At 34.1% G+C, this 61,204-nt stretch overlaps 4 protein-coding genes across 7 annotated transcripts; all 4 read right to left on the bottom strand.

Moving 5' to 3' along the window:
- Positions 1–3,754: 3,754 nt before the first annotated feature.
- On the bottom strand, positions 3,755–5,125 carry LOC113752523. Its single transcript, XM_027296636.1, has one exon. The coding sequence runs from the start codon at positions 5,123–5,125 to the stop codon at positions 3,755–3,757; it is 1,371 nt and encodes a 456-aa protein (XP_027152437.1).
- A 12,579-nt stretch (positions 5,126–17,704) lies between these two features.
- On the bottom strand, positions 17,705–19,565 carry LOC113753210 (protein PLANT CADMIUM RESISTANCE 2-like). Of its 2 annotated transcripts, none has more exons than XM_027297314.1 (4): positions 19,417–19,565; positions 19,227–19,298; positions 18,888–19,112; positions 17,705–17,805 (listed from the first exon to the last, which is right to left on the bottom strand). In XM_027297314.1, the coding sequence occupies exons 1-4, from the start codon at positions 19,484–19,486 to the stop codon at positions 17,738–17,740; spliced, it is 435 nt and encodes a 144-aa protein (XP_027153115.1). In that variant the 5' UTR covers positions 19,487–19,565; the 3' UTR covers positions 17,705–17,737. The 2 variants fall into 2 exon arrangements, with proteins under 2 accessions (XP_027153115.1, XP_027153114.1); XM_027297313.1 differs by lacking the exon at positions 17,705–17,805 and adding an exon at positions 17,896–18,247 and having other exon boundaries at positions 19,417–19,563.
- A 14,127-nt stretch (positions 19,566–33,692) lies between these two features.
- On the bottom strand, positions 33,693–36,055 carry LOC113753065 (WUSCHEL-related homeobox 1). 2 transcript variants are annotated; one of them, XM_027297144.1, is made up of 4 exons: positions 35,321–36,055; positions 34,934–35,248; positions 34,758–34,837; positions 33,693–34,410 (listed from the first exon to the last, which is right to left on the bottom strand). In XM_027297144.1, exons 1-4 carry the CDS (start codon positions 35,508–35,510, stop codon positions 33,985–33,987), a joined length of 1,011 nt encoding a protein of 336 aa, XP_027152945.1. In that variant the 5' UTR covers positions 35,511–36,055; the 3' UTR covers positions 33,693–33,984. The 2 variants fall into 2 exon arrangements, with proteins under 2 accessions (XP_027152945.1, XP_027152944.1); XM_027297143.1 differs by having other exon boundaries at positions 34,934–36,055.
- Positions 36,056–36,136: 81 nt separating this feature from the next.
- LOC113753066 lies at positions 36,137–42,503 on the bottom strand. Of its 2 annotated transcripts, none has more exons than XM_027297146.1 (7): positions 42,325–42,503; positions 41,126–41,393; positions 40,944–40,999; positions 40,757–40,835; positions 40,431–40,569; positions 38,999–39,112; positions 36,137–36,572 (listed from the first exon to the last, which is right to left on the bottom strand). In XM_027297146.1, exons 2-7 carry the CDS (start codon positions 41,290–41,292, stop codon positions 36,513–36,515), a joined length of 615 nt encoding a protein of 204 aa, XP_027152947.1. In that variant the 5' UTR covers positions 41,293–41,393; positions 42,325–42,503; the 3' UTR covers positions 36,137–36,512. The 2 variants fall into 2 exon arrangements, with proteins under 2 accessions (XP_027152947.1, XP_027152946.1); XM_027297145.1 differs by lacking the exon at positions 36,137–36,572 and adding an exon at positions 37,240–37,734 and having other exon boundaries at positions 42,325–42,488.
- Between the last annotated feature and the right edge of the window lie 18,701 nt (positions 42,504–61,204).

Here is a 61,204-nt window from a genome sequence, read left to right as displayed (position 1 = left end):
ACAATATTAAGGTTAATCTTGGGTGTTGGCTTGCGTCTTAATTCAAGTCCATTTTGCCTAAAAAGAAACGCCCCTTGATTCTTGCGTCTTACATTACTCACTTGGCGATTAATTTGCATGTACTTGATATTTCTAACCATAACTTGCATATAGCCTGCCAAATGGAGCCTTTGGATATCCCGTGCCTAGAGAAAATGGGCTTAGTTCGGGAGGGCGACAATGGTTGGGAGGTTGTTCCCCCGGGACCGCTACGCCCTCCCCCTCGATCATCCTTTGCCAGTGCCTCCACGGTGGGCGGCGATCCTGGACCGTCCTCCTCCGTTCCCCCCCATTCCGGCCATACGGATGAGGAATGGAACCAGCTACGCAACACAGTCGAGCGGCTTGAGATTCGGCAGAAACACATGGACGTTAACATTCACAATATGGCGCAGAATCTAGCGGCATTTATGCAGCAGGCCGGGTTCCCTCCGCAGTTTCCGCCCAACCCCCCCTTGTCTTGACGACGTCAGGGAAGTACCGTTGCCCCTTCCGTTTTCTCTGCTATTATATTATCACATTGAGGGCAATGTGTCCTTTAGGTGTGGGGGGGTCGGTTTGGGTGCTAGATATTTTCAATTTTTCATTTTTGGGGTGTTTTTCCTATGTTTTTTGTTTAAGTGTTGTTTTTCTGTTGAGGTGTTGTCCCTTTAGTCCCTTTTGGGTGTTTTTCCTTTTTTGTTATCTTGGTGAATATTTTGGCAGCTCACTTTTTCATTGCTAGTGGTGGTTTATACTATGAATTGGGTTTTAGTGGCAGGTAAGAGCATGCTTTCTTGGTGAATATTTTGAGTTTAACGACTTGGTGCAATTTATGGCTAACTTGTTTAGGCAATATAAATATTTTGCCGGCATTGTTGTGTAGTTTGGTCTCCTGTCGACCTTAGTTCTCCATATTTAGGACATGACGCGGGCTATGATTTGTAATTACTTGGTATTTTGGTGTTATTGGTGAATAACGTATGGCTTTACTCCGCTAGTGTCGCCACCCAGTAACCGGGGGTCTTCACCACACGTGTCGGCTCTCGCGTCAAAAAGTGGCGATATCTATGAGTAAGTGGTCCTGGAGCTGTGAAAAGTTGAGTAACTGGGCTCTTTCATCTAAAAATGTCAGAGTTCACATCAAAAGACTTGAATAGCTCGGGACTAAGCATTATTCGTGCAATTTATTAAAAAAAAAACAAACAAAACAAAAAGAAAAAAATCAGATGTGGAAAATTGAGTTTATGATCATGTTGGCCTGCCGATCCTTGGTTCGCACTGTTGAGATTTTGGTTGTCAGTTGACTGAATTGCTGACTATTGCTAGTTAATATTTGAATTTCCTAGGTGAGTTAGCCATGAATTGGACAGGTCTAGGAACTTGAGAGCTAACCGGGAGGGATATGTCTTGACACTTAGCCACTAGATCTTCATTTCGGTATAAGCACAGCTGGCAATGATATTGTTAAAGCTGGCCATTGTTGGGTTGAATTGTTCCCATGCTTGAGGGCAAGCATGATTCAGGTGTGGGGGGAATTGATAGGGTGTCATTTGTTAGTAATTTTTATTAGTAATTTTCCCTTTTATCCCTGATAAATAGTGTGCTAAATTCTGATATTTACTCATATTTGGTATATGGACTTAATTTCAGGAATGAAGCAGAAAACCACTAAAAAGGAAGGACTTTATGGAAAATAGGGAGACTTCTAAGGGCTTCAATTCTTGGGCCCTTGAATTGGTGGGGGACCACAAGCTAGTGGAAGGCATCAAGTCACTTGGGGCTCCCAAAAGAAAGCTACGGAAAGAGACTTGGGGCAAGAAGTACTTTGAAGGCTTTGTCCACATGTGTGGGGACCACCTAGATAGCTTGAGTCTATCTTTTTTTTATTGCTTAAATAGGGATAACGTAGAGTAGCAGGGACATCTCTAGTTTTAGTCTTTTAGTGTAGTTTTAGTTTTTCCTTCTTTGGACTGGCCTCTGACACACGCCAGGTGTTCGACAAAATTCCCCAACGGGAAAAACACCTCTTATTCCTTACTTCTTAATAGAAAACGCTATGCCTTTGCAATCCATTAATTCGTGTGGTGATTTAATTATGCGGCGTGGCTAAATCTTCCATCTAGTCAAGGGTCAACTCGACGGCGCAGTCCCGAAAATCTGTGAGATCTAATTAGTCTTCACGTGTTCCTTTATTTATTAATATTTGCACGTTATCTGCTTGAATTTTCATGGGATTATTTTATTAATTGGATGTCAAGGGCCCGATGTTCAATGTGATTTATTAATCTCGTGCCAATTTAGTCAATTAAATCCGTAATTGTTTGATTGATTAATGTTAGTGGCAAATGGTGTGTTTACACATTAGGGGAACGTGCAATCTAATTTAAATAACCCTCGTAGCGTGTTATTGGTTAGGGCTAGGTTTTTCTAGTTATTAATGCAATTGGAAAATTAATTCCTACGGTCGTACCTAGGAGTACTTTTCTGGTTAGAGGTGATTAATGGTCGTACCTTGGTCATCTATAATTTAAGGAAAAATTGGTCATCAGACTATAACTAGCCTATTAATACATTAAGTGAACCTCTCTTGCATCAATGATCGGATGATTGGATTGTGCCTGAGTAGTTGTATCCTTGGCTAGAATTTATTTATTCTTGATTTAATTCCTGTTTTACTTGTGCTAGTTATTTATTCATTTTTAGTTAAATTATTTAATTGTTTTTAGTTTCATTCCGGTAAAATCCCCCCTTACCAATTGGACTTTAAAAAGAGACAGATATCCCCAGTCCCTGAGGAGACGACCCTACTTGCCACTGTCTACTATTTAGTAATTTTTGTCAATTAATTAATTCTGGTATATCGGGTTAAGCAAACTCTTTGGGAACAGGGTGAATCAAGTAACCCATTGCACACCTAGAGTCCCTGCTCCAGTACCTAGGATTGATTATTGACTGCTTTTAGTGGTATCTAGGTTCTATATTTATTATTATTATTGCACAGGCGGACGACCTGTCAAGCAAGAGCAAGATAGCCTTTAGATCTAACATCAGCTAACAAAGCTCTATACAAAAATGTTTTTCCAATACCACCTGGACCATCAATGAAAAAAACACCAGGTTTATCTGAGTAAATTCTCTCAGATATGATTATGAATGCTTTTTTCTGTTTTTCATTGAGCAGGTTAATTGAATTTAAGTCAGTTTCTGAAATGACAATGTTTCTTTCTGCTCTTAATTCTCGAGTTTCATTCTCTACATTTTCATAAGAGAATCCAGTGGGAATCAAATTATATGAATGTATACTTTTTCCCATGGATTGCAAAAAACCATCAATTTGTTGCAGGACATTTCTTTTCACTTGTGTACATGTCATAGCTGAACATTTGGCAAAATCTTCTGACATAGAAGAATCAAAATTTTGCCACAATGCCTTTGGGTCATTAGGACAAGAATAAACCAAAAGTGTTGCAAAAAGGCGCCTCATTTCATAGGGCATATGAAAGAGTGAGGCTTCTTGTAAACAAATTTCTTGGCTGTTATCATTTTGTAACAAGCCTCGAATTAACGCTACCTCTTGGAACGTTTCTACTTGAACTCCATTAAAGGTTCTCAGGTCATTAAATGAAATTGGACATCGAACCTTTGATAAAAGTAATCTCAAGTAGTATCGTTCTCCTTCAGAAGGATGAGTAGTCATTATTCGCCCTATTGATTCACCTCTTTCTCTCAATTTCTAGTATTTTTGCTTAGGTAACCAGACAAAATGATCAGGGAACTCTACATAAGTACAATTTAGATCCTGAGCTGCTTTATCTGTCCTATTCATGTAAAAAAATTCAGTGAGCATTGGTTTTTTCAAATGATAGTTATTGACAACATTTTGAAGATTAGCTGTTTTTTTGAAACTCATTGGCTGATAATTTTCCAAATGCAATTGTAAATGAATAATAGCTGGCTTTATTTCACTCATAGAAAATCTAAAGATTCTCCATGCTGCCTCAAGTGGAGAAACCCACCTAGCTGATACATATTGTTTAATTTCATCAATTTCTGAATCAGGTTTATTATTTACTACACAAAAGTTAGTTCTATTATGACCTTTATAGATATACTTGTAAATGTATTTGACTGCCTTAATTGTAAAACACATTTCAACATTAAGATGGCAATCAAATTTAGCCAAAAGATATGGATTGTATGGTACAACCCATCTGTTATCTAAAAGAGCTGATTTGATCTTAATTTGAACTCCATCATCTCTCCTTCGATATTCAGGATATGCATTAAGAGTTTGGATAGTTTCCTCACAGAAATTTTTAGGAAAATTATTCTTGCAAGTTCCATTTTTTCTCATGCATACATTTGTTGGATCAAGTGAACCACATGGTCCATGAAGCGTATGTTTAATAACCAAATTATATAGATGTTCGTTTTTCTCTTTATTTGGTATCTCAGCACAGACAATTTTATCATATTCTTCAGGAGTATACATCTTGAATTTTGACTTTAAAATTAGCAAGAAGTGTGCATGTGGCAGTCCACGTTTTTGGTATTCAATGACATAAGTGTAAGCTGCCACTTCACCAAAGATGCATTTTTTCAGAAGTTCATCTTTAAGCTGTTTTAACTTAGCATGAAATACTCTAGCAAGCAAATCTGGTCTGTTTTGTGCCTCTTCTTTATCTATTAAGTGCTCTTTTATTTCTGGCCAATTAGGATTGCAAGTCATGGTCAGAAATATATCCGGTTTACCATACTTCTGTACTAATGTCATTGCATCCATGTATTTACGTCTCATATTTCTCGGCCCTCCAATAAATGATGGCGGTAATATGATACGTTGGCCAACATTAGATGCTTGACTCTCGCCTGATCCTAAAGCATCTATTATGCCTTTCAAGAACTCTCTCTTAATTTCCTCTTGTTGTAATCTATAGAAGTCAAGTCTTTGTGTCTCAAGCTTCACATATTGATCAACAATATATTGTTGTAGGAGGCGAGCAAAATGTAATAGCCAAGATTCATCATTGTCCCTAATCTGAAGTTTATAACAATAATATTCTCGAAGAGACACAAAATTTGGATCTTCATGTATGTTTTCCATTGCTGTGGAAAAAATAATAGTACATTATTAAATGTGTAATCATAAATATTAAATAGGTAAAATGAAAGATCATGGTATATAGTTATTTTACTAACCATGTTCTTCATTTTGGATTAGTTGTTCTACTGTAGCAGCATTTTCAGGGGAAATGAAATCTGCTACAGGTTGCCTTTTTTTCCCCTTTCTTCCATTTACTTTTGTTCCTTTCTTTGGTATTCCTTGGTGCCAGCCAAGATCACCAAAAGGAAAAAGTATTGGATATTGGAGTGGATCATAACATCCATAATAGTATTGTATATTTTTTGAAGTGCCACTATGGGTATGAACTCTAATATCACGCCTGCTGGTTTCTCCATTTTCTTACCCCTCAACCCACAAGCCTGCAACTTGTGAAGTTGTTGGTCTATTATAGACTCTTTGATCAACACCAGGTAGAGTTTTTAACACAATGTAGTAGTTATCTAAATTAGATATCTCTCTCAAATTTCTAAAGAATTTTGCATATGGGTTAGCCTCAAGAACTTGCATAATTTTCCTAATCACAGTTTCGGATAGTCTAGGACAAGCTGCTAATCGATTGTTTACTTCAGTTTCAAAGTCATTGAAATATAACTGCAAGTTATTATTATGACCATTGCTTGAACTGAAATCATTCAAAAGTGATATACTGTCCTTGAATTCTAAAAGTGTAAATTCCTTTATTCCTTTTTGATAGATTCTGATCAGCTTTAACACCAAAGGAAGTTAATCCAAAATGATTATTATATGTTCTAATAAGAGTTCTAAAAGATTGTGCCTCTTGTGAAGATGAAGTTAATAACTCTTTAAAGATATCTGGAATTTTATTTTGAGCCAAAACAACTTCACCATCTTGACAACAAAAATATGCTGTGTCAGAAAAAAACTTCTTGGCTCCGCAATGAGGACAATCTAGTTGGGTTGGTAGGATATCAGCTTTGTCAGGAATTATATCCAACAAAGCTCTTCCTGTTTTGCACTTTCTTCCTAAAATACAATTATTTGAGAGCATTTAGTAATCAAACCATTCAATTGATTTTAATGGCAGTGGAGAAAAACATATTAGAAAACTTAAAAGTATTAACTCTAGACCTGGCTGAGCTTTTTTGAGAGATGATTTGTGATGCTTCGAATGACATCGAGAACTACGCTGAACACCAACAACTGAGGAACACTCATTACCAATTGTGGTGCTTGTTTGCTTTTCAGTTATATTTGTAGAAGCAATTGATCTAGACTTTGCTCTCAATCTCTTCTTTTTCCATCTAAAGTAGGCGTGTCTTCTATATTCTTTCTTATTTATCACCTCTCCAGCATAAATGTCAGAATATTCAAGAGGCCTGTTATTATAAGATATAACTGGAGTAGTACCTATTATAGGTATATGTCTATTCACAAAGAGGGGAGGAGTATAATTAATTAGTTGCATGTCTAGACCTGATATTTCAGAAGAAACATTTCTCCCTTTAACATTTGTGACTTGCTCACTCTGAAACTAATTTTCTATAACAAATGATTGCTCATTGCAGTTAACTTGTGATGAACTAGCAGGCTGAACATCAGACAGATTGATTAAAGATGAATTGATTGGGAGCAAAGAATGATTGTCAATAGAATCAGAGGTATAATGAATTCCTCCAGTATTTTTTGAAGGAAACCAAACATTTTTACCTCTGCAGTCATTCGGCAGAATTAGGTTCCTATCGATGTGATTTTGTGAAGCACATGTTTCAACAAAGTGGTTTTCACGAATGTCATTCTCACAGTTGATAGTAAAAGGAGAATATGGCTTATAAATAGAAGAATCGAGACTAAACTTCATATGCTCAGTCAGCATATTTAAGTTTGTCTTTTTGTTTCTTTCCAACATTCTTAGATCAGGGGAATCATCAAACATCTCATCTATCAATCTAAAACCTGTACTAAATTTTCTTTTTTTTTTTTCATTTTGGAACACAAAAAATCAAAATCTAATTTTACTATAAACAAAGCAAGATGCTAATCCAAAGGCACTCAAAATGACAGAATCAAAGCATCCTAGAATAGCTAAAACTAAGTAATATATATAAAATGACAACCTTAATAAGCCAAAGGACAATGATACTAAATGATGTAATTATTGAATAGATAAGCAGCTAACAGCATCATGCAACATTTGAAATAAAAAACAGAGGGAAAAGTAAACTATCATAGCATAACATCAAACACATCGCATTCCTTAATTAAGAGAAAGCAATAAACAGAGGCAACAACAGTGAAAAAAAACTTGCAGTTCAAAATAGAAGGTGATAAAATAGAAACATACCTATATTTTCTTTGCTCGCCTGAATGTTGGCAAAAGTCCGGCAGCATTTGAAAATAATATAAAAACAGAGAAAAAAAGTAAACGTAAGCTAATCGAAAAAATAGCATCATAATTATTCTTTTATGTATAATATCAAACACATGGCAGTCTTTAATTAACGGAAGGTAAGAACATGGCAATAAATATAAATAAATAAACAGAAGGTAAGAACATTCATCAAACTAAAAAATTGCAACTTAATATGCTGACTGAAAAATTGACAGAAACTAAAATTAGTTGCTCAAACTAAAATTTGCAGCTCAGTTATCAAACTAAAACTAAAAAATTGCAGCTCGAAATAGAAGGAAAGAGAATAGGAATTACCTAGATTTTCTTCGCTCGTCTGCTGAATACCGGCAAAACTGGGAAACAAAGGTATATATAGAGCTGGAAATAGTAAGTTCTGAAAGCTGTACCATAGATGATAAGTCGGTAGAACAGCCATCCCTAAAATGAGCTGATTTTGGGGAAAAAGAGATTTGAGTGAGTTGTTTTTTGGGAAAAAAGAAGAATTCACGCGAATGTGGATGATTTTTTGAGAGGCAATCGAAAGGAAGTACAATTAGTTGGTGGAAGTACAATTAGTTGCTCGAGGAATTGACAGAAAATTGAAGATTTTGCAGGCTTCTAGATTTTGGGGGAAAAAATTTTACTGACCTAATTTTTGGGGCAGGACAAAAATTCACGTGCGTGTGGAGGATTTTGTGGGTTGCAATCAAAAGGAAGGACAATTGGTTGTTGAAGGAATTGGTAGAAAACTGAAAATTTTGCAGGCTGATTCGACGGGAAGAAAGCGGCTATTTGAGAGAAAGAAAGAGGCTACTCGGCGGGAAAAAAGGGAAAGGGAAAAAGGGGGAAGGAAATTCTGGTAAATGAAGAAGAAGGAAGCTCGATGACTAATAAGACCATTAAGCTACTGTTGACTAACTTACATCATGAGTCATCAGTCATACTAATCATGCTAACAGGCAGGAACATTACTTCTAACGGGTATGACTGCATTAATTTGTATAATTATATAATTAATAATATAATGTAATTCAAAACAGCCCATGTGATAAAAAAATCCACAAATAGTCTACAATTATTGCATTTGACCAGAAAATTATCAAAGAGATATTTTCAAATATACAAAAATAACACTAAATAGTTAGCAACTATTTAATGAGCTAGTTTTCATAAAAAGATTCAATTGACCTTTCAAACCAATTAAAAACCAATCAAAAGGAACAAATAAAAATAATTATATAATGTAATTCAAAACAACCCATCATGTAATTCAAAACAACCCATGTGATAAAAAAACCCACAAATAGTCTACAATTATTTGCATTTGACCAGAAAATTATAAAAGAGATATTTTCAAATATACAAAAATAACACTAAATAGTTAGCAACTATTTAATGAGCTAGTTTTGATAAAAAGATTCAATTGACCTTTCAAATCAAATAAAAACCAATCAGAAGGAACAAATGAAAATAATTATATAATGTATTAAATAATGTAATTCAAAACAACCCATGTGATAAAAAGGTCCACAAATAGTCTACAATATAATGTATTATATAATGTAATTCAAAACAACCCATGTCATAAAAAGGTCCACAAATAGTCTACAATTATTTGCATCTGACCAGAAAATTATAAAAGATATATTTTCAAATATACAAAAATAACCCTAAATAGTTAGCAACTATTTAATAAGGTAGTTTTCATAAAAGGATTCAATTGACCTTTCAAACCAATTAAAAACAAAACAAAAGGAACAAATGAAAATAATTAAACCATTGTTACCAATTAGCCCCTAAATAGTAAGGAACTATTAAGACCTTTAATTTCAAGACCAAGGCTCAAATAGGCATTCTCACTCTTTAAATCCCTAAAATCAGAAAACAAACTCCTTCCTAACTCCTTCCTCTAACAATATATTGACACTTGGCATTCAAGGGAGAACTTGAGTTGTTCTCTTATCTAGTAGGTAGAATATATTGACACTTGGCATTCAAGGGAGAACTTGAGTTGTTCTCTTATCTAGTAGGTAGATACATACTTTGCTTTTCAGTACGAAAAGCAACAAAGTTAATATCTACGAGAATTCCTTTTGTTTTTCTGGACATACAAATATGTGGAAATGTTGGGTGTCTTCTTGTCATTTCTTGTTGTAACTTTTCTGTGAATCTCTAATGTTGATATGAAGATGTTTGCTATCGTCTATGGTTAACTAGGAACTTGTAATTGTCTAAATGCCTCCAAGGTTTTCTCAAAAAAAAAAAAAAAGGAAGCACAAAAACTGGAAAGAAACATAACTTAAAAACAAAAATAAAGATTCTCAGTTGATTGCTACTCATGTTTTAGGGATAATTTCAGAAACCTCCCCTAAGGTTTCTGACAATTTCATTGAGCTCTCCTGAAATTTGAAAAATTACACATACCTCCCTTGATTTGATAGTTTTAGTAACAAAACCTTAAAATAATATTGACTTGATCAAATTTTTAAATGAATACCTAGAAATGATCTTGTGTAATGAGTTAAATTTACTTCACTATAGAATTATAAAATTATCTAATGTAATTATAAGGAAAAGGTGCCAAAATTTTCATGTCCATACCTACTATTATTTGATAAACAACTATAATAATAATTTTATCACTATGATAGGATACTTTTGATGGTATTTTATTATGGATTTAGATTTATAAGATAGAAAATAAAACATTGAAATAATTGATTCAGAATTTATGAATTTTTTTAGTAATGAGATTATCATAATTTAGTAGTGATTTTGGGCAATTTCTTTTTGATTTATTGTTAATTTTAATACCAAAAAATAGAAAATAAAGATTAGCAACAAAATCAGATTACGTATAAAACTAAATCATTAAAAAAATCATTAGTTCGACATTTGGTTACAATAGAAACTAGAGATAATAGTGGTAATTTTACAATTGTATTGGCAAAAAATGAAAATAAAAAGGAATAAGAATGAAAAAATAATTTTAAAGTCATTCTAAATATAAGCATACCAAACAAAGGAATTTCATCAAATTATTTAAAGGTAATATATTGTTATTTTAAATGACAAGAAAGGTATGTGTAATTTTTCAAACTTCAAAAGAGTTCAATGAAATTGTCAGAAACCTCGGGACTGAAATTATCCCCATGTTTTGATTAGCCCGTATTGACAGATGTACGTGACAGAGCAGTGACGATGGCATTACGTCACCACCGTAAAAAAATGAAGCAAGTAAGTAGTAACTTTGTGGTCAAGTAAGTATTAAGGACTCCAAAAGTTACCGGCTTTTGGAGTTACTGTGGGGAGTTAGGTTTATTTGCCAAAAAATTCTTACTTTCATAAGAAAATGTCAGAAAGAAAACTCATTCTCAGGGGGCTTGGGGGGTCTTTATCTCTTAGCAGCGGGGCACCCCTGTGGGGTTTTCTATCCCACATCGGTAATGGGGGGGTTGGGGTTTAGGTTTATAAGTCCCTCACAGGACTCCAAAAGTTACCGGCTTTTGGAGTTACTGTGGGGAGTTAGGTTTATTTGCCAAAAATTCTTACTTTCGTAAGAAAATGTCAGAAAAAAAAAAGGAGATGAATTTTTTTTTGGGAATTGCAGCTTTAGTCCCCTCGCTTTTACTTTGTTTTTTGTTTTGACCAATGCCGTAACTTGAGTTGTTTTTCTAATTTGACCTCAATACTATGTTGGTAGTAAAATCCATGGTATTAGAAAGGTAAGAAGTTAGTCTAATTAACATTTATATTTGTCATATTAGGTAATAATTAGTTTAATTAGTCTTCCCATCCTTTAGTTAGGACTTGTATAAGCCCAATGTAACTTTTATTTACCAGTATTACTTGCACATGAAAGCTCACTTTCTAATATGCAAATCTTGATTTCTTCTTTTCATCATTTTAATTTGTGAATGCGAAGCATAATATATAAAATTACATTTACATTTACGTGGCAAAATCAAATGTTATTTTAAAGGCCATATATATAATCATGTTTATGCAGTAAAAGTGGTTGATTCACCTAACCGCATTAAATCTTAGCTTTTTTCCTGAATTGAGACTCTTACAATGATTCAAATCTAATTCATACTTAAGAACACAATGAATGATCAACTTAAATTAGTTAAGTGTGATATACTTTCATTACCGACTCTCTATTTTAACAAGATTCTCTCTAATGTTTTTTTTATATGGAAATAATAAAGTCCTTAAGAAAAGTAAAATATTAAATGGATTGGTGATGTTTTGATTCACAAGATCTTGCTTTATTTATCTGAATTCATCTAATAAACTATTAAAGTTCTTATTAATTCATATATGAAGCATGAAAACTGAATAAGTTTGATTCAAATTATTCTTAAATAAGGAATTTGGATAGCAAAAGAATTTTACAATTACTTATATTTTGTTATTAATTAGCACACTAGACTTCAAATTGATGTTATACTAGTTTATGGGCTCGAAGCATGCATGAGCTTGCCAAGACGAGTTCCCGGATTCTATAGCTGCGTTGATAATAAGCCTGTACCAATAGTCTGGTTACAATGTGGTCTATGTCTCAACGACTAGGAAAGCAATAACAATAGCACGAAGCAATGAAGTTTTGAAAAAGAAGCACGAGGAACGTAGTTTTTTTTTTTTTTTTGTCAACGGAGTGGGTGTCCGGGTCAATTCCGTAAAGGTGGCCCGACTAATCCCACTCCGGCCCGGCCCAGCGTCCCAACCAGACCTAGCACGTTAGATGCACGGAGAAGCCGATGTTGCTGCGGAGGTTCGACCCCAGGACCTAACGGTCCCGAGGAAGAGGCGCCAACCACCAGCCCATTCACGTGGGGGCGAGGAACGTAGTTGAAACAGCAAGATTTTTTTTTTTGGGGTTGTAATTGAAACAGCAAGATATCATACATTACCACAAATTTTTACTTCAATCCTCTTACTTGAAAGAAGATGATAACGTAAAACCGTAGTGCAGTGGAAAAGAATAATATAACCATATATTAACTTTGTTTTATTTCAAGATTAATTGTAGAGCTGTGAAAGCATTTGTTAATAAACACAAATTTTCATTTAAATAAACACACTCACGTTTATTAAATTTTGTTGGTTTGATACAATTTCCTATGTTTATATATAAGAAACTAAAATTTGGGTGTAACTTTGTAAGCACTAAAAACTATTTCTTTTTTGTATGAAAAAATTTGAGTGAATTTGACTGCAGTTATCATCACGGCTAGAAAATCTCCAAGACCATTGGTCACTTATAGAGATTTTCACAGATCGCATCAATAATGGAATCTAAACATATGATTTTTTTTATGAAAAAGTGATTTATTCTTATCAATTGTTGTTTTGATTTAATGTCCATTAAGTACATAAACTCTTAACTTCAGAGCCTATTCTATCCAATGATCATGGGATGTCCTCAACTGATTTTGATTTTGTGAGGGATGATTTTGTAAAATTGATTCTTAAAAATCAAAATTTTCAAAATAACTCATGTGTTCTCATTTACTGTTAAAAAAAGTCATTTTAATAATGCATAGCTGTTCTCGAAAAAAGTTAAAAAGATTATTTTGATAATAAGATGACTATATCATCCTTATATGCTATATAAATGAATTTTTGTACTAATTAAATAATTTTAAAGTAATTAATTACTTTCTTATGAAGATTAAATGATGGAACAGAAAAACAAGGGACATATAGATGAATCTAGAAGTGAAATGAGAAAAGAAAGAAAATATAAAGAGAGCTCGGATCGAACCGGTAGAGCCCCGCCCTTGCAATTGGGTCGTTAACCAAACTCTTCCTTACGTAAATTTGCGTGGGATATAATTTGTGCTAACTCGAAGACTCTGCGAGACTGCGCGCCGCCGCCGCAAGCAACACAAAAAAAAAAAAATGTAAAGGGACACTTTATAAAGCATCACTCGGTGATATCATAGGAAAAAAAATCCAGTAGGCGTGTCCCTAGATGATGTACAATTAGAGAACAAAAAGTTTTCTTGCCAAGCTCCAGTTTCTTAATATGCTAATCATCTTGACATAAATAGATAATAGTGAAACAGAAACCAAAATTTAAGAGATGATACCAGTATATAGGAAGGGGCAACTGCACATTTCCCTTGGGTTCCCTGAATCTTTAGAATATGCTAGGTGATTTGCTAGAAATTCTAATTGGTACCCTTAGTATATCAAAAGAGTTCTATTTCTGATCCACAATGCAAACTCTGGCTCCACCCGCTTTGCTATACTTTAATTATGATTGTGTAAAGAGTGCTCATGTACTTGCCTTTTTTTAGTGTATGAGTCAGAAATTTTATAGTGTAGCTGGATATTTTGTACTGAGAATGTACAGTTCAACAGTTTTGATAGCATAACCTCTTGTCTTGTTCACATAGATATTTAAAAATATTAGACCTTGTTAATTTGCTTTTCAAGGTTTGTGGACACAAACCGTCATGAGTAGTTTGTATTAATCTTAGATATATATGACACTTGACAAAAGGTTCAAGTCGTGTGCAACTGGCTTAAATGATGTCCTGCAATTACTTGCCTATCCATAATTTATCTGAAAGTGTAGTTACAGTTGCACCATTTCTTATTAATCAAAGCTCCAGACGGATATGATGGAATATTTTGCGCATTTCAATTCAGAAAGATTACTATGAATTGTTCTCGATTAATTATTTTAATTGGTTATATATCCCGATTTTGAAGAATCAGTTTTTATGATGTTCTCAGTTGCTTTTGTATTATAATTATAGATTTTTCAATAACCAAAAAAGCTAAAATCTATAATGATTTAAAGAGTAATTTTTGCTGATTTTGATTATTCTTCATAATCAATTTTTATAGTTAGATTTTGTAAAACCTAAAACAATCAAGAACAAGGGCTACTTCTTCTGGTGGTTTGCCACCAATTAGCATAACATTAAGGCTTTGTGTGGTTGAATTTTCCTAACATGTCGTATAGTTACTCCGATCTTCTTTTGCTTATTGGTTTCAGCGCAACTAAAAGAAGAGAAGTTGAAAGTTGACGGCCACTACTTCAATTACTTTCTTTCTTTCATGTGACTTTGCCTTTCTATGTCCTATGACCTATGTATTGGGTTTTTGGGAAATAAGGCAGCGGAAAATTTCATAAATTTTCCCAAAAACCACTCAGGATCACCCTAATTTTTGCGTATGGTTCAAGAAGAAGGGAAAAAACAGATTACCTTAATCCGTATGACGTTTCTTTGATATATTAGAGAAGATGAACGACCCCTTGAGCAGTTTAAGTGTCCTGCCTCTACCGAAATCCATGCGAGAGTGATATTTGGATCGTTTCTACGACTTGTGTGTGAAAGTGATGAAAGTTGCCAGCTTTTCTTTTCACTTTTCTTTATTTGTTTTTCTCTCTATATATGTCTCACATATTTTTCCATTCTAAGCTCTCTATTTTGTAACGAAAACTTGATACCCCATTGGAGGCAGAGGTTTTTTTCGTACTAATAGAGATAAGATAGAGAGGGAAAAAAAAAGAAGAGATAGGATTTAATTGTTTTATTCAAGATCAAAGCAAAAGATATCCAATAACAAACTCTATTTCTTAGCTATCTGATAGATAGGAGATAACTTTTTTCTCCTTTCTGCTCAGATAGTTCCGAAATTTATTTTCTTTGTAATTAAATCCCGAAAGTATCTTATACTTTTATTTTCAAGTCTTCACTCAGACACATAATTTAATCCAGAATTAAATCTCCAATGTGTGTGATCCAATAGGCTCCAAATACATTGGCAATAATTATGACTTATAATTCCCAAAAAGAATTAGATAAAATAAACAACTTTCTTTTATCATTAATTACAACAATTAATTAATTTATAATTATAAATCATCAGCGGTGTTTAGCAACATATCATGACCACCCAAGTACTCGGAATTAGTCAAGGAAATTTTGACCTAACCTTTCCATGAAAAGTTATCATGTAATTATTGTCCTTTCACTACCGATATCCAATTAGTCAGGGAATAAGGAATGAGTACCAATTTCCTATTGACTAATTAAATTTGCTAGTTCTCAGAATTAACTCTAGGTTAGGTTAACTTAAAAATATTCTTCAATTAACCTAACACAGTCAACTTTTTAGGGTTAATTTCCCACTGGTGGCTATCCAGATATCAACTCCTACTATCGGAGTAGTGAATCCTATCTTAATCACTCATTATCTTTCCGTGCTTCACACTGCACCCAATCTCTATTCTCTAAGTCACTCTCAGTGAGTAACAAGCAATAGAGTTAAAATATAGTGATTCACACTCAAGATACTACGGTGATCTCAAGTCGTGGGATCATTTACATAACTTTCCACAAGAGATACAACCATTGGCACTAGATAGATATCCCAATGGGATCTCTAAGCGGATCATTCTAATGTATTTGTACTTTATAAATCATCTACACATTAGCCTAGGTCTCTATATACCATGATTAATGAGAACAACCACTACTTACATTAAGTAGAGGCTAACTGTGTACTAGTCTCTCCGTACTAATGATGTTCTCTCTCATTAGTACTATGACAATTAAAATTTAAGAATATTACTATAAATGTGATTGATATCTCATAGTCATCAATTCTTGTGACTACCATCACATTAGTAAGTATTTCAAGGATTTTATCAATTATATCTAGCATGTAACAGATATAGAAGAAGTTATTAAAATACAAAACATAATAAGAAATGTATTAAATAAAATCATTGTTTCAGGGCATACATTCCAACACGATGTTTGTATCATCGAGTCATTACTGGCTGTTCGTACTCATTGGAAAGTGATCAAGATATTCCATTTCATGGTCTTACCCTCTTTTCTTATCGGTAAATGATACTAGCACTTCTCAAAAAATCTCAAATACTCCTTTTTTATTTTGCATTAGGTGAAGTTTAAGCAGTACTTGAGAAGCGCCAATATCATTTTCCTTCCATATCAAAGTTGAGATAAAAGGATATTTTATATCTGTAATCAGTAATTTGCTAACAACAACAGGGAGTTAGTAGTAGTGCCATTTTTGCTCCAGATAGCCTACTGAGCTCTCAAACTTAACTTTTTCCGGTCACTTTACGTGCATCTAAACATTCTTTCCTTTGATAATTGATACCATAATTTGCCTAACATTTGCTCGTGCAATTGTTCCTTTCAGGATAAGAAGAAAAGTAGTTCCAGAGCCCGTTTATATATGGATGATGGATTTTGGCCTGACTGAACATATTTGCAGTTTGCATAACAATCTGAAGCCGGCCTGTGTAGTATTAGTTGGAACCTCGTTTCATGCTTGATGCTCCCATGGATGAAAAATGGAGTCAATTCTTTCACAATGCAAACTACATTTAACTTTGGTTAATTTAGATTTAAATTTAGGAAAAATGACATGTTTCATCCCTTACATTTCACAAAAATATTCTTTTCGTCCCTCATTTTTAAAATGAAGCAATTTCGTCCCTGACATTTAAAAATTAAAGCTATTACATCCTTGAACTCAATTTTCAATCTGAATCAAACCACCTATCAACCTGATTACAAATTTTGGAGGTATAATTGGTAGATCACTTGGTTAACTCAACTTGAATATAACTCAACTTGAATTCCTACATTGTCATTGTATACACTGATAGTTTTATGTACCTACCATATCGTTTCAATTTAAATTTGAACACCAAATTTTGTATTTATGATACACATTTAGACTCGCAAGCGAATATACTAACGGTGCATGAAAAGATTTACCCAAAAGAAAAACCCGACTATTCCAAAACAAATAATGGCCTTTATGTTATAATATTTATTTTTTTGGTTTGATAAATGTCATGTGAATATGATGAAATTGACCGAGTGACCTATCAATTCTATCTCCGAAATTTATTATTGGATTATTGGATGATTTGATTCAGATTGAAAATTAGGTTTAGGGATGTAATAGCTTTAATTTTTAAATATCAGGGATGAAATTGCTTCATTTTAAAAGTGAGGGACGAAAAGAATATTTTTGTGAAATGTGAGGGATGAAACATGTCATTTTCCCTTAAATTTACTTTTCTTTTGTGTTAGTTCACAATTGAATAATTCCTACTTGAAATGTACATAAAAGTTTGTATCCTGATATAATAAATCTAGTCTAATCTAATCTAATCTAATACTATATAAAAGTATGGTGGGAATTTTACCTAGCAAACTTTATCAATAAATTCATAAGGTTTTGGTGATCGTGTTTTGGAACAAGGTATATCCAAGGCCGAAAATGCTTGATGTTTGATCTACACTTGGAAATTGAGTCTGCATCAGATTTGTTTCGAATCCGGGTATAAAAGAAACATCACACAACGTTAAATTGTACACTTGTGGCAGATTGGGGATTATTGTACGATTTATTATTATCACAAAACAAAATATTTAACCTACATACATCATACACTCCAAAAAAAAAGAACTGAACATACATCACATCAGATGAATGATATGGCAATAAAGTTGTACTAATCTCATTTTGCACCTTGTTGATAAAGAGTTTTATTAGGTACTAGATTATTGCAAATAGATAATTAAATGGAAAAATTAACAGGATAAGGTTTTCGAATTGAAGGTGCAAAATGAGTTCAGGCCATAATTCAGAAGATCTTTTGAGCTAACGTGTCATCGTTTCTCCAACTGGAGCCATAGTTACCCCAGAAATCTTTTTGCCAGCATTTCCTTCCCAACCTGGAAACCAAAGTACCTCAATCCAAGACTTCATTCTGACTTTTAATGAGAAAGGATGAGGTTATATATTGAGAACATCAAAATATCAGAAATTTTTTTTTTCCTAATATGAATGAATACTCACAAGATGAGCATACAAGAAAACGGGATGGATTCGCCTCACCTTTTACTAAAAATGTAATATCAGACCTACTTGTCCGATAAAATTGAGAATTTGAGGTCAATAGGGATTCAAAATCACCCAAGTTAATTGTAGAACAATTTTAACACTTTGATAATCTTGCTGTTTAGCGATGCACTCTTTTTTTTAAGGAAAATAAGAATGTTATAGAACCTGTGACTCTGAAATTACACATCACTGTTAGTCACTGAAATTCCTAAACATATCATTATGCTATCTCTTAATTCCTATACTTTATTTAGGTCTTTAACATCCTGCATCTTAGACACTTTCAGGGGTATTTATCATCCCAAGAGATATAAGTGATCATTGAGTGAATATATGCATGTAACTGTGATGCTACTGGAATCTATTCTTTTACAGATACTCGCATCTGCAAGTTTCTAAAACACCATCCAAAATTGTTCTAGAATTTAAAATATAAAAAGGAGGAGGACATGGGTAGCAAAATGTTCATACCAGCAGAAACATCATATCCTTGGAACTGAAGTTCACGGTACTCTTGGCACAAGGCGCAACGCTCGCAACAGAAATGAAGGATACAATCATGGCATGAGCCTCCCATAATACCGTATTGTTGCCTTATCTTGGTGCGATAGCCCATGCTAACAATCCATGACAAGGACCCATGATTCAACAGGAGTAGACCTAGCAGACAGAAAATGCACCCCATCTGGCAGCAAGCTATATATCAAAAAAAGAAAAAGAAAATTAATGATCAATGCATTTCATATCTGATGATAGCTAGCAAGACTAATGATGAACAACTATAAGAAAAGTTCTTGTTTTGTACTTAACAGGATTGGCCTCTATCCACGATCTCAGCAATCCTCCCGAAGGCAACACAAGGGCACCAGCAGGCAAGGCAACCTGTCAAGCCAAAATGTTTATGAACATGAAGCATGGGTTGCATTATAATAGAACAATTAAGACCCTTAGAAACCTTATAGAATGGTATCTATTGGGCATTTGAATTCTTGGAACTTACAGGAACGGCAATCTTCAGTGCAATCACAGAGGCCGGTAGACCAATCGTTGTTCCTATTTCCAGAAGCCATGCTTGGAAAAACTAGTAGGGGTGTGGTAGTAATAGGAAACTAAAATTGATTAGCTAGCAGCTAGAATCTGTATTGAAACACAAGTGGAACCTCGAGTGCACTTAATTTTGCAGGGAATGCTTCCTTTCATAGGCGTTATATATAGAGTCAGTCTAGAGAAAGCATAAAGCTAGTGGTACCATGATGCAGAAAGCAAATTTGACAAAAGAAAATGCTGTTCTATAAAACAAAAGACTCTACGCGATAGAAGAAAAAAGGAAAAAACGGCTTATCTTCTATTTTTTAGCTATTTTCTACGTCTGTTGTCTTTTTTCTTTTATTTTTGGGTGGCTGAACTGACAAACTAATCCTCGTTTTTACAAGCACGGTCTTCCATCTTCATTATACTATTTTTTATCCGTTGACTGGACCACAAAACCATTCACAAAAAGGACTCGTTTTGAAAAACTCATCAATGTCCTTGCGAAGATACTAAGGTATGCCCATGAACGTCTACAGCCCCGTTACAGTCACCATCACTACCCAGCAGATTTCCCATGGTGGCAACTGGCAACTGGCAACTGGCAACTAGGGGTGTTCACACTTTGGAAAAAACTCAATTACCGGCTGATCCGTAAAACAGTATTCGGGAAAAACGATTAAGATCTAATCTTAAAATTTGGTAAAATAAATTGAAAATAGATGTTGAAATTCGATTCTCGAATTCTCGAGGCTGATGAATTAGCGAATTTCATATTTTAATTAAATATTTTATGTCTATTAAAATATCATATTACATATTAATGTATTAGTCAAATAGTGTTATAAGTTATAATTTATGATTATAAAAAAAATGTGATCTTAAAAGCATATTAATTAATTTATTAATAACTTTTTTATTATTAATTATGCTTTAAATATACTTAACTAATCTATATTAGAAAACCAATCTACAACTTTGGATATTTTACCGAAATATCGATTGTTTAGTCCAAAGCCAATTACCAAATAAAAGTTTGAACGGTAATTAGATGTTAACCTTATTAAAAATAAAAAAAATTAATTTTTTTCTACCGAATTACCGATGACCGGCGATCAACACTCCTAATGGTAACATACATTATGGCAAAATGACCCCTTCTACCAGGAACCTTCTATGGTGGAAAATAATGGACAGAGCCGATGGAAACTTTACAGCAAGGGATGTGATGGAGATGATAATAGAGGGACAATTTCAAGTGCATTGAAAGGCACATGCATTAGGGATGCAGGCAATACATCGAGACAATTGTCTTTCCATTTATTTATATTCAAATTTCTGTATATTGTTTTAAGAATCATCTGATTATGTTTTTTTTTTTCTCATTTTGATCATGAGTAGATCAACACATTAAAAATCGATATTTTTTTTATAAAAGAATACTTGGGCATTCAATTTGCTTGAATATATAAATGGTGAAAAATTCATCACATGCATAACAAAGTTTTGCAATGATTAATCAACGAATAAAATTGGGTCAATTTAATATGAGTTTCTACATTAACTAACATAAGTGATTGAAGTATAATTTGAACGTTGTGGATTTAAGTTCATTTGCTGTGATGCAATGGAATGGAGAGAAAATATATTTAATTCAATGGAGAGGAGCTTAGTTCATTAGGAAGAAAAAATTATGGTTTGAAAGCAAGCTACATGCATAAGTGGGGCTTGTTTGACAAACAAGTTTTTGACCAAATTTGCCTGCTACAAATTTTTTAACAATTTTGCATATAGTAATCTCAAAAAATTTCTTAAAAATTTTAAACTATAAACTTTAAAATGTCCAAAAATTTACACAATTCAAAAATTTTTCCTACAACTTCTACAGTAAGTTACGGTAAAGTTTTAGACAAATATCCAAAAAGCTTATTTGTCAAACAAGGCTGTGGATTTGAAAAGGACATTTTAAAAATAAGGCATATATGTAAGGTAAGGGAATGTATACTTACGACTCTCCTATTTGCACATTCCTTCTTCATCCACCCCACCAACTTGTACGTATTTTTCTTTTCAGTGTGAAAAGGATCAAAGCTAATAACTAAAATTCCTGTTGTTTTTTCTGGACATACAAATATGTGGAAATGTTGGTCATCATGGCAAAATGACCCTTCTGGCAGGATCCTTCCATGGTGAAGAATAATGGAGAGGCCCGACGGAAACTTTACAGCAAGGGATGTGATGGAGACGAAGAGAAAGTGTAATAAAGGGGCAGTTTTATATGTGCGGATTGCGTAACGAATTTTTTGTCTCACACTCTGTGCCACTCTCTGTCTCATTTTTTATTGTATTATTATTTCTTCTACATAAACATCATATTTTAGTTCTTTTTTGTTTCCTTAAAATTCAATAACTATTAATTGAATAAAAAATAAATACAACAGGTTCAAAAAAGTAATATATAATAAAAAATTAAAAAATACAGCAGAAAATTCATAAAAATCTCATTTTTTTAGGCATTTTGATTTTTTGAGTTTGTTAAATTTTGTGTATTACTCAATTAATAGTTATTGGATTTTAAGGAAATAAAAAAGAAATAAAACATGAAGTTTATGTAGAAGAAATAACAATATAATAAAAAATGGGACAGAGAATGGCATAGGGTGTGAGACAGAAGATCCCTTGCGGATTGAAAGGCACATGCAATTGTGGCATAAACAAGGCATCGATCGAGACAAAGGCGATGGAATCCACTAGTTACACTAGGTTTCTTTCCAATTGTCTTTCCATTTATTTATGTTCAAATTACTAGTAGATCATTTTAGGAATCATTTGATTGTGTTATTTTTTCTCATTTTGATCATGGGTAGATCAACATATTAAAAATAGATTTGTTTTTTAAGAATACTTGAGCATTCAATTTGCTTGAAATATTTTCAATGGTGAAACAATGGTGAAAAATTCATCGCATAACAAAGTTTTGTAATGATTAATCAACGAATAGAATTGAGTCAATTTAGTATGAGTTTCTACATTAATTAACATAAGTGATTGAAGTATAATTTGAACGTGGTCAATTTCAAATTCATTTGTTGTGATGTAATGGAGTGGAGAGAACTTATATCTGATTCAATGGAGAGGAGCTTAGCCCATTAATAAGAAAAAGCTACCTGCAAGAGTGGATTTGATAAGGGAATGTATACTTACCACTCTTATATTTGCACAATCCTTCCTATTCTACCAACCAATTTATACATATTTTGCATTTTTAGTGTGAAAAAGATCAACATCAATATTTATGAAAATTCCTTTTGTTTTTCTAGCCAAAACAAAAAGCTAGAAAGAAACGTAACTTAAAAACAAACTAGTTGATGTGCGCCTCGCGCGAAGCGCGAGGTTGCCCTGACATTATTTTTGCAATGGGGTTAGTTTGTTAGTTTTGATGGAACTCATGAATAGAGTGTATTTACACCAATGTTTTCAAAATCGGACCGGACCGAACCGGTTCGATTCATACCTTGTGTTGACTTTGTTCTAAAATCGGTCAAATTCGTAAAAAATCGTTCAAACCGTTAAATTCGAATTGAACCGTGAACTGCGATTTTTTAATTTTTCACAAAATTGACTGAATTTTGACCGAAATTAACAACTAAACCTAGCCTTCTCTTAAGTCTTCGGTCTTCACAATTTTCTCATGCGCCGCATTTGCTCCACAGCGCCGGGCTCCCTCCAAATCCCCCAACTTCACAGCCGATTCGAAGGTATTGCTGGAGATTTTTGTCGATTGCGTGGGCAGCTTCATTTGCGGCAGGGGCCGCGACGGCGGCAGTTTCATTGTGGAGAGGCGGGGCGGAAGGGAGGGAAGTCTTCACTCCAGTCTTCACAAAAGATCTGGTTTGTCGTCAAATTAGATAAGTCTGTTTGTCCTGCAATTTTTTTTTTACTCGTTAGTTGGCTTTGTTGCCTGGCTTGAAGATTGTAGCAATTATAATGCTTAGCTGGAACATAAAATTGAAGAAGAAAGAAAACTTTTCTGGTTCCTCCTTGCTTCCAGTTTGCAACCGAGAGAGTGAGGGAGAGAATTACAAATTTGCTAGCTTCATTTCTCCAGCTTGTAACCTCGAAACCGTGAGCCAAAAGTGAGGAAAAAATGAGAGACTGATGCGGCTTAGGATGAACTGAAGCAGGAACTAAAAGTGTAGGCTGCAACTTTCAAATTCTAGGAGGAAAAGGGAATGTAAAATTCTGTAATAACCTCTTACGCGTCTAATATACATGGTACTTAAGCTGCCTGTGAATTTAGCTAGCAAAATGGACCCTTGGCTGAGGGAAAAAAAAATCTGTGCAGCAACCGAAAGTTTACTAGGAAGAAAATTGCAGAAAAAGAATGCGTGTTCAGATACAGTTCTGTGTTTCATGTATTTCCTTTAATTTTGATGGGGAATAGCATTTGTGAACCAACTTCAGAATGGCGAACTAGCTGTAGAATCAGGCAAGAGATAATTTAAACAGCTTAGTTTAATTGGATTTCTCTAAATGGCTGGGCTGTCTCTAGTACAGCAACTGCGGAAATGTTGGTTAGTATGTTCAGCATGCCGACAAACAAGTTAAATGACTTGTTTATGCATTTGTACTTGGTGGTTGAAGTCCACTTATCAGAATATAATCATTTTCTGGTTGTTGGAATTTTCCTGAATCATTTGAAAGGAAGAAAATGCTATTTGATACCTACTTAGTGGCATCATTCTTGGATAGCTACATCACTCAACAGAAGGTTTATCCAGTGTGGATAGGACATTTTGCTTCTTAAAGTTATACATAGCCTATAGAAATTATTTTAAGTAAGAAGGCAAGATGCAACTTTGGATAACTTAAAGTTATGAAATGGAGTTTTCTATTATGTGAGGTCAGTCCAAAATATTGACACATCAAAAATAAGGAAGACCTCCTATCAAAGTTGTTAATTATGGAGCTTTCTTATGTTAATTGTGATTTAGCATTTATTTCTTACTCTGTGCACAGGTGTATATATATATATATTTATTTATTTATTTATTTATTTATTATTGAACCGGAGTTGAATCGGTCCGACCGGTTGAACCTCGATTCTTTCACTTCATCGGTTCAATTAACGGTCCGAATTTTAAAACATTGATTTACACTGCAAAAGATAATGCATTGATAAATGTAGTATTAACATCAGGAAAGGCAGAACTACTCTAACAATAGAGTACCATTGCACCGCACGATTAATATATGCATAGTTTTGAATTATCCTGTCCAGCACCAGCCTAGACTGACCAAATGTTTCTGTGAAATTCCACAGATGGCCACACACTGAAGGTGCCAATTGTCCAGATACAATGATCATTCACAGCCATGCAATTGTCCAGCACCAGCCTAGGATGATGACCAAATATTTGTGTGCAATTCCACAATTGGCCACACACGGAAGGTGCTAATAGGGGACCCAATTCACTATTCTCAAATGGGTGAACCAAGGGCAGGATCGGTATATAAGGGCACCACCGTCAAAAGCCAACCCAACAACAAATGCCAGCCATAAATTCCTCAAAGCAACACACAATAACCACACCACCCATGTCCCAAAATTACAAAACTACCCACACACTTAAGGTGCTAGTGAGGGACGAAAATCACTGTTCCTAAGCCCATTCGCTCTTTTATACTATTAGGATATTAGGAAGTAAAGATTCTCTGTTGATTGTTATGTTTTAACTAATTGGAGTGCCCTTGTTGACGGGTCTAAATGAGAAAACGGTGACGATGGCATTACCTCGCCGCCGTCAAAAAATGACTAACTTTGTGGTTAAACGAATAAGATAAGTTTGCCCCCACGTGAATGGGCTGGTGGTTGGCGCCTCTTCCTCGGGACCGTCAGGTCCTGAGGTCGAACCTCCGCAGCAACATCAGTACCGCCGTGCATCTATCGTGTTTGGTTCTGGTTGGGGCGCTGGGCCGAGCCGGAGTGGGATTAGTCGGGCCGCCTTTACGGTCTTGACCCGGACACCCACTCCGTCAGCAAAAAAAAAAAAAAAAAAAGAATAAGATAAGTTTGCTTAAAAAAATCCAGGCGGTGCACTGTGCATCCGCATTTGTTCGATAGTGGTTCAGTCTCCTCCGAATTATCCTTGAAGCTCTTTAGATCCGCCCTTCCCCATAGCGTAGGATAGATTAGGTTATACAATAGTTATCGTTTCTGAAAAAAAGAAGAAGATAAGTTTTTTTACTTTTTTTTGTGGGAATTGCAGCTTTAGTCCCCTTGCTTTTACTTTGTTTTTTGCTTAGACCAATGCCGTAACTTGAGCAGTTTTTCTAATTAGACCTCAATACTATGTTGGTAGTAAGATCCATAGGATTAGAAAAGTAAGAAGTTAGTCTAATTAAACTTTATATTTTTCATATTAGGTATTAATTAGTTTTAATTCCCATTCTTTTAGGACTTGTACAAGCCCAATGTAATTTTTATTTACCACATTACTTGCACATGAAAGTGCACTTTCTAATATGCAAATCTTGATTTCTTTTCATCATTTTAATTCGTGAATGCCAAGCATAATATATACGAATACATTTCCGTAGCAAATTAAAAGAAATTTTTATTCTAAGGGTCATATATACAATCACGTTTATGTGGCAAATTGATTCGCCTAACCGCATTAAATCTTAGCTTTTGTCATGAATTGAGATCTTACAATGATTCAAATCTAATCCATACTTAAGAACACAATGAATGATCAACTTACACTAGTTAAATGTGATATACTTAAATATATTTTAGATGTCATATTTTGGAAATATAAGATTAAGGGATAATTCAGAAACCTCCCTGAAGTTTCTGACAATTTTACTGAGCTCTTTTGAGGTTTGAAAAATTATACCTACCTCCCTTGATTTGATAGTTTTAGTAATAAAATCTTAAATAATATTGACTTGATCAAATTTTTAAATGAATACCTAAAAATGCCCTTATATAATGAGTTTTAATTTACTTTCCTACACACTTATAAGATTATCTAGTATAATTATAAGAAAAGGCGCCGAATTTTTTATATCCATACCTACTATTTAATAAACAACTATAATAATAATTTTATCACTATGATAGAATATTTTAATAATTTTTTATTTTGGATTTAAATTTATAAGATAGAAAAGAAAATATTGAAATAATTCATTTAGAGTTTATGAATTTTTCGAGTAGTGGGATTATCATAATTTAATAGTGGTTTTGGGCCATTTCCTTTTGATTTATTGTTAATTTTAATACCAAAAAATAAAAAATAAAGATTAACAAAAACATTGGATTGCATATAAAGCTAATTCATAAAAAAATCACTAGTTTGACATTTGGTTAGAGCTGTTAATCGAGCCGAGTTGAGCCGAGTATTTGGCTGCCGAGCTCGACTTGAGTTTAATTCGAGCCGAGCTCGACTCGAGCTCGTTAGGAAAACGAGCTTTAAAATGTGTTCGAACTCGGCTCGTTAAATGTACATGTGGCTCGAGCTCGACTCGTTTATCACAAACGAGTCGAGCTTTACGAGCTCGAGCTCGAGCTCATGCAAATTAATCTTAATAAAAACCTATAATTTTTAATTTTTATAATTTTGATTTCTAAAATGACAAATATGCCCTTTATTAACGAGTTCTAACGAACTACTCGAGTATCACTCGGCTCGTTAACTAAACGAGCATGTTTCGAGTTCGAGCTCGACTCGTTAACTAAAATTAACGAGCCGAGCTCGAGCCTTAACGAGTCGAGCTCTAACGAGCTTTCGAGCTATTCGATTGACTTAACAGCTCTACATTTGGTTACAATAGAAACTAGAGGTAATAGTGGTAGTTTTATAGTTTTATTGGCAAAATATTAAAAAAGGAATAAGAAGGAAAAATAATTAAAAAAATAATTTTAAAAGTCATTCTAAGTATAAACATACCAAACAAGAGAATTTCATTAAAATATTTAAGGGTAGTATTGTCATTTTAAATGACAAAGGAGGTATGTGTAATTTTTAAAATCTCGAGGGAGCTAAGTGAAATTGTTAAATACCTCAAGGGAGGTTTCTGAAATTATTCCTAAGATTAATTAGAGAAAGTAAATAAATACATGAGAAGGTAAATAAGATTAAATAGGCAATGTATATAAATGTAATGGAAGATTATAATTGTTAGTATGTATATTTACATGGTAGGCTAGGTAATTTTCAGTTGTGCTGATGAGTGCCCACTGAGCGCCCATTAGAAAATTTTATTTTATTTTATGAAGCATCAAAACTGAAGAAGTTTGGTTCAAATTATTGTTAAATATGTAATTTGGATAGCAAACGAATTTTACAATTACTTATATTTTGTTGTTAATTAGTACATTATACTTCAAATTGATGTTGTACTAGTTTTTGGGCTCACAGCATACATGAGCTCGCCAAGACGAGTGCCCAGATTCTATAGCTACGTTGATATTTAGTCTCCACCATTAGTTTGGTTACAATGTGGTCTTGATCCCGAAGACTTGGAAAGCTATAACAATAGCATGAAGCAATGGAGTTTTGAAAAGGAAGCACGAAGAATGCGGTTGAGACAGCAAGATTTTTTTTTTTTAATTGAAACAGAAAGAGATTATTGGGAAAAAAAATATTTTATGGACAATTTGTTAGAGTCAAAGGTGAAGTTATGGAAAAAATAATCAAATCTATATTTGCATTTGACGCTTTGCTACAAATTTTTCATTACTAGATAGATGGTCCATTTTATAACACTCAAGCTGTCTTCCCAATCCAATTTTTTACCAATTTAAATTCGAAACCGCAAATATAATCATTTATTGAAAAATAAAAAAATTATAACCAAATATATGCTAAAAACTTATTGGACTTCACAATATACATTTGTTCATAATTTCTTGGTAAAAATAAATTCAAAATGAGATATGAACTAATTTATACTACTTAAATTGCATTTCAATTATTGATTGGACTTTGAAAATTACTTTCAAATTTTCATTTAGAGTGCAGAATACTGCTTTAGAGTGTGTATCTCAACAAAAGCTTGACCAAATTTTCCGTTTTCCCACAAATGCATGCGTACAGGATAAGTCTATGGTGGGAACTTTACGGAAGTTCCTACTATAGGAAGTGAGTGCGTGTTTGGACAAGAAATTGACACGGAATGTGATGTCAAATCTCTGCTAGTTTGTGGTTAAGTCCCAAATGCTTTGCTATACAAGCCAAATTTCTTTTCAAAGCCAGCACAGAAATGGAACAGTTCTCTACTGTTTTTCTATTTTAAAGATTTTCTAACCAAATAAAACATTATGCCTCAATATATGTATATGCATTTTTTACATTGTTAGCTACATAATTATGCCTCAATATATGACATGCTACACATGTAAACCCTATGTTATTGCAAATATTTAATATTCTTAATTTCTAATTTCTTTTATTTCCTTTCCATCTTTTCATTTTTCCTTTTTCCTTTTTCTTCATCACTTGCGTTTCTTGTAAATATATTTTATATTTGCACTTAGGCGTTATTTGCAGTTGTTGTGGCTTATACAGAAATACTTCTGACACAAGTGCTTTTAATAAAAATGTTTTTAAATTATTAAAAACTGAGATCCTTAAGTTACGAAAATTTAGTTTCCAAACACGGTAGGAGTACTTTTAGTATTAAAAAGGTTTTTTTTTTGGGTAAATGTAACTAGACCTCAAAAGGGGCCTTAAGTACTTATTAAATACTTAAATGCCATTACTAAAAGCTTTATTAAATGAAGTAATTGTCAATAAGTTACCATAATCCCCTTATTTTATATTACAAACTAGCACCCCATGTGTATTTATTTGATTATCGGTCAACCCCATAACCATTTCCTAATTCATTTGTGCTTTTCTTCTTTTTACTTTTTCATGCATAGTATCTAACCATGCCCGTGGGTCTTGCCTGTGCAATTTGGAATGCAGGTGCCCTGAATTGACAAGCTCCATACGTGCCAGGGTCTCCTTCCACTTCCTATGGTGCGCACAGTCCAGAGTTCCCACAATAGACGAATCCTTATAACCGCATGAGTGCATTCTTTGGAGCTAGGTTCAGCTGTGAAGCTATGATGTTTTAGATATCATTCTTCCAAATGCAGCTAATTACATAAATGATCAGATCACAGCAGCTTCTGCACTTATTTATTCATCTGTCCCGGGAATTGTATCAAATTTCTGCAGTGGTCTTTGATCCTCTTTATGGGTGCTCAAAAAGTTTCAGTACAGACCTGGAATATAGGTCTGGTAAAACCTAGGTTTGATGTGTCAATTCCCCTTATATATAGACTAAACAAGCACAGCTAGCTAAACAATGACTCTCTAATCTAGACTCCAAAAGGACAGCCTATATAAGATTGTCTCTTATGTTTCTTTTTTCGGTGCAAAATGTTGTCCTATTTAATATATCTTCAAACATTATGCTACCGATTAAAATTTTTGTTTGACATAAAAATTAACCAATGACAAAAAAGTCAAACAAGAAAAACCAGTCAGCATATATAAATGTAGATAATGAAATGACGATCTGGATACTAACATAAATTTTCGGTACAAATTTGAAGAAGTGAGAAAATTTGTTGTGTTACTGTTTATATTTGTTAGTATTTTAATATTTACACTTATTCTATTAGTGTATATATTATATGTTACAATTGCCACTGACAGTCGTAGAAGCCAATAGTATGCAATGAATAAAGTACCTTGCAAGAACTCAAGAAACCAATAGTATGCAATGAGTAGTGAGTTTGTTTGGATAGGAGTTTATTTGGATGATTTATTTCAGATAATTATTATAACACTTTTTGTGATGTGATGTATCTGAAATAAAAATGTGATTGAAAAAATAAAAAAATGATTGAAATTTGTGAAGCAAATTATTTTTTTCAAATGATCTCAAATGATCTCAAAATGTATCTGAGTGTGTTTGGATTGCATAGTTTTGAAATAAAATAATTTATTTCACAAATTTCAATCACTTTTTTTTATCTTACATACATCATATTACAAAAAGTGCTACAGTAATTATCTCAAATAAATCAAAAGTCATCTAAGGCATAAAATTTCTTCAGGGTTGGGCTTTTATTAGTAGGAATGAAAAACTAAATAGAGAGACAAGCAATTGCTTGTGCTAGTCAAAGTCTTCATTTTGTATTCTATGAACTGAAACTTTGCTATTTATAAAATGGTCATGAATTAGCTCTTGTTCCTTAAATTAAACTAATTTAGTTTTCAAGTTTTCTCAAATGACAATTGGTATCAGATTATGATCGTGATCTCCTCAATAGTCAAATGGGTAAAAATTTCGCTGACTTTAATAATCTTTTGATACTGTTAACAAGAGAAAAATCATTGCAGTATGATGCATGAAATTGACTTTCCAACAAAAATCGACAAGAAAATTGAAAACAGGTACCAATTAGTTGAATCGAAGCAACAGAGGGTACAACATGATTTTAAGAAGGGAGACTTGAAGAAGCAAGAACCATTAATGGGGACTACAAAGTACACACTGACTCATTGGGTTGTTTGGACTTTGGAGGGTTTTGCATAAAATGTAAAGTGTATTGTCTTGTTGGGACTAGGCAAAGCAGAATAAAAGAGAGCAACCAATCCAACCAAAGGCAGCAGCCTTTTTAGTCCATGGAATTAAATATCTCTTCCCACCTTAGATTCGGTCTAAGATCATACGGTCGGTTCCTCGGCAATAGGCTCCTTTTTTTGTTGTTCAGTACATTCTTTTCTTTCTTCTCCTGTCTTCCATAGCTTTTTATCATATCTCTACCAAACATTATTAATTCAATGCTCCAAAGCTGCATGGGTATTTTGTAGCAAACAACAATATTTTGGGAGATAATCAATATAAAGAGCTCAACATCGCGGGTTTTGAACTAGTGACCATTGTTGAGATCTCGAATCTTTGATTTTCAACTAGTGACAACTATTGAGATCTCGAATATTTGAGAATTGTATTATAATGATTAAGACATAGATATACACGATTAATTCATATATAACATCTTTAAAGTGTGAGGACTTCAACCTCCATTTTAAAGTAAAAAAGGAAAAAAGGATAAAGTGTTTGAGTTTTTTTTTTTACCTTAATTATATGGATTAATCTTTTTACACTGACAGTGTATACGATATCAGCGTTGGATGAATGACAATTATGTAAAATTTAAATTTGAAATTCAATTTTTGCACACATATCATAAATCAAAAGATGATAGTATATACATTGTCAGTGTATATAAGATTTACTCTAATTATATTTGGACTATCCTAACATTTGAGATTCTAAACCATTAGGAACTAACATTCGCCCTAGTCAAGGACAGAGATGTATGCACTACTTTCGTCACTGTGATTTGTAGTCCAATTAAGGACAAGGGTTGATTTATATTTGCTTGAATAAATCCATATATAAACTAAATTGAACCATGGTACCTTGATGTAGCTAAATCCTGGCCATAAAATTCTGCGAAATGGAAAAGGGCCTGATCAACTGTTAAAGGGCCCCCTTGATCTCTGAGTCTAGTGTGTAACGTGCATGTCCACAGTCAGTTGCTCGTAGTTTGTACATTTGCACAAGCCAGCACACATCATTGTGAATATCATTTGGAGGTTTTGAAATGCAATCTTTTTTTCTTTTTTTTTTTTTTTTTTTTTTGGTGGGCTTTGTGTTTGTGGACAACTTTAGTTCTCATAGCAGTTGTACTAATATTTTGCGTGCCCTATATACAACGGGAATGACGCTAACACAGAACCTAAGGCCAATGCTGCAGCAACAGAACCAGTGGGATTGGTTATGCATTTATTTTGGTAAACATATTTTCTGACTAACTAGCTGTAGAGGGATTGGCCTAATTTCCCTGGAATACAGAAGCAAATGAGAGTTAGCAATACAAAATGTATATTAATGTCTTTTTTTTACTCTAATATCTTGGGCATTCTTCCAACATTTTTTACTAGTTTTTATGTTATGGTTAGGGTTGAAAAATGAACCAAACTATTCAATACTCAAATTGTATCCGACTTGATAACAGTTGATTCGAATACTCAAATTGTATCCGACTTGATAACAATTGATTCGAGCTTGATTTGCTAACTAATCGATCAATCCAAACTCGATCAGCATTTTATGTTTGATAATTTTTAAATTCGATTAAATTCTGCATAGCCAAAGGGTTGACAAGAGTTTTATGTTCACGTTTTAAGGTCTCATATCTTTGAAGTATGAACCACTTACTTTGCAAATACTTGAGTTTTCAATTTTTTTTGTTGTTTCCTCAATAATGGCTTTGTAGTTAAGTTCATATGGGTAATGGGATGTATACTTGTTAAGGGATGTATACTTGTTAAAGTATTCGAAATTTAGAGTATGTCCACCACCTATAGTTTACTAGTATTCAAGGAACACAACAATGCGTGTGCAATTAATAGAACAATATTTATAAGATTTTCTAAATATATTTGTTGAAATCATTTTCAAGAGAACTGATTTTATATTTGACAATAGATATGTAGAAAATCTATCAAAATAAAAAGTATAAACAAATAATTATTTGGTGGTAAGGCATAATTATAGCTAGTAGTTGCTAAAAATAATATTTATTAAATAAGTTAAGAAATGGAATAAAAAGAAATATATGTTACTCTTTTTTTTTTTTGTCAAAAAAAAGGATCTGGTCCCACTTCAGACCCCAACCCTTATTTGGGTTGTTGGGTTATTCCCCATTTTTGTTACAAGGGTCGAACTCTGGTGGATGCCCTAACTAGGGACTACACCACCAGGTCGGCTACCTTGGAGGGACAAGAAATATATGTTATTTGATAGAAGAACATGTTGACAGTGGGTAGTTATTAATGATAATTTAGAAAGAACACTAGGAGACATAATCTGTATGTAATATAGATATATTTTTTAACACGTTATCCTATTATAGCCTAAATCTCTTAAACTTTAACATTAACTAGATTGGCAAATTAGCTTAACCCATTTTTAGTTACTTCAAAATGTGCATTATGACTTGACCTGTCATAATTGTTTAGCCAGTTAGAACAAAGTCTATATAGGTATTAGAGAAATAAAACACTGTACAACTCAATATCTTAGTCATCTTCTTCTCAGTTTTATATGGATCTGACTGTAAAACGTAAATGCCATATATAAATAGTGAAATTTCCAAAATAATACGCATGGAAAATGTAACATTCTCCCATCCTTGGTACCAGATTACATCACATCAAAGGTATTTCACATCAGTCCAGAGTTTCTGTCGTTTTCCTCTCATATCAATTACTACTCCACAGTCTCCATTGGCTGCTACTGACTAGCTAGCTCTCCATTTTGGATAGCTTGTTAGATTCAATTTTTGGCAAACGCTAAACTATTCAGTGCTGCAATCTTACTAGTAAGAATGCACCTAAACATTATCAGATGAACTTATTCATTCTAAGTAGCACATAAGATAAGCATCCTTATGCTGCTCCTAGAGGAACTCATAGAACTGTTTTGGAGGAAGTTTGGAACTTATCGTTGTCCTAAGCTCTTTAAACTCTGTCTCTGATGCTTTAATGGAGCAATGATCGTCGCTTCTCAGTGGAAATAGCTGAAGTGTGTGATGGTTTCTTCTTCCATCTTTATAGTTGATCATATCTTCACCGCAGGATGGGGAAACTACGCTGGAATTTAATGCAGTTATCTGCTGATTTTCCCCTGAAGATTCAAGTGTGGAAGGTGCAGTTATGGTGTTTAATAGGTCAGAGTTGGGAGCCATACAAGACATATCCATCAGGGAAGTTGCACCCTTTGCTATTTTCCTTTCGCTCCTCTTCTGCAGTTCTCTCTCATCCAAATGAGTCCATCCATCTGTTCCACTTTCTGTTACCATTGATCTTTGCATTGATACAGACTCCTGAAATGAACAAGTATTCAAGGCCCTGTCAATTTGCACTATCCCCAATAATACTAACACCCTTTCAGGAATTAGACCAACAGGCCTAACTACCAGAAAGTATAGTATGCAGCTTTTCCAATTTCAACTCTTTTTGTTTTTCCCATCATATAAAAGCTTTCCTCCCTCTTGCATTTGTCACTTTTGCCCTTTTGAAAAATTAATTGACCTACTTTTGTAAAAAGAAAAGAGAGAAGGAAGAAAATGTTCCCTTCATTACCTCATAAAATATCTTCTCTTGTTTTTGTTTTAAGACGAGAAGAAGAAAAGGACACAAAGGCCTATCACTCAAAGGAATGGATACAGACCTTTGAAGTTGAACTGTATGCTGGAATTGTAGTAACCAACTTCTTATTGTGTTCACCTTCCAAAGCTTTGCAGCTAAATCCTGTAAAGAAAATAGTTAAAAGAAGAAAACCCTATTTCATGTCAAGAAAAACTGTTTATTGCATTAGCATCATGGTGCGATACAAACCCTACTTACCTGTCTCTTTTGCATCTAGGGTTTCAACGTCAGTTGCATTTTTGCTAGAATTTGAGTCCGGTTGGCGACGTCTTTTCTGTCGTTCTCTTGCTTTGTGGTTTTGAAACCAATAGAACACATTCTTCCCTTCAATCTTACCAAACTGGCGAAGCTTTGCAGCAATGAGCTTGATCTCTTCAGCTGAGGGAGTTCTTACTCCGCGTCGATACATTTCCTCTAAGGCCATTAGCTGCTCCGGTGTTGGATTCCACCTTGAACTCACTATGGGTTCCATGTGGTTCTCATCTTTACTTTCTTCATCATGATTAACGCAAGCTACAAGACATTCATAACTCATCACACAAATAAGTAAAACAGAAGAAAAACTAACAAAAAATTGTGACATACTTTGATGGTAGTTCATGGGAAATCCAATCCCGTTGCCAATGTGACTGGAGTAATTAGATGGTATCAAGCAACATGGAGCACAATTGCTCATTGAAGAATTAGATTTTGGGAAGATATGGCGAATTCGCTGATTGTATAATGCATCATATCTAGATTCCTTGACACTATCCTCACAATTTTTCAACCACATAATAGGTTGTTCACTAGGTGTCCGAAGAAGGGATTGGAAGGTGAAAGATGGGAGAGATTTATGGAGCAAGTACTAGTTGACAATATGGTCCAGTAGCATGCTGCTGAAATGAAAAAGCAAGCAAGGAGGAAGGGCCAGGGTTGGGGATGGGTGGTCTTATGCAAAAATGCTAACATATGTCATGAATTTAATGCATGTGTTTACATGTACAGATGCAAGATTAGTGCAATTATTGAATGCTCTTTTCTGTGTTTGCTTTTCTTGCTTCTCTCTCTCGTGGGTCGGTTATAAAAGCTTAGGTGAAAAAGGAATTCTGCAGCCCCAAGGTTAATACTGTACTGGAAGGGACATTGAAATTCTTGAGTTTCAGTGATAGAGATGGAACGAGGGGGAAAAAAGGGATGGGGGGCAGTGAAGTAAAGGAGAATGGTTTTTGTTTATAGAAGAAACAACAAGAGATAAGAGTACTTCATCAATAGGTAGACCATGCTATGCAGCTGTGCAGTGTGGTCAGAGAAAAAAGAGAAGGACAAAGCAAACTAGGGAGGATTGAAAAGAAAGCGTGAAATTCTGGGAGATATTGGGGGAAGAGATGTAAAAGCGACATGTCAATGATGAGAGAAGTGTCAAAACTCAATAAGACTTGATTTTTGCATTCCACATTCTACTACTTCAAACCATGCCATCTGCCTCAGCCCCTCATCACACTTCATTTTCTTTTTCCTTCTCGTTTTACTACCTATTCATGCTCCAGTGCCTTTCACACTTCTTATTTCTAAACTGTCTCCCCTTTGTATGTCTTTGATTTTAAAACAGCCTCAATGAGTTCAGTTTATCACTTTCATAAGTGATATACTCTAGTTATTAGTTAGCAGCAAATTGATTCACAAGTGATATACACGTCCATAAGACTTCTTTGCAGCCTTCGTTGGACCAATTATTGCTTCATGTTCAAAATAGAGCACCGAAGACTTTTGAGCAGAGAGCGGTGTGGTTCAATAGTCAACTGCTTGAAATAGTTTTCTGCAGTTCCACAATCGGTGATCCACAACCTGAATAGTGCTGAAATCAAATTGCAAGTCAGATACTCATTCATTTGATTGAAGAAGCTAAATAAAAGAAACAAAACTTTTAGCTTGGTGCTTGTCCAATGCAGTGCAATCAACAAGATATATTAGTTGATTTACTACTGTCTTTGCAAGCTAGGACCCGAATACTAAATAATGCCTGAAGATCGAGAAACACGTTCATTGGGTTGCTTTTTTCGGCTTGCCACAAGTCTTATGTCTAGACTCTAGAATTCCTAGCAAACTAGCTTTCTGTTTTGGCATTGAGGACAGTCCTTCCAACAGTGTTGCATTTGGACATGTTTATCCTTTACCCTCGATTAGGTTTCGTACCCTTATCATGTGAGAGTGAAACAAGGAAAAAAAAATATACGCAAGAGCAAAGTTTATTCTACTTTTCTTTAATTCTTTAAAGCAACTAATGTGAAAGAGATAAAAGCAATACGGGAAGCAGGTGAAGAACTCTGATTTCAAATCTTCATTTCCTTATTTCTACTTGAATAGCAAAAGAACATAGCCACAGACGCCCAGAAATACCTATTTATTTATATTTTCCTGATCAGTCTCCAAAGGATGCTTCTACATTGAAGACCAAATAGCTGATATGCCCAAAGAGTTGGACAATCTTTTCTCAAGCGAAACGTACAGTTAATTGCAGAACATGAGAAATCTTACATGCTTCACCAAAATACAAACAGAAGGGCAAGTACAAATAATTCGTTTCTTCAATGAATCCACTGATTTTGTAAAGTACAAGGCAACGAAGATTGCCACCGTTTTAGACTATAAAGGCATACTACAGAACCCACAGCTGACGGTACCCCTAACCTAATAAATATATTATTACATTTTAATCTGAAGTTTATGGGGATATTGAACAAGTTTCAGCTTTCTGATCAATGATAAACTACGCTCTATATCAGGAATTGAAGTATTTTCGACAAATTAATTTATTAATTCTGAAGTTGCTCTAAAAGCTTGTTACAAGTGCCAACTCCAACAGCAGCAGCTAGATGCCAACCAGCATGAAGGAAGGGAGTTTCAGGGAAGACATCATCAGCAATGAAAAGTGCACCCCCCAAAAGTGATGACATCTTATGTACATTGTGTGCCATCCTCAGTTCTGGATCTTGAAATGCTCTTTTTGCAAAAGCAACCTGGACAGATGCATGGGGAATAAAAAAGGCACCGTTACCAATTTGTCTCGGCTACTTGAGTATTTGAGATTGGACTGTTTGGATAAAAATGGAAGGGTGGCTAGGCATCTTTAGTTACACCAAGTTTAGAAACTAAGGTAGGATAAATGAGACCTCTCGAAAATGGATGAAGAAGTTCAAGTGTTGTGTATTACATATAGTAAACCAGTGCATGCTTTTCTCAATGTTCTCTTTGGTGTGTTTTAACTCGCATGTTGCAAGCTATGGAATCTCAATGGATCCAGGACAGCGTGTGCAGCAACTGAGAAGGCCCAAGCAAGGTCAATTGTGGACAATATTTTATACTTCTCAGGTATTATGATGGTAGGACTAGGAAACACATTTGACAGATCACTTGGGCAGCTAACTTGGCTTCATCTTTTTGGGTTCTAAAAAGGATGCGGAGGTCATTGATGATGTAAAGACAAATTCATGAATCAATAATCAGTAGCATATGGATATATTGTCTCCTAATCAATTACAATTCAACCAAATGCCAAAATAACCTACTTTGGACAATATTAGATTTCAAACAAGTGAGAGACACTTTAGGTCAAGCCAAGGCATGAGCAACATTCCCTTTGCCTTCTCTCTCCTCCTATCACCAGAAGAGCAACAAATCTTCAATGTGTCTCATGCTAGATGAGGACATGAGCATAAACAACCAAGAAAATTAAAGCACGACAAGCTATGTAGTAAACTGTGTTTCAGCTTCCACTAATTCCAGCTCTATAATTAGCATCCGTTTGGCAAGTGAGTTTCTTGGGTGTCTAAAACTTTACTGTAACTTACTGTAGAAGTTGTAGAAAAATTTTTTGAAGTGTGTAAATTTTTGGATATTTTGAAATGTATAGTTTAAAAACTTTGAAAAGTTTTTGAGGTTACTGTAGTTAAAGTTATTAAAAAACTTGTAGCAGACAAACTTGGCCAAAAACTTGCTTGCCAAACAGTTGGTCTTCAAGGAACTACAACTTCAATCTTGCATACCTAACTGGCAATTGTAAGCTACATATGTATATTATGCCAGTCAAGTAATAAGTATAAAGATAAGACTTGGAACACAGAATACATGCCACAACGGAGAGGATTGGGTCTGAACTCTTTTAGCTCGTTCCTGAGGCCTCCCAGGCCTCAGTTACACTTAAGAGAGTCAAAAGACTAGACTTAGAACAGACTGCATTCTGGCTTATGAATCAACTCATAAATATGCATGTACGTCTATTACCTCCATCATCCCAGTATGTACTGCAGAAACCATCAAAGGCTGGATTGGCAGGAATACAGCAGAGGCTGCCATGAGCAACTTTGGGTTCTCAGCGTGCAGTGCCCTTGACAAACACTACAAAGGAATCAGTAATAAATGTCAATTAGAAAACTAAAAGAGTAAAATGTAATCCAGATCTAGGTTATTCAATGAAGGTTTACTGGTTAGCTAGCATCTAGAAAATGCTTGGGATAAATACTATTGAGAAAATCTTACAGGTATTGAATCAACCTAACTCAACTTGTAGCAGAAAAAATACAAACTGCAATCGAACGCTACTTTTTATACAACAGGAATATCCTAATCTTTCCATTTCCTCTGTTCCTCATGCTAGAGATAAAGTGAAAAGCAACAAATCAAACAATGGATGGTGAGCTGCATTAAACCAATATGCTGTATGAGTGGACATATCTAAGCACAAGAGTTCTCTTTTCCTTTGAGTAACTTGTCAGCAAAATGGCAAAGGTCCATGAAATCGATGATTAGATATTTTTCAGTTTTTAATATCTTTCCCTTTCCCTTTGTGAAGCAAATTGCTCACCCTATTTAGCTGCTAGACGAGTGCAGAATACCTGAGTCAAAAGCTTCTTTTCCAAATAGACACACAAGAAAGTCATTGTTACATATTACGTAATCTGATAATTTCTGTTATCACCCTTACTCAGTCAAGTCATCATTGCAGGATACAAGCTTGTCATTATATGTTAAGACATTCAGCAAGGTATTATAGTACAAAAATAAGAGATGAAAATCCAGGATAAATTAGAGCATAAATGTTCTGAATTCACAAACATCCAGAGATGCATATTTAGAAAGTTAACTTTTTTAAACTGGAGACACAGACAGGCTGAGCAGATACACTCAATCAAAAGGACAAATTACAATAAGTAGAAGAAATGGTCATGTTGATGCTGTTGCAAGCCAGTAATTCTTAAAATTAAAGAAAAAAGACAGAAAAATTTAAAGGCATGTAACTTAAGCAGGGGAATAACTGAGGGATGCTGTGAATGTCAAAAAATTAGTCTGTCAGAATTTTTGATGCCCCTGACAAAGGCAATGGCACATAGAAAATATCCAAGGACACTCCAAAGGTTTCAAAACATCCACTTATTACTTTCTGATGGATTAGAAAACCAATCTGCCACAATTTGCATGTACTTGTCCACTATGTTTCTATGCCAAGAAAATTTTCTTAGATGGAAGTATTGATACTGAAGGCTGAACAGCAATTTATTCTACTTGATTCAACTTACGGAACTCTAGCAAATATAATGCGTAGATGGAAGTATTGATACTGAAGGCTGAACAACAATTTATTCTACTTGATTCAACTTACGGAACTCTAGCAAATATAATGCGTACATCCAAAGACAACTATTCATTCATGGCATACCACTGTTGTTGTGGCTATCATTGTGTAGTCAGCCCATCTCAGATATTTCCTTAGTTTTCCTCTCGAAGCATGGTACAAGCTGGAGGCAAGCCCTACTCCAATTAAGGAATTGGCATAAAGTTTACAGTTTAGATTCTTCCTGCATCATCAGCGAAAAGCATTTAGGCCTCAACCATTATCTTCAACCTCCCAGACCCCTCACTGTTTCTGTTCTGTTCATTTGGGGGATGGATTTTGTTGTAACATCCCAAAAGCCGAATTACTCACAAAATATAGTATACACATTTATCCACCAAACACATGCAGGATTAAGGGAAAGCCTCTACCTTGGTGTCTGAAGTCCAAGAGCAATAAAAGGAAGTGATGTAAGCACATTAGCTATCCTCTCTACAATAGTCTTATCACCTAAAATACAGAAATGAAAGTTTTAGAAAAGAAAAAAAAATCAAAGTTCAAGGAAGCATGCACCACAATACCATCGATTAAAAAATACACATGAAGTTCTAAAATTACCAGATGCGCAAGAGTGAATAGGCCTAAGACAAGGAGGCCTTTGCCGCCATGCTCTCCTGATAAATAGATTGCTGTTGTCAGCTATATAATGCTTGTCAAAAACAATTATCAGCTCAGCATTTTAAGTTGAATTGAAAACAGAAGCATATATTGATAGAGAACACGAATTCTTCTTGACTTACTGCAATATTAGCTGTTGGCTAGTCCCAACAGTCAAACTTTCGCAGGTTGACTGCTGTAAATCCTCATGTTTTATCACTTCAAATGTAAATGGTGAATTAGGAACCAGTTGTACTCCGTGTATACCCTCCAAGGCTTTGATAGGCATTAATGCACTTTGGTCACTCATGTGCTCTGTTGGCAATCAGTCAACTGACTGATTGCCAGCAGGACATGAATGTCCTGGTAAAGAAAGAGCTCAGGATGCAGCAGAAAACCTATTCCCAATTCCTGTAACAAATGTAATACCCATTATGTTCAAGAATGTCTAAATGTAAAGAATAAAGATCCAACAGAAACAACTTAGAAAACAGAATTCAAAAATCCTAAAGTCATTAGAAATTATGTCACTAAATCATCACAATGAGAGTTCAAAACACCAGTGCTGATCTTATACATATGTAAAGCATACAAAAGGCTTCAGGACCAGCAGCACTGCATGTAAGCTTTCACCAATTCATTTCCATCTCAAGAAAAAGGAGAAAATAAAAAGAAACTCATATCCTTAAGTATTACCTTGTATTTTATTTCTTTATTAATTCCATTTTTCAGTTACTGCTACAAATTCTTTTTTTTTTTTTAAAGGTTACTGCTACAAGATTTTAATCTAATTAGCGAGAACAAACAATAAAAAGCAGTCTCTAAATCCAGCCAAAAATTACCAAACTAAAACTAGACTAAATTTTACCACCTGATCAGATATATTTATGCAAAATCAAACATTGCTTAAAATATCCCGTAGAAAAAACTTAAATCCTAGATATCCTTCTGCACATTGCATTAAAGATTTTCTGAGCTACTTCCTGCATTGTACTAAAAACTCTTAAATAAAACTGATTCTTTCGTTTGATGATAATAAATATAAAAAGGTAAACTTCATATCCATCAAGAACTTCAGGCAAGCAATGAAATCCCTTCAACAAACCAGTCTTGCAATCGATTAAAGTCTTCAACCTTTTCAAAAAAGCGCCCATGATCAACACACAGAAAGGAATAAAAAGATGCAAAATCCCATCAGGGTTCTCAATTGAAAACAAAACCAAGCAACACAAAATGAAGAAATCACCAGAAAACATTAACGGAACAACAATCAAGAAAATCAGTTACTTAAATGAAAAAAGGAGATTGCTTAAAAAGCTACAAATAGGTAAAATTAAAGAACCTGGAGAAAAGGGATTGCAGCAATCTATCTGAAGTCAGCTGGGATTTTTCTTTTTTTCTTCTTTTTGCTGTTTTCCTTTGAAGCTGCAGATTATGGTTTGAAAAAATACAAGGCGAAAAGGTGCAAGGGATATTGAAGGAAGATTGAAGGGTATTTATGGAAAAAGGATATGCGAATGATGGGGGGAATCTTCCTCAAAAAAACAGGTACTTTCTTACAAAAGTATCAGCATATTCGGGGTGTTTTTTCCAAGCGTACGCAAGTCTACTTTCCTACAAAATCCGTTGATTGTGTTGTTTTGTTTCTGATTTTGGCTTTTGATGGCTTAGGTGTATTGTTGCCTTTTGTCTTTTCGTGTAATTTTAGAAGGGTAATGTTATTTGAGCTCTCCTGTGTTATTTGCATTTTCACTATCCTGTATATTTTGATAAGATCATATTACCTCTACTTTAATTTTTACTCTTGTCCTATATTGTGTTCACATTCCTATATGCTGTTCACATATTACCCCTACTCTAATTTGTGCTCTATCACTTATAGACAACTTTGGAGCAGCAAACATCAACTTCACTTTCTTTTCTTTCAAAAGAAATTTTAAACTCCACTTTTTTTCCCTTTCATAAAAAATTTTAGGGCTTTCAAACTATGGAAAACAATTCTCCAGAAGAGATTGATGAAATATACCAGAAAACTTCACTTCCTTTATTGTGGTCATACGAGATATTCTTAACAGATTTTTTGAAATATTAGTATCCTATTTATGAGACATTATAGTTGTACTCAATTTTTTGTCATCTTTGAAGTTTGGGATTTATTTATTTATTTATTTATTTATTTTGGTCTTGAAGTTTGGAATCTGTTCATATTATATTGTTAGATTGATCTTTGGCATCATATAATTTCGTGAAATTTTGTAGAAAAATACATAATACATATTAGTGACAATTTTAAATTAGCCATTTTAATGTGTAATGGAATAATTAATTGGTTTTAGAATGTAAAAGAAAATTTGGTAAAATTAGCTCATGGACAAGGAAAAGAAATTAGGACAGCAATAATATGGTTTCATCAAAATGAAAATAAAGTAATGAGAATGCAAATAACATCCTTTTAGAATCTCGAGTTGGACTCTTTTGTCTGACAATTTCAGCTTGTGGAACCAACTAGAGGATTTTAAATTTAGTCCTATTTTGGCTAATTATGAGATGATGCTATATTTCTCTTGAACCCTGAAGGGGCCAAAATCCATATTTATTAACGTTTAGGCAATCTAAAACATTCGTGGTAGAGTGAATACAGGAGTTTTCATATTTAGAATAATTTTTTGATGAATTTAGAAACATGCCTAACATTTTTTTTTTTACTACTCTTTATAGATTTGTATGTTGTTAATGATTTCTTTTTTCTTTTTTTTTTTTTGCAATACCAATAAAATGTTGAAAACAAAATCTCAAATTTCAATGAAGTTTATGTATCATGCATCCAAACTCATTAACGTAAAAAAAATTTTATACCAGAAATGTAGTAACAATTAATCAATAGTTTATTACCAACTTTTCATAGTAAAGTATTTTAGACTAATCGTTCTTACATTGTTAGTATAGATTTTTTTTTTTAAAACTAGCATATGGAATGCATGAGACATAACTTCTATTTAGATTTGAAAGTTTTCTTTGCACGTATTTCATGTATTTATATTTACTTGTGTAAAAAAATTCCTAGACTAATTGTGTAAAAAAAAGCTTAATCCGAGTGTTTTATAATTTTTAACTCAATAATATGTAGAGTGAAGTTTCTTTTATCTCATTTTTATTTTGTACGTGAATGGTATTCTTGAATATGGACTTTCCTGGGCCCAAAAGGCATCCGTTCTATATACGGTTTTTTCCAAGCCCAAAGTCGAAGATTAAGACCAACCCCACTACAATGGATTTATTAGACCTTTTTTTTTGATAATTATTAGACCTTATTTTTTTGTATTAATTTTTTATACACCGACTAACAAAATACATACTAATAGATATGAATGCATGGCACATTTGCAAGAATTAAAATTCAAATTCAAATTAGATAGTAAGAACCCATATCCACTAGTGTATAGATCGTCAGTATATACAAAATTTACTGCTATTTTTCATCCTATTAAATTCATCTTAGGCATGCTTCAAATTCTCACTTTGGTTTATATGCTAACAAATTAATGTTGATTGTTCAAAACTTATTTTGAGAGCAAAAGATGGGAACAGTGCAAATATCCCATTATCCATATCATATAGAATTTGGTAATCAAATAAGTACCAAAGCGACAAGCTCAAACAATTTAACTTTGCGTGAAATAGTTCTGAAGAGTTTTTCATTTACAGTAACACCACAGTGCAAAACTCGTCTCGGACCATTTCGTTTTGAAAATAAGTGAATTACAGTTGTAATTGCACGTACACACAACAATGCAGCTTCACTTATTGCCAAAAGATTCATAGCTGATTAATTGAGTACAATGATCTGGTCGATGGCAGTTCGAATAGCTCTCCTTAGCCATGTCCATTGCCAAGCAAGCAATTATAAAGTCCCCGTATTTACTTATTTAAAATTTTTCAAGGCCTAGATGAGAGAATACTAGCTAGGGAATGACACAAAAAAGAAAAAAAAAATCAAAGGAGGACCCTTTTGTAAATTCCTGTAGTGTACCAAATGAGCAAGGTGATGGAGTAAAAAAAAAACATGCATGATGGAGTAATATATATTTGACTGCATTGATTCATCGACGAAATTTTAGCTGTCATTCTCAATTCATTCGTCTGAACAACACTGTTCTAACAGTGATCTCAAGAATATGATGTCGGTACTTTGTAATTTTGCATAGGGACAAATATTGTTGTTATGGAAATGCATGACAGTCGGAGGAAGACTTTATGATGTTTTAACGTAGACAAGTTCTGAGTTTTGGCATGGTCGAATCAATGATTTCTCAGTACTTTTCTTCTACTAAGGGCTAGCTAGGGTGGTGTTCACAAGCTGGTTCACGAAACCATTTTTAGTTACCATTGCCTGTTCGTTCTAGGGCTAATTTTAGTTAGTATGGCCAATTCTGTCTTGGACCATCTGAAGCAAAAACTTGTTCCTTTTTTCAACTTGGGATCCACTGAGTAGTCAGAATCAGATCAGGGAAAGTTGGTTTTATATTAGACAAACAGGAAAATTATCCTATAAAGAAGTCGAAGTAAAACTGGCAAAAATTTGTGCAAGCCTAAGCCAGTTAGCCGTCTAGGTATATGTTCTGGACTTGGTAAAGGCTGCTTCATATTTGCATCATCAGACTCTGACCGACCAAGTTTTCCATGAGAAGTAAATATAGGTTTGGGCATATTCTTTTTGTTCTGGATGAAGCCAAGCATTAATAGACCTCGATCTAGAAAAATTTCCTCAGCGAATGGCAAAGATGTTGCTATTTAGTTCAATAATTCGATGGATTAACTCATGGAAGTAATTGTTGAATAGGTGATTACATGATAGTTCAAGGGCGTGAAGTGTATTTTTCCCTGAGAAAAGAATGTTAAACTAGGCATAAGTGACAAAAGTTGAGAGATTGGTCAACTCCAAAGCTTTCGATCCTAGCTAGACACTCCAATAAACCCATTCAGGACACTAGTATCATTGTGTTATGGAATAATTGCAAGGTTTGGACTTGAATTTTGTATTAAAAGTATGAGATTCCAGTTTGTGATGTATATGATTTTGGTTTCTCCCACTTCAATGTTTAGCTTTTGAAGTAGGTTTGTTTCAATGTTCATTTAGGTATAGATTAGTGTTAGAACCATCCATCCCTCTCAGTTGCAATTGGTCGCCCTTTTTTGGATTACCATTTTTCCCCTCAATTTTTTTACGTTTTTCGTGAACACATTTTTATTTCCTAAACATCAAATTGCTTTAATATATTTTTCTGTAAAAACTCCAGAAAATAGTAATTCAAACGGAATTGTGGTGAGAAGTTTATATAACTTTGGTGTTTCTAATTTAACAACTAGCTTTTGAGGTGGATTTTCTTAAAAGTCATTTCAGGTTTCGAGCAAGAGGATAAGAAAAGAAAAAAATTGGATGTAGAAGGTGAATAAATTGAACAAGGAAAGATGTGCAAAGTTTACCTCTCCTTTGTGCAAAATCTACCACGGACTTCCATTTTTGAAGTCTTACCTGCACTTTCCTTTCTCTTCTTTTCTGGTTCTTGTTGCATCTAATTAGCTCCAATGTAAAAATTTCCGTGAACCACGTAAGATAATATATGGGGACTATGAAATATGGTAAAACTTTTCCTTTCCTCTTTTCCTAGGCTTTTTTGTGAATATAAAAAATTGCATTGTGAGGAATTTACTCCATGTTTGCTAATGACAAAGACTATACATTTGTACTCCCTCTATCTCACTTTGATAGTCCTATTTCTTTTTTCACACAGTTTAAGAAAAAGTAGTTAACTTTGTTGGAAAAGTAAATTTAGATTGCTATTTTTCTAAAATACCCTCACATTAAATATGGTACAACTTTATGGGAACTTGAATTGATGGTAAAAAAAGAATCAACTCTCATTAAATGGAGTAGGTTTATAGTAACAACTACTTACATTGAATAAGGGTATTTTAGAAAAATTAAAATACAACTATATTCTTCAATTGGAAAGTGGACTATAATTTGGGACAAATAAAAAAGGAATACAGGACTATCAAAGTGGGACGGGGGAGTATATCAATATCTCTTACTATCTCCTTTATAGCTTCTCAAGTCAAGTCAAAAGTCAGAACTAAATTATTGCGAAATTATGCATTTTCATTAGCAGTGCCAGTACAAATCAGTGAAGTAATTAACTGACTATTACAGAAAAGCACATGATAATCTGTGACTGCATTAATTTGTCAACGCATCTCAAGCTGCCATTCTTCAATTCATTGGTCATCCTAAGTAACACTACTATTCTATATCTGTTCTTCTGCTAGGAAGCTCTATTTTGCTAGTAGTATTTTGTTTGTATCTACATGTCGTTCACTCATAAAAGTGGGACAGTTTCTGGCAAAACCTCTGTCTGTAATTCATGACGAAGCAACTCCAGCTAACAGAACAAGCCCTTAATTAGGCTTTGCCTTTCTTCCAAAATGTCTACTAGAACTAAAACTAAGGGTCTGTTTGGTTGGAAGTAAAATATTTTCCTTAGGAAAATATTTTCCGTGGAAGTAATTTTCCATGAAAATCATTTCCCTTTCATCATTTTCAGGTGTTTGGTTAGCTTATTGAAAATATTTTTTTTACTTTATTTTTCTGGTGTTTGTTTAACTTTTGAAATATTTTCACTTTTATCTCTATCTTAACTTTATACACATTATAACTACATACTTCTTCCCATACAAAATAAGAAAATTTATCTCATTGTTTAACTTTAAAAAATCTTGGAGAAATGTATATATGAATAAAAAAATATCTCCTTAAGCAATAAACAAATTGCTGGCCATTTAGTGTCAAATATCAATCACATGCAATGCTTATTATGACATATATCTTGCACTCTCACTGCTGAAAGTTTCTCTAGAAAAAGAATGTCCCTATTATACATAATTAATTACTAGCATAGGATGAGCAGGATGAGGTTTTTTTTTATTTTGAATATACTAGGGGGAGGGTTGGGTTGGGTGGTAGGGGGGAGGGAGTGTAAGGAAGAGATCTTAGGTTCGAATCCTCCTGTTTACATTAAAAAAAAAAAAGAACATACTACAAGATGTTTTCAGTAAGTTTGGAACATGTTACAGGCGGGATGCATGCATTTCGGAAAACAACTTCAGTAAGTTTGGAAGGGAAGTTGTTTTCCATAAGATGAGTGAAAATATTTTACATAGGAAAATATTTTCAGTAACTTTTGTGCAACCAAACACGAGAAATTAAGAAAATATTTTCCTGGAAAACATTTTCACCCGAAACAAACGGACCCTAAGTCTCAAACCTATTTTTTTTTTTTTTTTCAAAAGCAAATTCTCAGTGTACATGGTGGTACTTTTGTAAGTAGATTATTAATTTAAACTATTTTTTCTAACTTTATGGGTCTGGCAATCTAATTTAATATTTGAGATAGACTATTGTTTTGGAAACTTCAATGTTGTAAATTTGAAATTTTCTTCAAAGGATGGAATCATGCACTTGACTTTTTTTGTGGCAAGGATGCCTAAGCTAGGAGTAGTATATATGAAGAATTCGAAAATCATAAGAGTGAGGAGATAAATTCAGCACAGAAAATATATGGGGAGATCAATTTAACACAGACAAATACATAAGAACGACTATTTTAATACGTACGCATAAAACTATGTAGAGGAGGAGAGAAATAATATCAGTAATAAGGCTTCCAAACTTTCACTCTTCTCAACTTTCAAATATCCTGTATATAGTCTATATGATGAGGTAAATGGGAAACAAATACAATAGGAACTTGCCTAAAAGGCTAAAACAATAAGAAAATTACCAAAAAAAAAATTGACCAAAAAACTGCTAAATAATAATATAGGAAACTTCTAAAAGCATTACGGCTGACTTAATATGCCAGTAAAATATCTCCATTACTCCACCGATTTTGAACTATAATAGTTGGAGGTAAGTAGGACTGTCAATGGGGCTGGGCCAGCCCGAGCTCTACTCGTTTGGCCCGACAAAAAGCTCGATGAGCCCGACTATTTAGTGAGCCGGTCTGAGCCTAAAAATTAGACCCGAATTAAATATAAGCCGAGTTTGGGCCTTATTAGGCTCAAACCCGATATAGGTCCGGCTCTTTAATCACCTATATATATAATATTTATATTTTGATATTATGTATAATTATATATCCAAATATTATTATTACTAAATACTAAATATATATATAAATTACAAAACACAAAAATACATCTAAAGACTCTTTCATGAGCTTTCTTGAGAGCCAATATTAGTATTGCATAACTAAATCTCTAACTTTTCTTATTGTTTGAGTAAATTTTTGTATTGGCATAATATTGGTTGATTTCTTTTTAGTCTACAAACACAAAAATCATCAAGCATATTTGGATTTAAATCACAAGATTATAAAAAAGTTTCAACTTTTAAAGATGTATTGGCTTATGATCGCATGTTTTATTACTATTTTTCATGCATTTTGAACGAATTAAATATAAATATTGTTGAAAAATTTTTGGTTTATATACTTTTTAAGAACTATTATTTGTTCATGTTTAGTTTTAATATTATAGTCTTGTAAATGTTAAATTAGTTTTACAACTTAATAGTTATAGTAATTATATTAAGAAAATTAAGGGGTAATAAGTGAGCTTGGGCTAAACCCGATTAAGGCTCACAACCTGAATATTATGTGAGCTGAGTATGAGTTTTACATTTATGAAGCCGAAACTCATAGCCCGAAACCTGAAAATGTTTCAAATTAAATGAGCTGAGTTTGAACTCCTCAAAACCCGGCTCATTAGACCCGATTGACAGGCCTAGAGGTAAGTTCAATTCTGATTTTAAATTTCCGCAACCATATTAGTTGATTGTTTTTAATCCAGGAACATCTTTCATTTAATTCCACATTGTACTAGGTACTATGTAATCCATGTAATCTTTTATCTCTTCATGAGATTGTACCTTGTGCAACAGTTATTGCACAGACAGGCTTTAAATGTGAGCTACACATGAATTTTTACCGGTTATATCACATATGTGATTCGTACGCAATGAATAAGTTCTGATATACTTTTTTTTTTTTCGATACGATAGCTTCTTATACTATGGGGAGGGGGAGGACTTGAAGAGGTTTTGGGGTAATCCGAAGGGGACTGAACCACCACCGGACTAGACGGGTGCACTACGCATCCGCCTAAATTTTTAAACCAAGACCACATTTAATTAAATCCTTGCCTCCCACCCCACCAAGTCTTAATGCACTGGTGATAGCCACCCAGCTCAAAGGCTGTTGGTTGAATAAGTTCTGATATACACATTCTAATTCCATGTATGTGCTTTTGCATTTATAAGTGTTCAAAGCTTTTGCACCATATGCAAAGCTTGAGGCGGAAACCTAGCTAGACAACATATCCTAGAAATCCACATTTTTGTTGATTAACTCCAACTAATTGTGTAAACTGCAGTGCACATGAACTCTTGTCTAAACTGAAAACAAAAGGAAAAAAAAAAGAATTTAGAGTCTATTTTATTTTGTTTTTATCCCCCCTATATAGAGTCCTAGACCTGGTTTAATTACTCTTCTACTATGTTTTAAGTCATTGGACCGGAGAACTTTTAGATGGTTACTATAAATCATCTAATAGAATAGGTATCTAAGAATTGCCAGCTTCAAACCTCCTACTACTAGTTGTATCTAAGAAGTAAGTAATCTATACTATGAATGAAGATAAATTAAACTTGAAACTACACGTAGGTCACTTCTTGAATAAGTCAAACCAGAGTTTTGTGGACTGACAGATTAAGTTATGATAGTTTTAGATGCAAATTAGCTCACTAGTCACTATATGTTAGGCTTACTGAAAACAAAAATTAATTTAGCAAGACCAGAAGCCAACACAATTCCACACTCACATATGCGCAGAAAGCATAGATTACCTTAATTAATTATGAGATAACGTTATACAGTACTAAACTAAAGATGAAAGACCAAGATGTCTATAACATTAACTTAAGAACAACAATCAAACATCTAAATCTCTGTTTGACATAGGCAGCCCACCCTTTTCATAGATTTAAAAGTTGCAATAGTCCGCAGACAACGGCTATTAATACTGGACAGTCCCATCACCCTCCACAACTTCCAAGCACAAACATATGCATTTCCATCAAGAAATCACCACATAAGCACCAAAACCCTTTGCACTTTAGTGTTTAACTAAGAGGGTTCAGAGTTCGAAGATTCAGAATTCAGAAGAGAAAATATAAGAAGGTTCCAGGAATCAAGGGTCAAGATCATGTGACTAAACGCACAAGATAAGGAAGCATAGAACTCTCTCCCCTTGTCTTTTTCCTCTCTTTTTCTTCTCCCCCAAACACGCACACCACGCACTAAAAAGGGTCAAAAGTTTCTAAATTCTTCCATAATACTACCAAATTTCAGTCAGAGATCTCTCAAGTCTCAACAACTTTCAAATGGTCATATTCACCTAGAAAAACATCCAAATTCCCAGGTGAAAAATCCCACTGCAGGCTATCCAATGAAACTTCCAAATATTGAAGCAGAAACAGCAAGAACAACAAGAAGAAGACGGAGATATGATTCGTCTAAAGCAGCAGCTTTCTTTCTTGGATTACTCCTAATTTTTCCTCAGTTTTGTTTATCTTCTTCAGCTGAGAATAATGATGACACTGCTCCGTCGCATTGGTCACCAGCAAGAAAGGCACGTTTTTTCCATAAGGTATCTTCATCATTCCATGCAGCTTCAAGAACAAATAATGTAAATCTTGGAAGAGATCATCAGAACACCAGCTCTGATATCATATACGGAGATGATGAGAGAATAGTGCATACTGGTCCGAACCCTCTTCACAATTAGTGACAAAAAAAAAAAAAGCGAGAGCTTTGCTACAATTGATTCTAAGGGTTAGTTTTTCATTAATATTCAGTCAAGAAATAATTGTAAAAGTTTCAGTCTATTATTGTCATTATTTAGTTTCCTGAATTAGAATTAATGGTAGCAAAGCTTTTAGCTTTTTCAGTCGTGTGTTAAGGGGGTAGTGGGGAAAGTCCGGCAAGTTTTGAGAAAAAAGAGCTGATAAGCAAGAGGGCTAGGCTGGCAATGGTATTAATGCTCTTGTTTACTTCTCGGTATTTCTCCTTCTGTACCTTCTGCTGAAACTTCTGTCTGTTGTATTAATTGTTGTAGTTACTTTTGTTCATCTACTTCATATTCTTTTGGATCTTTTCAATTTCTTTTGCCAGCAATATTCATGGTTCATGATCAGTCAGTCATCATGAAACATGCTAGTGACCAGTGACTAATTGAGAAAACCCTCAGCAAGCCAACAGCGGTACTGCAAATCTTCGAATGCTAATAAGACCTTAAGTACTAAAGAACTGATGAACACAGTTATACTTTTGTGGAGCATGGAATGAGGGATCATTCTGATTCTTCTCCATTTATAGTCACGAAGTTTGATATTAGTTAAACTTCAGGACTAAACGGCCCAGGTATCTGAATAATTTCAGCTCTGAACAGTTTCACTGCTACCCCTTTTATTAGGTTCAGTCATCAGTTCTCAGAACCAGAAAGGGTAGACAGGGATGATGAAACAAAACATGGAAAAAGTTCAGGCAGGCACATGCATGGATATTCATTTGACATCATGTTTTTTCAATAGGTTCACTTCCCAAAAAGGAAAAGGAAACCAAAGCTACGTCTGTTGTAATTTGGGCAAAGTATGTTTCTTGGGAATTAGGGGTATACTTAACTAATAACAATGTACTCATGCCGCACCACTATTATTGTATTGAGATAGTTTCGTTGCGCCTACACTGGGAGTGAAACCTAAAGATCCCTAGTCAGTTTATCATGTTATAGCTCCATCATAATACTACTCGATGATTTTCTTGAATGACGATTGACATAAGTTTCATAACGAATTGAGGAAAGTGATTTTGACCATAGCATCACCTAGCGTGTTCTCGAGTCAACCACAAGAATTAGAGATGTCCTAAGGGCTAAGAGAGAGTAAGTGTGTAGTAAGTGCCTAGTTTGGATCTGTGTCCAGAGCCTTTATTATGAGCTGGGGTGGGGGCTCCTGATTGATTATTCCTAGAAGTCCCTATCTGTTTTATTTCACTTAAATGCTCCATTTTTATCAATGGGGATGCCTGTCCTTGCTGGGCCAACACGCATTCTCAAGCCTTAGAACGCTGTACCACAACGTCTATTAATTGCTTCTAGCTTCATTATTATTTTATAATGATTCTTGCTTACTCAAATATTAGTGCTACAATGTTATTTGATTAATAATCACGTATGAATATTTTGATTCAACTATAGGCAACAAATCTCTCAATAATGTGGCTTATGTGATTCAAATCTTAAGAATGTGGTACATATAATCCATGTCAAATTCAATACTCCCTCCGTCCCATTTTGATAGTCCTGTTTTCCTTTTTCGTCGGCCCCAAATTGTAGTCTACTTTCCAATTGAAAAATGTAGTTGTATTTTAATTTTCCTAAAATGCCCTTATTCAATATAAGTTGTTGTTACTATAAACCTACCCTATTTAATGAGAGTTGATTCTTTTTTTACCATCAATTCAAGTTCCCATAAAGTTATATTCTAATTAATGTGAGATTTTAGCAAAATAGCTACCTAAATTGATGGTTCCAACAAAGTTAACTACTTTTTATTAAACTGTATGAAAAAAGAAACAAGATTATCAAAGTGGGACGGAGGGAGTATTTAACTCAAATTTCGTATTGAATGGAGCTTGGCAGTCGAAACTTTGGTCCTATGTTCTGTTAGAAATTCACTATCATTTGGGATCATTGATAATTTGCCAGGCATTCTAGAGTTGATTCAAGAAAATGCAGACTCCAGTATTCCACGGATTTACAGCAACCTTTCAATTTCTTTTTCAAACTATTTTTTCACTCAGAGCAGTTGGTGTACTTATTTCTCAAAAACGTTGCATTAAAATACTAAATCTACGTCTTCATCTGTGTATGTGAACATTGATATGCATGCTGTCTCCAAAAAGCGAAACAGATAAAATACTTAGTTTTATTCTTCCAATGTTACAACTTTTTATATTTTTCAACAATTTCCATGTTCTCAAGGTGGGATCTAAAATGCAGATAGGAAACTTCTTTGGAATGAGTTTTTTTCAGCCAAAATCATCTAAAAATCCCCAGAAACAACAGTTAGAGAAGTGAAAGTTTTTTCTCGATACAAAAAGTTTTACATGGTTCAAAAGATTCTAGGAGCGAGAGAATTAATAGATGCTGTGTAGGGCATCTCTTGTTTTGTGCCAGGGCCAAGAAAATGGTTTCTCCCACGAAATGAATGTTTGCTTGAAGACGATGGCAAGGCAGAGTGTACAAATGCGAGTAAATTAGATTGTGATATTGGCCCAACAGCCTCATCCTTCCATTTGCCAGCTTACATGAAACAAATCTTTATTGCAGCCACCCACCCAAGTCATTGCCATCTTTGCTGGCTAGCTGGCTCACAATTTATTGGCATAATATTCAAATCCAGCAGCATCTTCATTGTATATTCATTGACGTTCATATCACCAATTGAGAAAGCCATAATGGCCAAGAAAAGGTCCAGTCCATACAAATTCATCCTACTTCGCCGTAAGTTCACTTAAATTTTTATCAACTACACAAGATAACGTGGTGTCAATGTAATATCTTGAATAAATGACAAAAAAAGGTGATGCAATTATTTAAAATTGTACTGTTCAATCGCCAAACGTTTTTTTAGCTAAAAAATTCACTGAACTCATAAATATATATATCTTTTTTGATTACTCCATCGAATTTCAGTGTTAAGATAGCTAGAAATGTAATCACAGGAGCAGTATGCTTAGGTTTTCAATGATAAAAATATCTCACAAATTATAGCGTGCATTAAAAAACGATAAAGGGCCTTCTCAATTTTTAAATTTTACTAATTTTCTCTAGATTATGATTGTAATAGTTAACAATACTTAGGAATTTTGGTCAATATCTAGAGAAAATTAGTAAAGTTTGAAAAGTACTCAAGAGGTCCTTAATCTTTTTTAATACGTGCCAAATTGTGAGACATTTTTATTCTTGAAAATTTTGAAGGTACTGCTCTCATGGATATATTTCCAACCATCTTAGCACTAGAATCCAATAAAATGACCAAAAAAATGTACACTTCTAAGAATTTAGTGACCTTTTTGACAAAAAAAAAAAAGGTGACCAAAATATGTAATTTTAAATAGTTGAGTGATGATTGTGCCATTTACTCTAATGTCTTTAATTAGATACCTTCCTCTTTCTATTAAAACAAGCCATGCATTAATTGAGAAGGCTAACTTTATCACGCCAAGGACAACTAGCTAAAGAGGCTTCCATGGATTTGTCTTAATGAATGTGGTCATGGTTGCCCTCATTGTTTTGGTTCAACTATGCTTATAGCTGGCAATGCCATACCAGGTAGGCGGGTATTAATTTCAAATTATTGTCAAGGAGAATGTTTCATGGTCCTCTTGGGAAGTTAATTGACGGATGATATTAGGACTCCCCTAGGATCCGTCTGGCTAACTTGACCTTATCCCTACGCTTTTTCCTAGTTCTGATATTGGCCTTTGTTATTTTATTATTTTGCTGAATATAATTTGCTCCATAACAAAAAGAAAATAATTGATTCCATTGGCGAACTAATTAAATTAAGTGTGCAAAATAATGATGCCAATGACGAACTGGTTTGAATTTACGATTCCAATAGAGAAATAATTTTACGTGAAAGATAAAAATTAACCTTGATTTTTAAGTTTAGCAAGACCCCAATTTAGCAAGCAAGAGTAAATGTGTTTGGTTATCCTGAGATTCATATTCATGGAACTAGACTTCTTATGTGAATGTGCAATTCCATAGATGTGGTTGATGGTTTTTTTTTGATAAAACATCATAATTTCATTAAAATTTGCATTAATTAGTGGCAGAAGTTGCATCATCAATCGTATACAATCATTTATAGATGTCAAAAAAAATAGATATGATAATACATGGATATCAAAGAATAGATTTGAAAAGAATGGATATTACAAATTTGAAGAACAAATAAAAATTAAGATAAAATAATAGTAGCCCCATGAACAATTGTGCATGTTTTTAATCGTCAAATCTACTGATCAGCTATTTCAAGTTCAGATATTATGGTGAGATCTATCAAATAGACCTAAGAAATTTTGGATTTGACAATCAAAATCTAAAAATAGAAAAAAAAAACTACCTAACTTATAAGAGAATAAACTTCTTACTAAAAAAGTTTAGGAGAGAAAAAACTCTCACTCACTAAACCTAAGAGAGAAGAAACTCTCAATAGAAAATCTTAGGAGAGACTTTATTGACACAAACAAAAACAAACTAGAGAGAGATTCCTCTCATGGGGAAATATCAGAAGAAAGATCGGATTTCTCTCCCATGAAAGGGTTGGAAGACGTTTTGGCTAGATTTTTCTTCATGGAGAGCTGGAGAACATTTTGGCTAGAGAGTTTTTTCAAGAGAGAAGGAAGAGAGTCTTTGCAACTCCTGTTGTTAAGTAGAATAAATGTTGTTACATTAAACAGTTTTATAGGATGAGAATGTAAATAAGGGGGCAAACCAGAAAATAAATAACGAATTTTCGTTGTCCACCCAACGATCATTTCAGTATCCTTGTTTCTCCTCGTCCATAAAATCATTGTACCTCAAATGCATGAATTGGACTTCGAGTGCAATTATTCGCATGCTAAGCCTGAAGTCTGTCGCCTCTACAAACCTTAAGTCGAATTATTCTCATGCTTTGACTGACGTGAACAGGTTAGAAAAGGCTAATTAGTGTAAAGAAGTGAGAGCATAAGACTCAAAATTATGATTCCTAAATTACTCCACAATTTTTGTATGGACTTCTTTACAGCGGATTTAATCTAGCGAGCGAACTGGTTTTCATAACAGCTTTGACTTATGAGACACGACTAGAAGAAGCTAGACTGGGGGGAAAAAAAACAAAGATGAAGTTAGATTGATGATCTTAGCAATTGAATTGTGATAAGATATTATTAAACCTAGCGGGTGAGGCACACCCTACAGCTGTGCATATTATAGGGGAAAACAAATAATGGAAAAAAAATATATTATGAGATTTTTTTTATTTTTTTATTTAAGTTGGTAGGAAGACTTTGGGATAAATATATAGTAATAGTAGATAGGTATAGGAGTAGGGGTTATGTAAACGCAGTAGTAGATAAGAATCGTAGTAGAGCGGTATAGCAGTAGCAGTTATATAAACATGAACTTGAAATATGAAGTTGTCGTTCGTATATTATTCTATCATGTAAGGATAAAATTAAAATAACAAATAATGACAGATTTTTTTTAACACCAAATCCATTACTCATGCATTATATAGGAAGATGTGAAGTTCGAAGAAATTTTTTCTTTTTTCTTTTATTTTTGGAAGGAATTGTCAAAAGTAATTTAACCCATTTATTAATAGGGGAAGCATTTATTGATAAAGAAAATTAGGGGAAGCATTTACTGATAAGGGAAGTAAATGAGATGGTTCAAAATTTGTAATAAATGGGCCCAAAAACTGCACTTAGATGTCAATTGGGCAACAATGGACAACATTATAAACTCAAGAAAATAGGTAAGAAGAGACTTGAGCCCAGTGTTTAATGAATTACAACTTCCACAAACCTTACCATATCAGGGTGTGTGCCCCAACCCAAGTTCAAATTGGGCATCATACAAACCAAAATCATGTCTCTCTCTCCCTTTTTTTGGTTTGTTCTTTTTTTTGAGGGGTGGGGAGGGGAAGGGGGAGGGGTTGTTGTAGAAAACCAATCTCATGTTGAATCCCTTTAAAGCATTTTTTTTCTTGCAATAGAGGAATTGTAAACTTAAATCCTTCAGTATTAATAAATCTGGTTTAATTAAAAAAAAAGAAAAAAGAAATTAATCAATCCAAGAAAAAAAAACACTTATTATATGGTGAGAATGTAAAATTTTTCTTACATGAGTAGTTTAAAAATGTAATATCAGCTCTATTGAAATACAATAGAGCAAATTGCGCGAAATATCACTAAAATATTGCAAGGTGTCGATTTTGGTCACTAAACTTTTTTATTAGCAAAAAATGCCACTGAACTGTGAGAACTCTTCCAGTTGTTTTTTTTTCTGCAATTCATATATTTCCTCAACTGTTATATGATGACAGTATACTTCCATCAACTTGTACTCATAAATCCAACCACAGAATTGGCTAATATTTTCATCCGTTTGAAGTTCTATCAGTCCATGGTTCAAATCCCATCTAGGGTCAATGTAATAATAAAGAAACCTTGCAAGCAGTCACAATTTTCGGCTTCTTTACACACGACGTTGAGAATGGCATTGATCAACTCAGCACCCTCAGTGTTATGTCCTTTATGTTAGGAAATTGGCTTAATTTCTTTTAGTCAAGATTCCTATTTGGTGTGGGAAGTAACTAATTTCCTAATTGGATTTAGTTACTTGAAGTAGTAGTCAAGTAAATTTAGCTAGATACTATTTTTCTACTCTATATGAGTTTAGGAAATAGTATTGGTTTCCAATTGTTATTTAGTTTTTTGGCAGTAATGTTTTCTATAAATAGGTAGATTGGCATACTACAAAGACACACAAGAAAGGGGTGAGAGAGTTCTTAGTGGGTGAGAGGGTTATACAAGAGTTGGGGTTTGGGAATCAAGTTGTAATCTTGTGGTGTTTTTCTCATAGTAAAAACAAGTTTTTCTCTCCGTGGATGTAGGCTTGGTGATTAAGCCGAACCACGTTAATTCTTGTGTGTTGTTCATCGTTCATGCTAGATATTATTTTCTATTAAATTGTTGGTCTTTTCCTTTTCAACTAATTGGCCTGATACCCTAACAAGTGGTATCAGAGCCGATGGTTCGACTGGGCAGTGACTCCAGGATAAAAAGTCAGTGGGAGTGGTAAGGTGTGGCTTGGATAAGAACGGGGAAAAAAAAATCATGCAGACCAGCAGTGAGGCAAGGGCATGTGGGCTCTTGATCAAGAATCATACACTCCAGATTGAAGTGGGCTTGATGGAGTGGATGGGCTAGGGAGAGAGGTCCGATGTGGAAGAGATTTACAATTGAGGGAGAGATTGTTGGGATATCAAGTGTGAATCAACGTCCCACATCGGAAAGAGATGAGTAGAATGAGGAACATATAAGTGGGAATGATCCATAGACCCAATGCCTTAAGGTTTTGGATTGGATGTGGTGTCAAACCCATGATTGTGGTTCCCATTCTAGTTCATGGTTAAATTCTCCCCGAGTTTGGCTATCTCAGAACCCAACAAGTGGTATCAGAGCTCCGTTGGGGTTTTGGTTAATTATTTGAAATTGAGTGGGTGGTGGTATACCATGGGGTTTGGAACTATACAGTTTCCAATTCAACCGTTTAATGGAACTACAAGTTTCACTCTTTGGCAAAGAAGAGTGAAGGATGTTCTAGTTCAACAGGGTTTGGCAAAAGCGTTGAATGGAAAGAACAAAAAGCCAGAGAGCATGAATGATGATGAGTTTGAAGAGTTGGACGCAAGTTGTGCGAGCACGATTCGGCTCTATGTGGCGGACAACATCATAAATAATGTGATAGATGAGGAAGATTCTGCAGCAGACCTCTGAAAAAAATTGGAAAAGCTTTATCTGACTAAAAACTTATCCAATAAGTTGCACTTGTTGGAATGTATGCCCTAAAACAATGTATTTGGTTTTATTTTATACATTCCTAAATTATATGTTTTGTATTTTAATAACTTCTTATTTATCTGTTAAATATTAGATATAACTGATAAAGTCCTTAGAATGTTTACTAATGTGATGGTAGTCACAAGAGTTGATGACTATGAGATATCAATCACTTTTATAGTAATATTCTTAAAATTCCCTAGTTATAGTACTAATGAAATAAGACATCTTTAGTACGGTAAAACTAGTACACAGTTAGCCTCTAATTAATGTAATTAGTGGTTGCTCTCATCAACTATGGTATGATGATACCTAGGCTAATGTGTAGATGATTTGAAAAGTACAAATGCATTGGATTGATCCGTTTAGAGATCCCATTAGGATATCTATCTAGTGCCAATGGTGTATCTCTAGTGAAAAATTGTGTAAGTGATCCTACGACTTGAGATCACCATAATATCTTGAGTGTGAATCGCTACATTTTGACTCTAATTACTTGTTACTCTTGGTGAGTGCCTTAAAGTGTAGAAGTTGGATGTAGTGTAAAGCATGTAAAGAAAATGGGTGATTGAGATAGGATTTACCACTCTGATAGAAGGAGTTGATATCCGGTTGGCCACTAGTGAGAAATTAACCCTAAAGTCGACTATTAGGTAAATTGAAGAATGTCTTCAATTTAACCTAATTAAGGGTAAATTTCGGGAACTAGAAAATTTAATTAGTCATCAGGGAATTGGCACTTATTCCTTATTCCTGACTAATTGGATATCTTTGGTGAAAGGATAATAATTACACGGTAATTTTTCACGGAAAGGTTAGGTCAAATTCCCTTGACTAATTCCGAATAATTGGGCAATCGCGATGTGTTGCTAGACACCGCTCGTGATTTATAATTATGGATTAATTATTTATTATAAGTTATGATAAAATAAAGTTGTTTATTTATCTAATTATTAAACCATAATTATTACCAATACATTCGGGACCTATTGGGTCACACGCAATAGAGATTTAATCCTGGATTAAAACTATGTAAATTATCGGGGTTTAATTTTAAAGGAAAATTAATCCCAGGCCTTTTTGAGCAGATAAGAGTAAATGGTTATCTCTTATCTATCAGATAATGATAGATAGAGTCTGGTGTGATGAGAAGTCTTATGATTTTGATTTTGAATCAGACAAGAAGACTCATCATTCTAGCTTATCATATATCTCTCTCTTTCTCCAATGGTTTTTAGGGGTTAGCTGATATGCAGATACAGAGTGTGAGCGTCACATACGATAGAGAGAAAAAAAAATATAGGTTCGAAGAGAGTAAGAAGGCTAGCACATTTTTTCTCTTCAATACATAGTTCGTGAGACGGTCCAGAGTTGTTCTAGCGTGGATATCAGTAGAGGCAGGATGACTGGACTGCTTAAGGGCTG

Source organism: Coffea eugenioides, chromosome 11 (assembly GCF_003713205.1).
Source record: "Coffea eugenioides isolate CCC68of chromosome 11, Ceug_1.0, whole genome shotgun sequence".
Taxonomy (NCBI): domain Eukaryota; kingdom Viridiplantae; phylum Streptophyta; class Magnoliopsida; order Gentianales; family Rubiaceae; genus Coffea; species Coffea eugenioides.
The sequence above is the reverse complement of the archived record's forward strand: the minus strand, read 5'-3'. Positions and strand labels throughout refer to the sequence as shown.

Coding starts and splice junctions, on each gene's coding strand:
- LOC113753065 (XM_027297143.1), bottom strand. CDS start 35,510: ATGTGGTTGAAAAATTGTGAGGATAGTGTCAAGGAATCTAGATATGAT. Junction 34,838..34,933: donor CCTAGATGCAAAAGAGACAG/GTAAGTAGGGTT, acceptor TTTTCTTTACAG/GATTTAGCTGCAAAGCTTTG. Junction 34,411..34,757: donor CATACAGTTCAACTTCAAAG/GTCTGTATCCAT, acceptor TGTTCATTTCAG/GAGTCTGTATCAATGCAAAG.
- LOC113753210 (XM_027297313.1), bottom strand. CDS start 19,486: ATGGCTTCTGGAAATAGGAACAACGATTGGTCTACCGGCCTCTGTGAT. Junction 19,299..19,416: donor CACTGAAGATTGCCGTTCCT/GTAAGTTCCAAG, acceptor TTGGCTTGACAG/GTTGCCTTGCCTGCTGGTGC. Junction 19,113..19,226: donor CGTGGATAGAGGCCAATCCT/GTTAAGTACAAA, acceptor TTTGATATATAG/CTTGCTGCCAGATGGGGTGC.
- LOC113753066 (XM_027297145.1), bottom strand. CDS start 41,292: ATGAGTGACCAAAGTGCATTAATGCCTATCAAAGCCTTGGAGGGTATA. Junction 40,836..40,943: donor TATTCACTCTTGCGCATCTG/GTAATTTTAGAA, acceptor TCTGTATTTTAG/GTGATAAGACTATTGTAGAG. Junction 40,570..40,756: donor CTTGGACTTCAGACACCAAG/GTAGAGGCTTTC, acceptor CTGATGATGCAG/GAAGAATCTAAACTGTAAAC.
- LOC113752523 (XM_027296636.1), bottom strand. CDS start 5,125: ATGGAAAACATACATGAAGATCCAAATTTTGTGTCTCTTCGAGAATAT.